Source organism: Rhipicephalus microplus, chromosome 5 (genome assembly GCF_043290135.1).
Source record: "Rhipicephalus microplus isolate Deutch F79 chromosome 5, USDA_Rmic, whole genome shotgun sequence".
Lineage (NCBI taxonomy): Eukaryota > Metazoa > Arthropoda > Arachnida > Ixodida > Ixodidae > Rhipicephalus > Rhipicephalus microplus.
Window position 1 is genome coordinate 202,019,682 of NC_134704.1, and position 72,089 is coordinate 202,091,770.

Here is a 72,089-nt window from a genome sequence, read left to right on the forward strand (position 1 = left end):
CACCCAGAACACTTCGCTACACCAACGAGAGGTACACTGTAAAGAATTTTGTCAAATGTTGGTGAATATACCAGCAGTTATATTTCCAAGCTTATGACTGTCATTTTCCAATGAAGGCGCGATTATATCATTTTGATGTGTTTTCCATTGTTTCAAAATACAAGCAAACCGTCAAATTGACAACATTTACATCAAAATGTCGACAGGCCATCATTTTCAAACGACGGCACAATTTTCTCATTTTTATGTGTTCCGTCATTTCAAAATACAAGGAAATTGTCTAATTGGTAACATTTATGTCAAAAACTAAAGGTCGTCATCTGCAAATGATGGTATTCTTTCATAATATTGACGTTTTCCAGTCAACGTCATACACACCTGAACTGTTCGATTGGCACCCTTTGACCATCAAAAGTTGTCAATTTTAGATGAAAGTAATTTCTAATTAGTGTCCTTTAACGTTTTTTTGTCAATTTAAACTATCATTAGACCATCAATGTAGCATTTACTTTGTAAAGTGACAGCAGGCTCTCAATGCATTGTTGATAATCGCTCATGAGAACAAGTGTATTCTGTGTCATTATGAATCGTAGTGCAGTCTACGTCGCCATGCCACTGTCATTCGACATGGGTAGAACTGCATAAATTATGTAATGAAAGCTTTTGTGAATACTTGCGCATTTATTCAAAGTATTTTGAGAAGGCTGAGCAATCTTTGAGATACTCCACTGACTGCATTCAACACAGCGTTTAGTCGGGATGATCTGCCCCATGTAACTCGGAACAAAAATGAACTGACAAAATAAATCCACGCTCCATAATCTATGCCAATCAAATACTTGGGCTTCAGAAGTGAAACGCCGGAAATGTATCAACTGCACGAATTTGTGTATTACAGACACTGCATTTTGAATTAAAGAACACCCAGCAGAAATTTTGTGCAGTAAATGTATTGGTTTTTGTGATATGCTTAAATTAGTGGAATATATAAAAACATTATTACATTACAGTATTGCGAAAAAGTTGTACTTTTTATAAAAAACGCTATACATGCAGCATATTGCAACTTTTTGCCAAGGCTAAAAACATTATATATATTCTTTAATGTGGCACAGTTTCACTTGGGTGACTAAAATTTGAAGTGCGATCTAGGCAGGCAACACAAAAATCTTTTGGAAAATATAATGACTCAGTAACTACTACTAACATTCACATATACCTGCACAACTCTTTTTTTTGCATGATCGGAGATGGTCGAAAATTGACCTAGTACGCTTGATATGAAGTGACTCAATATATTGGACATGGCCACCGAAATGATTGGCATACTTGGCTTAGAATGACCCAGGTGTTACGTTTCTTTTAAACACATAACACCTGTTAGTTGAAATAGCCTAACAAACAGGTATTTCATGAGAAATAAAAAGAAAACAACGTTCAGCAGCAACAAGCTATCATATGCTTCTTAAAAAAGACATCCTTATTAGGAAAGAAAATAGGAATGCAGAATGTAGTTCAAGTTTTCTGGCATAGGCAGAATGTTATGGGACAAGCTATCCATGTGTTAAATGGCACAATTTGTAGGTGAACGTATTTGACAGAAATCTGTCAGGCTGTGTCTTTAGACCTAAAGTGGCTGGTGAACCTAATTATTCATTTATGTGAAAAACACTGAATTTCTGCATTTTTAAGCAGTCTTCTTCTCAAATGTGAAGGGTATCCTACCAGTGATGTAATATTGGAGCAGGTTTGGACTGCCTCTAGTCCTTCTCACCATCAGCATATAACACAGTTTACAGATCAAGTCAGGTCATAGAAAAACAATATTTCGGTTGAAAACTTCATGCTCATGCATTGTCGCTTGAGACGTCCTTTCCACAAGCGTGCTTGTCTTCTTGAAGGCTGCAGCCTTGAAGAAGACAAGTGTACTTGTCGAAACGTTTGCTCCAGTGACACTGCACGTTCTCGAATTTTCCATCTCTATCTTTCCAAGAACTTTCACCTTGAACTTTGGCCATGACTTGATTAGCTAAGCTAGACAAGTCATGTTTTGTGCAAAAAATTTCTGTATGACCTACTCACCAGTGACAGCTAGATGAGGTGTTGCTGGCATCCTCTCCAGGCTCTTTTCACCTGCATGTTGGGAATTCACAAGCAAAAAATCTGTTAGACTTGGGAGAAAAATTGTATTAACCAGACATATCTATCTAAATCATGCATCATAACCAAACTTCTAAGGGCCGTCTTGCATTGTTTACCATAAGCAGCTGATAAAGCAGTTCATATTACAAGCCTACACACTGTTCAAGGGAAGAAAGTACATGACAAAATGAAAGATAAAAAGAATACATATCAACTTCCATAAAGGCCTCCTTCACAATGAGGCCAAGCAACTCTGGCTTGGGTGCAGGGGGAGGGTTAGCCTAACCATCTAATTTGAGGTACTAGTTTAGAAGACATAATTTAGTACCTGGTCTGTCTTCACAATTAAAATGCAATGGTAACCAGAAATGGTAAAAAAAGTAGACTAAATAAAAAACTTGTGAGATATTGAATACATTTTCTTCGTTCAGCGAATTGGGAGCGCAGAGAAAAAACACAAAGGACGAAGCGAGGAACCACACAACACGAGCGCTCAACTATCAACTGATTTATTTTCCACATCGGAAGGACATATATACACACAAAATGCGCGAAATGCACAACTACGCGCGAAATTTCTGAAGCCTATCACATTTCCAGGAATACGGACCAATGTATGAGTCATCCTTCCCTCTCACTACTTGACTGTGAATTCAGCTACCTAGATAACCCTTAGACATGTGCCTTGATTACACGCTTCGCATGCTGCCCTTGATTTCGTCATAATCTTTTTGACATGCGCATTTTGTGTGTATATATGTCCTTCCGATGTGGAAAATAAATCAGTTGATAGTTGAGCGCTCGTGTTGTGTGGTTCCTCGCTTCGTCCTTTGTGTTTTTTCTCTGCGCTCCCAGTTCGCTGAACGAAGAAAATGAATTACCAACTGGCCCACATTTTGATCCTTTTGCAATATATTGAATACATATATCGCTTGGCACTGTGAAAGTTTCAGTGACATCTATGACCAAATATGCTTGAAGTTGACCCGTCTACGCCAGAAGGTGTCTGTTGGCCATTCAGTCCAGGCCTGTGGACCAAATACGATTGAAGCTATTAGCAGTCAGTGAATGATGTCTGTTAGACAGTTGCATCCAGTAACTTGCATACAAACTCGCAAGCACTTGACACATCTCCAAGAAATGTCCTAAACCTACTGCGTTTTAAGTGCTTGCATATGTCAATAACGCTGCACTTAACTCCAATTTGTCACTTTTTACGAAGTGATATCTGCTGCTTTCATAAACAGTAACTTTTCTTTTAAATAATTCAGTCAGCCCACGCGCATTATTGCTCTTGGTATAATGTCTCTCAAAATAAACTCTGTTTTTCTCATCTTGGTTTTTTTTTTCGCGACGTATTTACGCTTCCGTGTACATTTACAAGCTAAGGTCGCTTTCAATTGCGATTCGCGAATCAGGGTAGTGTTGCCCGATCGCAATGAGCTACCAACGTCTGCCTTTGATGCCGGCTAGGGGTCGAGAAGAACCAGAGTAAGACATTGCGGAAGAGGTGCAGTTTTCAACCACAGTACTAGACAAAAAAACTCTTTCTGGTTGACGTTTAATTTACGAATTCACGGCTGTTGTGTCCACATTGTTCCTCAGAAAAGTGATGATCATCACGGGCTTATAGCGCAGGTATTATAACGAACAAATTAAACAGAAAAACAAAAAGTCATTACGAAACATCTTCATCAGGTACTCTCAATGTATTCAGCGGTGCAAAAGATAACGCGCTCGCCCAATCGATTACGGTCCTTGCACCGTGAACCACTTTCAATCGCGATTGAAAGTGCGCGATAAGTGAAATACACACGTGCTAATTTCCCTCGTACGCTCACGTTTTCTTTTCCTTTTTTTCACAGAAAGAGGACTTTTCTTTTATTACCAATCGACAAGCTCACGCCTGAAAATCACTGCACGTGGATTAGCCTCGGCGCGAAAGCACCGCCCAAAGCGGCGGTGTCGGGCTAACTCCAACGGTGCATGCACGTCGCTTGAATGCATACTGCAAGCAAGTACACTCGGGCAGTGGTGGCGGCGGCGGATACACAAGAGCAGCATCTGAAAAATTTTGCTCACTTGTGAAGTGCCAACTGGTAATCGAAGCTCGAAACTGTGACGCGCTGTCTAAGTGCCGGCTACCCACCCTTCCAAGGTTTCTACCGTGGAATCCACTGACGCAAGGGTCCCGGACAAGGAAATACAACGACACTGCAGAACAACATATTCAAGCGTCAACGCACCACGTGACCTGCTGCTACGCCATCTAATCAGCTATAAACGCCAACTGCACACTGGTGATCACACTCGGGCAGTGGTGGCGGCGGCGGATACACAAGAGCAGCATCTGAGAAATTTGGCTCACTTTTGCAGGTTAGTTTGCTGTTCTACAAAACATTTTTTCGCACTTGTACCCGTTCCTGTATTTTGCTGCTGCTCTACTGCCCGAGCAATTGTTTCTTGTGTAACGCGTTCACTGAGAGAGTGTGCTGAGCTTGTGTAACGCGTTTACTGAGCAAGCAGGTGTTCCTTATGTATCGCGTTTACTAGCACTCTAAAGAAAATTCCTGTGCACTATCGCCTTGGAACTATTGTAAGTGTGCAGCCCGGGCTTACACCATGAGCAACGACCCTGGCGAAACGTGTCTAGCGTGTTTTGAGGAGATACTGGCAGATGAAGAATGCATGAAATGTGCACAATGTGGTCTGCGCTATCACCTCGGAAAGTGCTCAGGCGTCGGCGAGCGTACGTACAAATCCAAAGACGTTGAAGCGAGGGCGAGTATGAAGTGTCAGACATGTCGCTTAACAGCGTCTCGAAGCACTGCCACTGCTCGACAGCAGTATGGCAATGTATCCATTGCTATGACCAGGCAGCTGGCGGACATAAGCAGAGCGCTTGCTGCGCTTACAGTTAAGGTCGATGAAATAACGAGTCTTAAAGATGCAGTGAGCAACATTGAGACATCTGTGCAACACATGTCTGACATTTATGATAATCTTATAGAATCTTCAAATAAACATGACAAGCAAATCGAATATCTACAAAAGACAGTTGATATGCTCGAAGTAGCTAATAACAAACAAACAATGGCTGTGCTGCGCACGGAGTTCAACGCTATAAGTCAATATAGCAGAAAACAACACATGAAAATACATGGCTTGCCTGAAACTGAACGCGAAGATTTGATGGAAAAAGGTAATGAACTGGCAAGAAGGCTCGATTTGCCGGTGCTTACGAAGAACAATGTTGATGGGCTGCATCACATTCCCTTATGGTCCGACAAAACCCCGGTCGTGCTCATCAGATTTTGCAAACAGTCCACAAAAGCACTGTGGATTGCGAAGCGTAGCACTCTGAAGCAATGCATAAAGAATGTTAAGTTTTTCGACAACTTAACAGCGCAAAACAAGAGGTTATTGTGGCTCGCAAAGACAAAATCTGCGGAAGCACACTACCGTTTTGTCTGGACGAAGGAAGGGAAGATATTTGCTCGAAATAAACCAAGTACTCGCGCCATCAACATCAACAATGAAAGCGACTTAGACATAATTATGTAAAACAGACTGTGCGTTTCGTCAGAAAAGAACTTAGTGAAAAATGGCCCATTTTTCTACTGATTCATTCCTGGAAGCGTTCAAAACTTCGTGATACAATACAAACAATAGCCTAACCTTTTATCACCTAAATGCGCAAAGTTTAAGAAACAAGGTAGAGGAAGTTGATGCTGAAATGAAGCAGATCAACTACCCTTTTGATTTTTTTTTTGATTTTACGAAGACGTGGTTCCGCTCGGAGGAAGACGTCATTCAATTCACTAGCTACAAACATGTAACTCAATTCAGGAAAGAAAAACGAGGTGGGGGTGTGACTATATACACGCGCCAGAACTTATCTTTTGACATCCTTAGCGTTTTCGAAGATTTCGAATGTGTTAGCCTGTTACACGAGAACATTTTTATCATTGCGGTGTACCGCCCACCTCAAGGTAACACAGAAGCCTTTCTTCAGTTTATTGAGACATGTTTAGATAATGCTAATTCAAATAAATGGCGTGTTATTGCACTTGGTGATTTTAATATTGATGGTATGGGTAGATCTCCGATTCAAGCGGCCTTAACTGAAATAATGCTACTGTATGGCTGTACAAATACGATTGAGTGTCCAACACGAGTAAACAAATCAACAGCAACAATAATAGATCTTTGCTACACAAACTTTTCTCGAGAGGCGGTTTTTTTCGGAGTGTTTTCGTCTGGTCTAAGTGACCACTTCCCGTTCTTTGTATTTGTCCCTTTAAGTAAAAAACGAACTACCCGTATCCATTCATGTAGAACAAATTATTTCAATAATATCGCTTTTTTCTGTGAGTTGCTGAAAACAACCGATTGGACAGACGTCTACAATGCAACCGTTCCAAATGAAACGTACGAAAATTTCATTTTAAAGGTTATTAACCATTACAATGTCGCTTTTCCTGTTATGGCAATTAGAAAACACAGGAAGGCCCGTAAAGATTGGATAAACAAGGCTCCTATTATAAGAATAAAAGGAAAAAAACTTCATGTTCGCTAAATTTCTTAAAACGAGAAGTTCTGAGATATTTGCTGAATACAAAAAGTTTCGTAATGTGCTAATTGCTCATCTAAAAAAAGCAGAGTCGTCATTTTACAGAAAAAGGTTCTCAAACATAGGTAACAATCCTAAGCAGATCTGGGAAGGAATTAAAACTCTCATCGGCAGTAAAGCTAACAGAACACCCGTCGAAATGCCGGTTAAGGGTATTATCTATGACGGTGTTGCATTAGCCGAAAAATTCAATGACCACTTCCTGGACGCTGGTAAATATGCCGGATCAATACCCTTGCCTAATAATACCTCTCTTACGTCATGCATTCAGATTTTCAACTATGACTCGATATTTCTGACGCCAACAACAGAAGTAGAAATCACAACCATTATTAATTCTCTAAAAACTACTTGTGCTCCTGGTGATGATGACATCTCACCATTGCCAATTAAGAATTTCATTAGTTGCCTTATAGAACCACTGACCTATATATTCAATCAGATGTTGGCCACTGGCGTGTTCCCAGATAGATTAAAGATAGCACGTGTTACTGTTGTCTTTAAAGGTGGAAATAAAACAGAATTCAGTAATTAGCAGCCAATTTCAGTTCTGCCTATTGTTTCTAAGGTTGCTGAAAAAATAACTTATACACGTTTCTTTGGCTTCCTTTCCACAAATAATGTGATAAGTGATCATCAATACGGTTTTCATTCTGGGAAATCGACTGAAACCGCATTGCTTTATATAAAAAATTTCCTAATTCTAAACATTGAAATGAAACACTTTACTATCGGACTATTTCTCGACTTCAGTAAAGCATTTGATTTGCTTCTACATGACATTCTCTTAGCAAAATTAGAAATTTAAGAAATTCGTGGCATTGCAAGAAGCCTTATGAAAGGCTAGCACGTCAACAATACACAAAGCTACATAACGACACTCGCTCTAACTACGGAACAATAAAATATGGAGTACCTCAGGGATAATTATTAGGACCCCTTCTATTCACTATGTACATAAATGATATTGTAAACATTCCTTCATCTTCGAACATTATCCTATATGCCGAGGACACTAACATCTTCTTTTCTAGTCTCAACCTAAAAGAACTTGAGCAGAGAGCGAATAGTTGGCTTGAAGAATTAGAGAGATGGTTGAGGATCAATCAGCTGAGATTAAACGCGAAAAAAAAACTAATTTCATTTTATTCCGTGCTAAAAACAAAGCAATACACCACCACGCAAAACTGTATTTTGGTAATTCAGAAATAACATGTAACAGTAGCTGCAAGTCTCTGGGCGTACAGTTCCGCAATAACTTGAGCTGGTCTGATCACGTGAGTCATGTAAAACTGAAAATGGCTCGATCCATTGGTGTTATAAGCCGTATTAACCATCTTCTTCCTGATTCGGTGGTAAAGCAGCTATACTTTTCTCTCGTTCATTCGCACCTCACATACTGCAGCTTAGTTTGGGGAACATGTAATAGAGCAAATGCAAAAAAGTAATTACCATGCAACAAAAAGCATTGCAGCTAATAACCAAAAGGCCAGATAGACATAGACATAGCAATTTATTTTCTGTTTTTCGTGTATTGCGTTTCACTGAATGCTACAAACTTAAAGTGATGGTTCTTATTTATAATCGTATAAAAGAAGATTTTGCTTCATTCAGCAATATGTACCTCACTCGTCACATTGAATATAACTTACGAAGGACCTCACTTGTTTCAGCACGATCTAGAACAAATTATGGTACTCAAACACTTGACCATCGAATAGTAGATATATGTACCAGTTTTCCTTCTGTAGTAGAATTAGCACTGATAAACAGATCTGTACATCATTTTAAAAAGAAAGTAAGATTACTCTTCGATCCAGGTTGAAGTGCTTGTTGCAATGTGTTTTGCCACTTGCGATGTATACTTTTGTTCACCAGGTTGTACTTCACCGCGTTTCATTTGTTAAACTACGCACATTGTTAGCTCCACTTGAATTCTGAATTATGATGGATACTATTGCACCTCTTCAATCATTAAATCTATTCACAACTTTATTCTAATGGACATATCAACATGAAATTGTTTTTATAGGTTTTCATACTTCTATAGCGAAATTGCTTGAAATTCCATGACTTCTCTACAGTGATGCTGACGAATTGTGCTGTTCTGGATGTTTTTCGCTTTCCTCACCGCTGTCCTAGTTTTTGTTTTTTTGTTTTTTGGTTTGTTTGTTCACGAAATTGTTTACACGAGTATATGTCTCACTCCTTACTTTTTTTTGTTTTTTTTTTCACGAGCCGGGATGTAGGCCTAGTTATAAAGCCGTTTCGTCTGTTCCCTTTGCCTCATCTCCGTGGCATGTAACTGTTGTGCACACATGCCAGAATAAAGTATCATTATTATTAAGTAGAAACTTCGCACAGACGCGCGAAAGAGGTCAACTTCACAACCCGTGAGAACCAGCGCTTGCTTCTTCACTACTCGCAAACTAGGTGACGTGTTAAAACCACGGACAGCCGAAGGATGTAAACAGATGAAAGAAGTATACAAGCACACTCACCTTGCACCTGAGTTCAGGCTGGTGCGTCGAGCAGAATGTGCGTAACTCGGGCTCTCGGTCTTTCCAGTACACCAAGCAAGAAATAAGACAAATTGGCGCATTAAGCTGCAGGCTTCTTTCCGACGCGAAAAACACTGCACAAAGGTTAAAAAACACAAAGAAACAGGTTAACTTTCATGTACCAGCTCTCTCGGCTGTCCCTCTCTCATTCTGGCCTAGCAGCGGTGGCCTCCTTTTCACTGTCTTTTGGAGGGGTGACCTCAAAGGGGCGAGAGAGAGAGAGAGAGAGAGTGAGATGTCCCATGACATGTGGTAGCCGACCAAATGCGCATTGGAAGCTTTTCTCCCTTTCTGTATCTCTGCTTATCTGTATCTCTGCTGATCCCTGCTGATCTTCGCTCGCTAAATGACTGTGGAGCCCCCGTCTTTTGCGTTTGATGCCGACTACTCCTCAAAACTGATGAAGAGATGGTTGTCGAAATGACGGCCCGTTTTTACAGTGTGGCTTGCAGAGAACACCACGACGCATTGATATACAGCTTAAGTGCGAGCGCTCCCCCACTCTATTTTTGAGGAGGGGGGCTTACACATTTGCTTACATTTATGGGACCTAAAAATAATACAGTACAACTTAACCTTCTACCCAATCCCTCTGTTCCCTTGAGCAAATCTCTCTCAGCTGCGTAGCGGCTGTTGCTATAGAAGGGAGAGGAAGATTGGTTGCATGGTGTCCGTCTTGTCGTTGCTGCTGCTTGTCAAGGATGAAAACCAGCGCCTTTCGATACGCTGCAACAACTCGGCTTTATGTAAATGAACTTATGTACATGTTTACAGGACTCTTTCACTGTTGGAACCGTCGCATGTTGCCTCGGCAGAGCCGATAGGGCAGACCACTCTTTGCTGCGACCAGAACGACCTTTAGGAAACAAAAGTCAGGTTTTAACCCATTGGTTGCTCCTCCCAATTCTCCTCACGGCCAACCAAAACAATTCAATCCGTTTATTTGACAGACCAAACACACTTGTTTCCGTCCTCTCCCCTCACTTTCTTATTCAAGAACTCGACCTCTCAGTCGGAGAGAGAGATACGAAAGGACCGGCCTGCACGCGACGTTCCGCAAACTCTGCGAACGCACACGATGGTGGCACCGTTTCGGCTGCGCACCCATACCATCACTGCGAGATGACTACGCTGTCCAGCGTGACTTCCGTCCCAAGTACTCTGATCCAGATGAATGGATGTTGATACACCGGGTGTCCGCACAACGCCCCCCGGCCCTTCGCTGGCTGGGGACCACCTAGCTGGTTGTTAAAAGCGGCGGCCAACCACGTTCGTCTTATCAGGACGGGCATTCTTACACCGTTATCGTCGCGTGAGAACCGGCTCTTTGGGAAGCGCACACTTTTGCGACAAAGAAGACACTCCGCTGGCCTGCGACGCCAGGCCTTACACGCCTTTCCGAAAATTCGCGCAAGTGCTCAAGTCTTTCGGCACGGTGGACCCGGAACTGCCATGGCACTGACTAGAGTCCTGTTCTTCATCGTGCAGGCTATTCTTGGATTCGCCGCGGTATCAACCACTCCTCAAGAACCACACGCCAACCATCGTTTTTGCGGTGCACGCATGGGTGGCATCAGCGGCGATATGGCACTTACTTTCTCATCGTTATCTCCCGACGCAATCCTGCTCCCAGTGAACCCTTTCAAATGAAGTGCAGTGACGTCATCGGTGGACGCACACATAAAAGAGGCACTGCGGAAATTCGCCTTCTGGGGGCACGGTGGACCCGGAACTGCCATGTCATTGAATAGAGCCGTGTTCGTCATTGTGCAGGTTGGTCTGGTGGTGTTGTAGTCCTGTCGTGCCCACGGCGATGTCTAGCTACGGCTTATGAGTGTCTATTTGTGTGCAAACTGCTGCTTTGCGGCGATGTTGAAGTTAATCCTGGTCCTAATCAGACCAAAATGTTTGAGCAGTTAGTTCATGGGCAGGCTGCACTTCGTAATAATATGCAGGCGCTGCAAACGCATTTCATGAAAACGGAGAAGCTGTTTCTAGAGCTTCATGGTATGTTTGCAACAATGAAGACCCAGATCACTAAAACAACAGATAATCCACCAGCAAGGAATGATAGTTTACAATCCATTGAACGTATTCTTACATACCAGTTTTAAAAGGTAGCAGATCTCGAGGATCGTAGCGGGCGTTCGAACATAATAAGCCATGAGATACCCGAACTTCCAAACGAGACAGAATATAAACTGAAAGATAGAGATGTAAAGGGAGTGTTTATTGACAAACTAAATGTACAGTGTCAATCACTTGGTCGTATTCATTGGCTAGGCAGGCAAGGTGACCAGTGGCCCATAATTTTATATTTGCAGTATTTCATTGAAAAGAAACAGTTCAAATGCTAAAAAATTGAAGGGAACTAACATTTTTATTCTGAACGACTATTCGGAATGCACACAAAGAAGCACAAGCTTCTGTGGCAAAGTGCGAAAAATGATAAGCTTCAAGGGAAGAAGGTGTCACTTATACATGACCAATATTATATACTTTTCCTTATATCATCCTTTTCCTCCTATTTTCCTTCCTTCTTTCTATCTACGGAAGTAAACCTTGCTCTGCATGGTCTAACAGTTCATCCCTCTGGTTGCACACGGAACTCTTGTCTTGCAGTTAATCTCTCCACGGGACTCACTGTTGGTTTTAGAGACAAAATGCACCCCTTACTTCCATTTCACTCCTTTTACGCTCCTTTGCGGTTTAGAGTGTACAACCTAATACTATTGTACGGGATGATTCATTCTAAATTACTACACTAGAGTTAATTATATCATGCGCTAGAGCATTTACGATTCAATTTCGGCAGTACCATGCGCAAAGATACAAATTAAAAGTAAAAATGTCGCAAAGAAAGCTTCTGCATTGAGGGTCCAATAAACTTCCTTATAATTGCGCTCGACCACTAATTGACTCATCTAACCACAAAATCAAAGCGCATAACAACACATTAAACAGCCATCAATACATTTTTACATTTATACATTTTGTTCAGCTCTCTTATTGTCCGTACAGCATACATCCCATTGGTGGCAGCCTAGGACTTCTCAAAAAGCTTGGGCTGGTCCTCTCACTTAATGTAGCCACGGTAATAGCTGCGTTCATTATATTATAACACTTGCAGGTACTTTTCTATAACACTCAGTCAGTGAGAAGGCTCGTGCATCGTTGCATCGCAGCTCTGGTGACAAGTGAAACATCACAACGCATGCACCGCACGCAGATCGCGAACCAACGAACGGCCCTTGCGCCACCAAAGCAAGCGAGAGAGAGAGAAAGAGAGAGTAAAAATGGCTGCATATCCTCGGAGTGAATGGTGGATAGTGGGGCGAAGCATCCATCCGTTCATTCGTTCTTGCTTCCGCCCATCTATGCATGTGTCTGGCTGGTCGCCCCTGCGTCCATCCGCCCGTCCGTGCATGCGTGCGTTCGTGCATCCGCACGTTCATCTGTGCGTCCACCCTTGTTTTCATCCATGCATGCGCTCCTGCGTCCGTCCATGTGTCCATTCGTCCGTCTAGCCATTAGTGCGTCCGTCAATGCATCTGTCTGTGGGTCCGTTCGTCCACCTATTCAACACTCCAGGTACCACCAACTGGCACCTTGTATTCATATATTCCTCATATAGAAGCACCGCCATTCAGCGGACATTCCAAGGCCTGAACGAGAGGAGGCACACTCAAACTTTCTTACGGCATGAGCTTCGTGTCTACTTCCCACTTTTAACCACCTCGAGTTCATGGTATATACTAGTTCACTCTATTCATGGCACTGGGGCCCAACACTCGCTAAACTTTCTAAAACCTTGGAGGTTACGCCCAGCGAGTATAACGTAGCGACCCTTTCTTGTCTTCTGTGCGTTGTTGGGCAATGAAAAATTCGCAGCGTGCGCGTTAACTAAAAGCCGAATTCTCCTGTCTCTCATTCCCTCCTTAGCAGCCATTGGCATGTACATTGAGCACTATCTTTTGTTGTTCAACAACGCCCATAAGAAATCTCTAACGAGCACTACCTTGGAGGTCAAAATTTTATACTTGTTACACACTACAATGGCCACGAGGGACGAACGGGTGCCGTTATAAGGAGTTTCGCCCCTAAAAAAACTAAACGAGAGACTTCCACGCCGCGATAGAGTCATACACCACCTCCCGCTGAAGGGAATCACGTGAAAATGTGGAGCAGCAAGCGCTAACGCTTACCTCTGAATTAAAATTACCAGCTCACACATGTGGCGTCCCGGAGGTAGCGAAGGAGAAGTCGAGACTGCACTCCTGTAAGCCGTATATCACGGGGCTCTCTTTTGCTGGCACAGGGCTGAGGGGCTCCGCAAGTACATCGGAGCTGTTTTTACATACACTCTGAGCCACAAAGGAGCAAAATGGGAGCGAAATGAGAGTGTGTGCTCTATTTCGTCCTCGCAACCAACAGTTAGTCCGTGAAGGGATTTACTGCAAGCCGAGAATGCCATGTGCAAACTCGAGGAGGAACGATTAGGCCTCATGGAGCAATTATTAGGCCTCATGGAACTTTTCGGCACAGTGGCAGCCTCGAAGCATGCGCGTAAGCAAATAGTTCCCTAAGTATATCGACTGCTGACAGTTTATTTATTGTATGTGGTCGTGACAACTACAGTGATTACGTCAGGAGCAAGTTACTATTGTTTATATTGCATACAAATTAGCAAATGAATAAGCCTCCTCTTCTAAAAAAATGCTCGCACTGCAGCTGTATCAATGCACGGTGTGGTGTTCTCGGCAATGTAAGCCTCGTGGGTGTAGCGATGTGTTACAGATGTGTTATCGTTGTGTTGTTGTAAATAATGTTTCTTCTGGTGAACCGAATCATCTTTGCGCTGTGGTAAACGAGAAGCACTACTGGAATGATGTGCTGCGCTATCAAAATGCTACACGCTGACGGCGACATTGCCCGAGAGGAAGCATAAACAAGGCTGCCATATCTCCGCGAGATGTTGCCTGTGTGCTTTTGATATGTAACGACAACCGCTTGCTCACCCCTCACGTTCTTCGCGATCAAAGCCCGCATGAATGATGAGCTCTCGCTACACAGCGTTGCGAGAGCTGCCCGTCTGCTCTCAAATTAGAGGCATGTGGGATGGGCCATCGAAACACTGTAGCCTCGATGAGGGCTCGACATCAGTTGTAGCAAAAAAGCTGTTCGAAAATTGTTTTACTTTCAGTGCAGCACAAATAAATAAGCATTATTTAGCAGAGACTTTCGCGGCTTTAAAAAAATTCACTTCAACTCCAAAATTCAAGGGCTAAGAACCAATTTATGAAGGTGAGCTGTTACCGTTGCATGTCTAGCTTGGCTTGGCACCGCTAACACAGGCAGTCGGGGACCACATCAGCAATTTTGCTCGTTTTTCGCCATGCTAGGTTTGATAATTTTTTGTCTCTAAAATGAAGCGTGACCTTCATGGGTAAATAAGTGGGCCCACAAGTGTATCGTGAAGAATGCTTGAAGTGCTCAACTCGAGAACGAGCTTCTTCACCTTCATAACGCGTTCTGTAAAAAAGTGTTTGCCATCTTATTTTTACATGATGGAACGTAACTACAAGTGCAGAAACAGCTCTGTCAGAAATATCAAATGTTTCTCCAATTACTTCTTTGGGAAATAGATGAGTTAAAGCGTTTCGAATTCTGAGGAAAGTCAACCTATGGGAACACGCTATCACCAGACGTCAATAATGCGAGTGCACTTCTTTAAGTTGGCTCAACAGCATTGATTTCAATAAAACATTGTATCCTTTATATCTCTATTATAGTGCAGGCAAGCCATTATTTATTTTGTACTGATAAAGGTTTCTGAAATGATGTGTGTTCACGATGGTGCAGAATTGACACGAGTCGCTGATTAAACTTGGCTGTAGCTTTAAACGCGTTTATTTTTTCTTTGTTATTGAACTGACATTTTCGCTGAATGACATTAACAATCGCACTCTGTACTCTAAGAATCGAGCAAGCTTGACACAGCGACGGTTACAGTTATGGGAACATTTATACATACACTCAACAAGCACACAAATGCGCTCGAGCTATCCACGTAGGATTACCTATTCAACGCATTTTACGTCTTCACGAACGTCGTCACTGAATGGTTGCTTGCCAAATACTGAAGAATTAAGTCCAATACAAGGAATATCCTAAGCTTCAGCAACATAGCAGAACACGCAACGTCCAGACGGACTTATGCATCGTTAATTTTCATTCTGCCCAGCACCGGCATGTGGTATAATGGTTAGCATAGGCGACAGCTGATCCAATGATCGCGAGTTGTAATGCTGTTTTTTTGTAGGGCATTTTCCTGCAGTTTATTTCTGAATTTATTTGTTGTGTATTGATTGTATGTCGTAAATGCATTCATTACCTCTATGTTCTCGCTAATTCAACCACCAATTTAATACATCAATTTTTTTTGAGATAGAACAACTAATAGGACGAGCTATGCGTCCCTACGTAGCCACTTTCTCCCATGTAGGGGTAACTTCAATTCATTGACATTTCGTTCCTCGAAACAGCTGAGGGCTAAACAGTTCATCTCCTGAGAGTTACTCACGAATAGACAAATCGTTCTACTTCTGGGGAGTAATGGTTGTGGCAATGCAATTAGCTTCCAAAAGGACGAACCACAGACCCCTTTTCGCCCTTTGCAGCTCAGAGTGTAGGCCCAGTAAAAAAAAAGAGCTAAGCCAAAGAACAGGGAGTCTTTATCAGAGGTGTACATTGTGCTTCACACCGGAAGTGGTACCCCCATTCCGAGAGCGGACGCGATTAGTGAGTGTGGTGGGCATGATTACGGAGTCGCACGGTTATACCAGTCAAACCATTGCAAAGATTTCAAGCAAGACCGCAATCACTACTTATCAGGTTGATTGGTAGGGGGTCAAACAGAAGGAGTGGACTCAGGGAGGACAATCTGCTGTGGCTATTTCATGCATTGCCCATGAGTCATATTGCCACATTGAATATGCAGCATCAAGAGAACAACGAAAAACACGCGCAGCGAGAGAAGAAGACGAGGTTCTGTTCCGATCAGTTTGCCAGTGTTCTGGTACAATTAAAGTGAGTTTCCTGTATTTTACTGCTGCTGTTTCTGCATTGTGACACTGGTGGAGGCGCTGGGTACATGTTCAGGACGCTTACAACAGCCCCGCATCTAGTCTAGTAAGACTTCCGCGCATCGACACCCCCGTTCACCACAGCAGCTGGTGCCTGTTAGGCCTCAGCCCGGAGTTCGGTCCATTGCCGGAAAGCGTGACTGTGCCAGAAAGCATGACGGCGCCTGGAAGCACTGGCCCCAACATGTCCATTCCAAGCACGACACAGATGACTGTTTTGAACCCTCGATTTCCGGTTGACTTCCACGGAAACGCATATGAGGACGCACATGACTGGCTCGAAAAATTCGAGCACACAGCGAATGTTAACGGGTGAAACACCACACAAAAATTGGGCTACGTTTATTTTCCACTTCAAGACGGAGCCCTAACATGGTTCACGAATCGCGTGTGGTCGTGTTGGGACGAGTTCCGGCAGAAGCTCCTCGACATGTTCGCGAGCACTGAAAGACGAGAAATTGCACAGCGTCTCCTCGAGTCACCGATTAAGAAACCAAATGAATCCGTTACGATGTTTTTTGAGGACATGGCACGGCTATTTCGTCGAGCAGATCCTAATATGCCCGAAGCCAAAAAGGTTAGCATCCTTATGCGGGGCGGTAAGGAGCAGCTCTTCGCTGGTCACGTAAAAGTGTTGATGAATTCTCCAAGGAGGTGACAACTATCGAACGCACACTGCATCTACGTTATCGCGAGTATGACCGCCCAACGCACAGTGCACCGATCAGCGTGGAAGCCACGACCACAGCAACAACACCCGACGAAGGTTCTTTGCGCAAACTAGTACGAGAAATCATACAAGAAAAGGTCAATAAGCTCGTCACCATACTGAATGACGGCGCGATCGCCTCAGTAACGGAAGTTGTACGCCAGGAGATCAGGCAAGTGCTCTCGCTTCCTGAGCCGAACACGAGCACTCCCGGGGCAAGCTATGCAGACGTTGTCCGCTGACAGCCAGTGAACGTGCCGACACCACATCAGTACCATCAGCAACATCCGCCAACAGCACCTTGGTAATACAGAGAAACTTCGACGCCGAGGTGGCCACCACTACGAAAAATTCACATCTGGCGTACCCTGACCATAGGCCCCTGCGCTTTCACTGTCAGCAAGCAAGCCACATCGTTCAGTATTGCCCGTATCGCGTCGCAGGGTACCAAGGGTTTCCTTCCACTGTTCCTCGGTGCCATTTCAACGGAACACCTGACGTCGACACGAGTGTCATGACCCCGCGGGATGTTCCTCCTGGGTTTCGGTCACGCTCACCCTCTCCTGGACGTTATTCTCCATCCTCTAGACGGAGCACCACTGACATGCCAACAGGGAGATCTCCTAGTCCACGTCGGGGAAACTAAAAGCAGCGACCTCAGAGGGCAAGGTTGCGAATCATCGAAGTGCTGAAAATCCCCCAATACTGCCGAGCGAAGAGAGACACATTTTCAATGAATCGACGAAAATGGGGTTGTTACTGCCGAAGTTGCAGTTACGATTGACGGGCATGACGTCATGGCATTTGTCGACACTGGCGCGAACTTCTCAATATTGAGTGAGAGTCTGACAGACACGCTCAGGAAGGTTAGATTGGAATGGACAGGACCGCAGAATAGAGGAGTTGGAAGGCAGCTACTCACGCCTACCGGAAAGTGCACCGCAAGAATGACGATAGGCGATGCATCCTTCATCGCAACTTTTGTTATTCTTTCTGAGTGTTGCAAACAGGCAATCTTGGGAATGAATTTCTTGCGTGAATATGGTGCCACCATTAATATACCGGACGGTGTACTGATCTGTTCAACGGATCAAAGCGCAGCGCTACACCGAAAATCCCTTCGAGTCATTGACGGTGTGACCATACCTCTGTTATCGTGCCGCCTTGTTTCAGTCACGTGCAGCGAGCAGAATACTGGAGAAAGAATCGCTGAACAAGTATTGACGCTTCGACTCTCTCACGGTGTTGCAATTGCCAGAAGTATCGACAATGTTGTGTGCGGTGAAGCGGAGGTTCTGTTGACAAATTTTACCAACGAGCGACAACACATTACACAAGGCACATTAGTTGCCTACTTCGACGAGATTACCGAAATCCGCGAGAGCTGCGTAGTACAACACGACGAGCCGCAAGCCACGTCAGCCCCACCACCTATTGACGTAAGCGCAGCTTTGTCACCAGCGCAGAGACAGCGTCTTGTAGATCTTCTTCACCAGTTCAAAGACTGTTTTTTGTCGACCTCGAGGGCCAGTCAAACGCAACTGACGAAGCATCAGATAATAACGGAGGACATGGCAAGGCCAATACGACAGAACCCATAACAGGTAGCACCGAAAGAGCGTGAAGCAATCCAGGAACGAGTGAAGAAAATGCTTGATTATGACTTCATTCAGCCGTAAAGAAGTCCTTGGTAATCGCCGGTAGTGCTGGTTAAAAAGAAAGACAGAAGCTTGCTATTTTGTGTCGACTACCGCAAGCTGAACCGTGTGACAAAGAAAGACGTATACCCATTACCGCGCATCAATAATTCACTCGACAGGCTGAATTATGCACGCTACTTTTCGTTATTGGACCTCAAAAGTGGGTATTTGCGAATTGAGGTTGACGAGCAAGATAATGAAAAAACGACTTTTGTAACGCCTGACGGGCACATGAATTAAAATCTTGCCATTCGGATTGTGCTCAGCCTCCGCAACATTTCATAGACTGATGGATACCATTCTGGCAGGCCTTAAGTGGCAGACATGTCTGGTCTGTCTGAACAACGTCAATGTTTTTCAAAAACATTTGAGGAACACCTGAGCAGGCTGCTATCGGTATCCAGGGCAATAAGGTCTGCCGGCCTGACACTGAAATCTGAGAAGTGTGATCTCGGTTTCAAGGAGCTCCAGTTTTTAGGCCATGTGGTGAGCCATGAAGGTGTTCGACCTGATACCGATAAGGTTGCGGCCGTCAGAAAATTTCCGGTGCCAAAAAACAAGAAACCAGTTAGGCGTTTCCTTGTCCTATGTGCATACTACCTAAAGTTTATTGCCATTTTTTTCCACATAGCTTCACCGTTAACACGACTCACAAGAGAAGACGTTTCATTAACATGGGGTGACGATCAACAGGTGGTATTTGACAATCTCCGACAACGCCTGCAGACTCCGCCTGTGCTTTCTCACTTTGATGAGGATGCTACTACCATGGTCCACACAGATGCCAGCAACGTGGGTTTAGGCGCCGTACTCGTCCAGTGGCAAGACTCAGCCAAGCGTGTTATCGCATATGCTAGTAGGACGCTTTCCCGCGCCGAGTCCAACTTCTCCACAACGGCAAAAGAGTGTTTTGCAGTCATATGGGTGGTCATGATGTTTTGTCCGTACCTCTATGATCGTTCCTTCTACGTAGTCAGCGACCATCATTCCCTCTGCTCGCTGACCAACTTGAAAGACCCGTCTGATCGGCTCGCACGGTGGAGCTTACGCCTTCAAGAGTTTGATATGACGGTCGTGTATAAGTCCGGACGACAGCACGCTGACGCCGAATGCTTATCAAGGTCATCAACAAAGCACGACGATGACACAGAAGATGGCAGCATGACGTTTGTAAAAGTCGTTGACACCACTACGATTTGGTGCAAGCAGAAAGAAGACAGCGAGTTGCTTCCCCTTAATAAATTTCTGAATGACCGGACAAGAACCGTCCCTAGAAGATATACAAGGAGCCTGCCGTCATTCTGCTTACGTAGTGCTGTTCTTTATAAAAAGAACTTTTCTCGCAGAGGAAGCACCCACCTACTTGTCGTTCCGACGTCAATCCATGAGGAGATACTTTGTGCTTGCCATGATGAGCCAACGTCTGGTCATCTCGGATACACGCGCACATTACACGCGCGTGAGTGGGCATGGCGAGACGACAGCGACCATGTTGCAGACCACGAAGTTCTTCTTCGTTGTACAGGTTTCGCTGCTGACGGTCACAGGATTACCGAGCATGAATGACACGTGCGCGCTGCCGGTTGACACCATCTACCTTCCCGTGGCAGATCTGCATGTGCGGACGTCCAAACTGACCTTCTGTATGGATGCTCCGACGCAGCGACAGTTGCGCATGTCCGTGACATCAGCGACCAAGGCTATAGAGCATCAACTGCAGCATATCTTCGACAGTGGGCACGGCGAGACGACAGCGACCATGTTGCTGACCACGAAGTTCTTCTTCGTTGTACAGGCTAGCTACTCTGCTTCCAACATAAAAACTAGTGATGAAGTCATGTTAGTAGTTGTGCTGTGCCCAAGCACCTGTTTAAGTATTGCATATGAGTGCTATTGTCCATGCAAAATCTTACTCTGTGGTGACGTTGAGACAAACCCAGGACCTACGAACGCTGATTTATTACACAGTATTCTTCAGGGCCAAGCAGATATGAAGGCTGAAATACTACTATTAAAATTGATGAACGAACAAATAATGTGCGACATGGATTGTGATTTCCAGCTATTGAAGCCAAACTACAGGAATTTAAAGATAAATCTCCGGAAGTTGCAGCTCTTGAATCCACTGCAGCTTCCTTTAAAACTGTGCTATCATGGCAGAGCTCCAAGTTAACTGATCTCGAAGACCGAAGCCGTCGGGCAAACCTTATCATTCATGGTGTTCTCGAAAACACAAATGAAAATGACACCTGTCTTCGAACTGCTGTTGTAACCGATATATTCGAGAAAACATTGGGAGTGAAGTGCAAGTCCATAGCCCGCAATCACCATCTTGGCCGCCAAGGTAGTCGTAGGCCTGTCATAGCTTACTTTCAAGATTATCAAGAGAAACAAGAAGTCTTAAAGAATTCAAATAAAGTGAAGGGCTCCAATATTTATGTGCAAAATGATTATAGCCAGTGCACGCTGCGCAAGCGCCGCCTGCTTTGGGAAAGTGCAAAAGCTGAACGCGACAGCAGGAAACGGGTTACTCTTATTCACGACAAGATCAAAATTGATGGCAAATTTTTTGGCTGGTGTTATGTTTTGCCGCTCATAAGTTGATCGTGCGGATGGGACAGCACCAGAAGCTTCGTTATTCAAAGTTTCTTTCTCGGATCTCTCTCGGTAACTATACACCACTTATCCTATGGAATGCAAACTACGTCCGTCTCCTCCGCTGCTGGGGACAAATACACAATGTGAAACGAACCCGCTCTGCTAACCGGCTTGGAATGTTTGTGGTTTAGAGACAAGTCGCCGCGGCCGGGGGCAAACGCACAATAGGATTAAGCGACCCCGTCCTGCCTCCCCTGCCGGGCGCGAGCTCAGTGGAAGTAGGCGACACGCTCTGCCCTGGCGATCGGCCAAAAGTCGCAGCGATGCACGACCCGAGCACAGGGAAAGCGGAGAAAGTCAAAGGCCGCTTGCTACCTGCGGGGGCAATTATGTTCCGCGCGCAATCATGCAATTTCCGGCTTTGGAGGTTCGTCTCGGCTCGCTGGGTGTGGGAAAGGGCATGAATGTACCGGGTCTACAATGCCGATATCTCCCGAGCGTTAGAATTCCTGAGCGCGGGGGAGGTGGAGAGAGAGAGACGTGATGAGAAAGAGTATCAAAACGCCTGTTTAAACTGTAGAAGCGCTGCTGTCGAGAGTAAGGTCAGCCCAGTAGGGAGTGACTTAATCTTAGTGGAAACAGATTGGATGAGAGAATGTTGAGGCGGACCAGCAGTGGCCCCCTCCCCTTTTTCTTTGTTACCGCAAGATGCTTAAGACTGGAGGCAATCCGTTTCTCTTCAGTCGAGGCTGCAATCACCTAACTGATAGATCAGTACGACTCCGTACGATGCGACTTTTGTCTGGGCCGTAACCACTTGGTGGTCGAACAGTGAGACTAAGTACGTTGTATGTAGTAACAGTGCTCTAGGCTCTAACTTAAGAAAAGTTAAGTAGAAGAGTAAGACGCTGTTGATGTCTGTGTTATCATGAGTGTGCTTCGGCAAGATGTACATATGACTGTAAATATTTCGCTGTAATATACCTTCAAGTTTTCGTTACCTCCAACCTGCCTCCTGCTTCATCGACGCCGATCATCTCCTTGACGGGACTTCAATCCACATCAAGGAGATCAACGAACGAAAAGGAAAACTTAACTGGCGCAGTCGACAGGGATCGGTGAGCTCTGCAGCACCATACACTGGACCAGCGCTGAGAGGACTGAGGGGCAAGGCATCCAACAGCCACCAGCGGCAAAGTCGAGACGCTCCCACAGCAGCCAACTCCGGCACCGTGGAGGAGATCCGGGAACGACAGTGCATACAGCAAAGGGTGAGCAGGATTTCTTGCGTGCTTCTCTAGTTGGCATGGCAGTTTATGTGTAGAGCACATGGTGAGAACACGCGGGGGTGCTAAAACAATGGAGTCTAATGAAGATGAGGGTACGAGTGCGGCAGATGTGAATCGGAGCCGAGAACCATCCAATGATGGTATTCAAAATTCTGATCAGTCAAATGAGGTGACAGTGCCTACTCATAGGCAAGAATCGATGCAGCAGGCATCTCAGGTTTTGCCGAAATCAAGCGAAGCGAGAACGCTCGAGCTTGAAATTCAAAAACTCAATCTTCAGATTCAGTACGAAAATTTATTGCAGGCTAGAATGAACGCGGAACGTCTCAATGGCACGTTGTTCAACTCTGGGTCGGAGACGGGTGATCAGAGGCGCCGGGGTTTCGATTCTGTTCAGCAATGTGCAAAAGTGCTAAAAGGGTTCCGCCTGCCGAGTGACGCGGATGTCCCACTATGGTTTGAGGAAGTAGAAAAACTTTTTGCTACTTACCAGGTACCGCACGAGAGCCGCGTGCATTTGGTTATGCCAGCGCTAACTGAGCGAGTCCGTTACCTACTGCGTAACCTCAACCCTGAAGAGAGTGCAGATTATGAGTCAGTTAAAGCAGCAGTGCTGACGGAACTGAAGCTTTCTCCGGCAGAGTACCTGCTGAGGTTCGAAAGAGCCGTAAAGCGTAAGGAGGAGACGTGGGCACAGTTCGCGTCCCGCGTGAAAACCTATTTCGCATACTACCTCCAAGTGAGAGAAGCCGACACGGTAGAAGTGATGGCAGAACTCATGGTTGCTGACCGCATAAAATCGGGCCTTAGTACGGAGGGTCTTGAGTATGTGAGATTAAGGGAAGGCGAGGGATGGCTTAGGCCAACTGAGATCGCGAAAGTGCTCCAAACTTTCGAGCAAGCGAAAGGGAAAGGGCGTGCTTCAAAGCAACCAACTGTAGAAATGGGGCAGAAGCCGGCGACACGAGTTGAGAAAGGGGCTCTGAAATACCACTTATGTCACGGCTCAGGCCATTTCGCTAAAGAGTGCCCGAAGGCTAGTGATAAGGAGAACAACCCCAAGAAGGCTACCGAGCCAAAGCGGAAGGTTCAAAAGGTAACGTTATCCCACGAGACGGATACTGAAATACCTACTGGAGTACTTAGCGCAAAGGTGAAGTCTCTGAAACACGAGGGTGAAGGCACAGATAAACTGCAGTTAATTCCTGTATCATGTGCAGGCATATCCGCAAATGCGATTTTGGATACGGGGAGTGAGATAACCGTCATCCGGGAGAGTCTGCTTCCGCGAAGTGTTGTAGAGCCGTCTGGCACGGTAAGATTGGTGTCCGCTTTCGGTAAAACTATCGAGGCAAGGCTAGCTACGTTACCGGTCAAATTAAATAGCCCGCGAGAGGTTACGGAGCCTCAGAACGTCGACCTACTCTGCGCGTTAACTGATGAGCTCGTCGAGGGCACAGATTGTTTGTTGACCAAGGACGATTGGAAACTTTTGTTGAAGGCCAGCAGCCCTCTGGCATCCTGTCGAGCGCCGGCCGAGCCTGCTCACGAGGCGGAACAAGCAGTAGAGAAACAAAAGGTAGTTGCCTGCAATCTTACTTTGAAGGAGAAAGATGATTCCGGGGAAGAGGCGCAAACTGATGGAGAAAGGGAGGCGTCATTAGGCCAAAGAGTAGAGTTCCGCAATGTGCAGTTGGGTGACACTACGCTAAAGAAATGTTGGGAAGATGCGCGTAGTGGGAAATCCGGCATGTTTATTTCAGACGGACTATTATACCACTGCGACTCAATAGCAGGCACTCGAGTGAGTCAGCTAGTTGTCCCCAAAGATAAGCGCACAGAGGTGATGCACTTAGCACACGAGTCACTATGCGGGGGGCACCTAGGGTCAAAGAAAACAAGAGCTCGCATTAGGTATAATTTTTTTGGCCGGGTATGGCGAAGGAGATATTAGAGCATTGTCGTTCGTGCCATGAATGTCAAATTCGTTCCGACAAGCGTCGCACGGATAAAGTGCCTATAACTCCGCTCACTAGACCCGAGCACCCTTTCCAAGTTGTCAATGTAGATGTGATCGGACCCCTAGACACACCGTCAGCGAGAGGGCATAAGTACGCACTGTGCTTAGTGGATCTTTGCACAAGGTGGCCAGAGGTGATCCCACTGCGCTCTTTGACAGCTAAGGCGACTTGTGATGCACTGATTGAGATATTCAGTCGCACAGGCGTTCCGGAGATGATCTGTTCCGATCAGGGCACTAATTTCAAATCGCAGCTCACGCAAACGATGCTGGAGAAATTAGGTTGCATGCCAAGATTTTCAACCCCAGAACACCCAGAGAGTAATGGAGTTGTAGAAAGGTGGAACCGAGTACTCAAAAACATGTTGTATCATGTCATTCAAAGAGACTCCAAGAATTGGGACAAATTGATCCCAATGGTTTTATGGGCTTATCGGGAAGTCCCCCATGAGGTAACCGGAGTAGCTCCGTTTCGTCTATTGTATGGAAGGAATCCCACGGGACCGCTTCTAATACTGCAGAAGACTTGGACGGGAGAAATGCCGGTGCCCGCAACATTGAGAGAAAACCCCGCCAAGTATTTACGACAGCTTAAAGAGCAGCTCGAGACGGCCGCTAATATAGCTGAGCTAACTAGTGCAACTCATCAGGAGAGTTACGCCGGTGCTTATAATCGCAGCAGCAGGCTCAAAGCTTTTAATGTTGGCGACCAAGTTGTGGTTTTCGACAATGATCGGAGTGGTAAAATGTCACCTAAATGGCTAGGCCCATTCACAGTGGTTGGACGTGAGCGCGAACATTCTTATCGCGTTGAAACATCTGAGGGAAAGGTGAAAAGTGTCCACGCCAACAACATTCGACCTTACTATGCAAGAGTCAGTCATATTGGGGTCGTCTTCGATGAGGACCATGATTTTGGGGAGGTGGAATATGCCCCACAGCCAACCACTGTGAAGCGGGAAGAGCTAGTGGTAACGAGCGAGAAGGTTGCTCACCTTGATGCTGATGCGCAGGCGGAAATACAGGCGGTGTTCCAAAAACATTGCACACTCTTTGACGGCACTCCGGGTATAGCAAAGGTAGATGAACATAAGATAGAAGTAGAACCGGGTCACCAGCCAAAAAGGGCGTTTCCGTATCGGGTGCCGGAACTATTAAAGAAAGAAGTCAGCCGGCAAGTTGACGAACTTTTGACTTGGAAGTTGATCTACCCCACGGAGAGTGAGTTTGCACACCCGGTAGTATGCGTCGGAAAAAAAGATGGGACTATCCGCATGTGTGTGGACTACAGAGCGCTAAATGCCGTCACCAAAGCGGATGCGTTCCCGATGATGAATCCCCAGGAATTAATTTTCCGAGTAGGCAGAGCGCAGTTCATTACGGTAGTGGACCTTAGGCGCGGGTACTGGCAGGTACCGATGGAAGAAAAGAGTCAGAAATTCACCGCATTTGTAACGCATGAAGGTCAGTACGCATGGAAAGTAATGCCTTTCGGGCTGAAAAATTCCGCGGCAACCTTTCAAAGAATGGTAAACAAACTCTTGTCGCAACATCAAGTGTATGCTACGGCATACCTAGATGACATTGCTATTTTTTCTAGCACTTGGGAGGAGCACTTAAGGCATCTCGACATTATTCTTAAGGTCTTAGAGAAGGCGGGACTGAAAGCCAGCCCGGAGAAGTGTCAGATTGCGCAATCCCACATACATTACCTGGGTCATATTGTCGGTTCAGGGACACACGCACCAGACCCAGAAAAGATAGCAGCAGTTAAGAACTTGGTACCACCGCGCACCAAAAAGGAACTACGCAGCCTGTTAGGACTTTGCGGCTACTATCGAGAGTACGTCCGAGGATATGCAGAGGTGACGAGCCCGCTCACGCTGTTAACAAAGAAAGCGGTACCTAATAAGATACCCTGGCCGGAGGAAGCTCAGGCGGCATTTGAGACTCTCAAACGATCTTTGTGCGAGGCTGTGGCGCTAAACACCCCTGAGCCATCTCAGCCCTACTGGCTTTTCACAGACGCATCAGCTACGGCGGCGGGAGCATGTTTGGCACAAATGTCAGCCGAGGGAGAAGAGAAGCCCATTGCCTTTGCAAGCCACCGCTTCTCACCGACCCAGATGCGTTGGTCGACAATTGAGAGGGAAGCGTTCGCAATAATATGGGCCTTAAAGAAGTTCGACTACTGGCTTTTCGGTGCCATAGTAAACGTCGTTTCCGACCACAATCCGCTGTCGTACCTTACAACTTCGACTCCGCACGGGGCGAAATTAACAAGATGGGCGCTGGCTTTACAGCGATATCATGTGTCGGTACAACATCGGAAGGGAGTATGTAACGGTAATGCGGATGCGTTATCTAGGCTTCAGAATAGTTCGTGGAAGCCATCAGAATAACAGTGCCATGCCAACTGGGGGGGACGTGAATGTTCCTGCCCACGTGCTGCTGTATATTGTGGACTGTGTGATTGACAATTCAAGAAACAGACACTAGTGATCTCACTGCTTGAAGCAGCAATGCTGTACTTGATTGTTTAGCATGTATTTGTTTTCGTTTAGTGTATTCTTCTGTAGTGTTGACTTGCAATTGTGTTTAATGCTTGTGTACAACTGTGTGTGGTTAGAAAATCCAGTGACTTAATCGCGGCAGTGCTTTATCGTATCACTGAGCGTAAGACAGCCCAGTATACTCTTTAGGGGGGACGTGTTATGTTTTGCCGCTCATAAGTTGATCGTGCGGATGGGACAGCACCAGAAGCTTCGTTATTCAAAGTTTCTTTCTCGGATCTCTCTCGGTAACTATACACCACTTATCCTATGGAATGCAAACTACGTCCGTCTCCTCCGCTGCTGGGGACAAATACACAATGTGAAACGAACCCGCTCTGCTAACCGGCTTGGAATGTTTGTGGTTTAGAGACAAGTCGCCGCGGCCGGGGGCAAACGCACAATAGGATTAAGCGACCCCGTCCTGCCTCCCCTGCCGGGCGCGAGCTCAGTGGAAGTAGGCGACACGCTCTGCCCTGGCGATCGGCCAAAAGTCGCAGCGATGCACGACCCGACCACAGGGAAAGCGGAGAAAGTCAAAGGCCGCTTGCTACCTGCGGGGGCAATTACGTTCCGCGCGCAATCATGCAATTTCCGGCTTTGGTGGTTCGTCTCGGCTCGCTGGGTGTGGGAAAGGGCATGAATGTACCGGGTCTACAATGCCGATATCTCCCGAGCGTTAGAATTCCTGCGCGCGGGGGAGGTGGAGAGAGAGAGACGTGATGGGAAAGAGTATCAAAACGCCTGTTTAAACTGTAGAAGCGCTGCTGTCGAGAGTAAGGTCAGCCCAGTAGGGAGTGACTTAATCTTAGTGGAAACAGATTGGATGAGAGAATGTTGAGGCGGACCAGCAGTGGCCCCCTCCCCTTTTTCTTTGTTACCGCAAGATGCTTAAGACTGGAGGCAATCCGTTTCTCTTCAGTCGAGGCTGCAATCACCTAACTGATAGATCAGTACGACTCCGTACGATGCGACTTTTGTCTGGGCCGTAACCACTTGGTGGTCGAACAGTGAGACTAAGTACGTTGTATGTAGTAACAGTGCTCTAGGCTCTAACTTAAGAAAAGTTAAGTAGAAGAGTAAGACGCTGTTGATGTCTGTGTTATCATGAGTGTGCTTCGGCAAGATGTACATATGACTGTAAATATTTCGCTGTAATATACCTTCAAGTTTTCGTTACCTCCAACCTGCCTCCTGCTTCATCGACGCCGATCATCTCCTTGACGGGACTTCAATCCACATCAAGGAGATCAACGAACGAAAAGGAAAACTTAACTGCTGGGATGAAGCCAAAAATGTGCGTGTAGCCCTTAATCCGCAAGCTACAGGTTCTGATTGACCCGCTCGACACTGTGTGTCCAAAAGTTTGAGAGTGCTTAACGTAAACGCGCAAAGCCTGTCAAATGAAGTTGACAAGCTCGAGTACCTTCTACTCACCTACGACCCTCACATTACAATAATCACAGAAACCTGGCTGCACGAAGGTATAAATGATTCAGTACTAATTCCTCCGAGATATCAAATCTTCAGACGTGACCGGCCAACAAGAGGTGGTGGTGTAGCAGTAGTTCTCAAAGATTGTATTAGTGCTCGGCCCCTTCAACAAATTCATGAGCGCGAAAGTTTATTCCTTAAGGTAAGCTGCTGCGGCCATTACTTCACCGTATGTGCCATCTACAGACCACCCTCTTCAACACACGATTATCTGTCTAGACTATATGACCACATGTGCATGTTTAAAAATGATCGTCTGATTCTTGCAGGTGATTTCAACTTGCCCAATGTCGACTGGCACGTCCCATGATTTATTGATTGATTTGTGGGGTTTAACGTCTCAAAATCACGATATGATTATGAGAGACGCCGTAGTGGAGGGCTCCGGAAATTTTGACCACCTGGGGTTCTTTAACGTGCGCCCAAATCTGAGCACACGGGCCTACAACATTTCCGCCTCCATCGGAAATGCAGCCGCCGCAGCCGGGATTCGAACCCGCGCCCTGCGGGTCAGCAGCCGAGTACCTTAGCCACTAGACCACCACGGCGGGGCGTCCCATGCTCTAGCTGTGATGTAACGACGTTAAACCCTCTCGCTGACATTGCCTTGATGTGCGATCTGGTGCAGATTGTTAATGAGTGCACCAGAGAGGCTGGAAACACCCGTTCCACACTCGACCTAGTCTTTTTAAATTCCGATGTATGCAAATACTTGGTCTCAATTGAAGATGGCATTTCGGACCATAAAGCAGTATTTTTATCCTTCAGTATTGGTAAAAACAAAGCACACCGACAAGAGACCAGACATGTCATTAAGGATTACTCGAAGGCGGATGACCAGGCCATTTTGGATTATATGTGGTTCTTATGTGATGATCTTTCTGATGATGTGACGATCGCCTGGAACGAAATAAAAATTGCGATACATTACCGCACTGATAAGTTTATGCCAAGCAAACGGGTTAGGAAAAACCGAAATAACCCATGGATTACTAGAGATATCATACATTTGCACCGCAAGCTAAAACGAGCTAGAAAAAAGAAAAATATACCCTGCAGACTTATCTCGTTGAAGGCCCAGCTTGCAAGTCGGCTAAGCGAAGCTAAAGCAAGATACTTCAACCACTCGCTTCCTAAATTTTTGAAAACAAACCCGGATAGATTCTGGCGGTACTTGAGCGATGCGCACAAAACACCGACCGAGATATCAGTAAATGGCTGTATTGTTAACGATCCAGTCAAAATTTCAAACCAATTCAATCAGTATTTTCACTCAGTATTCATTCAGGGAGATCATGCTGAGACAAACATTATTTCTCTGTCTACTATATCTGTCGATTTCATAACTGTCGAAGGTGTCCTTTCACTGTTACTGAGTGTTAAGACTAAATCTTCCGATGGTCCCGATGGCCTACCTAATGCATTTTTGCAACGTTACGTCGAACCTATCGCGCATGTCTTCACCCATATTTTTTGTCTTTCGTTTCATAATTCAATTCTTCCCGATGATTGGCGAACTGCACGTGTTATTCCCGTATTTAAAAAAGATGATCGCCCAAAGTTGAAAACTATCGCCAATATCATTAACTTCCGGTCCTTGTAAACTTCTTGAGCATATCATCAGCATTACATAATGTTATTTCTTGAAGAAAACAGTATTTTGACTCCTTTCCAGCATGGTTTTAGGAAGGGCCTCTCGACTACCACTCAACTTGTCACCACAATTCACGACTTCGCAATGGCACTTGATAAAGGCGACCAAATAGACACCATCTTTTTAGATTTTAGAAAAGCTTTCGACTGTGTTTGCCATAGTAAATTACTCACCAAACTTTCAAACATTGGCCTACCCATTACTGTAATTTATTGGATCCGCTCCTACCTTACCAACCGCAAACAGTTTGTCCAGGTCGAGGGCTGCTGCTCTGGGGTTCTACCTGTAACCTCGGCAGTTCCACAAGGCAGTGTCCTTAGCCCTGTCTTGTTTCTCATCTTTATCAATGACATCGTTTCATCAGTTGACACCTCCGTCATAAGCCTAAAGCTTTTTGCAGATGACTGCATTCTTTACAAGCCAATTAAAAGTGAAAGGGACCAAGAGTGCTTGCAGAACAACCTAAATTCTCTCTCGGATTGGTGCCATACCTGGTCGATGGAGTTAAACGTTAGTAAATGAGTCTATATGCGTATCTCAAATAAAATTACCCCTTTTGCATCACGCTACACCTTAAATAATAATCCGTTGATCGAAGTGAGCAATTTTAAATACTTGGGAGTCAATATTACCAACCGACTGTCGTGGAGTAACCACATTGATGACGCTTGTTCCTCCGCCTCTAGAAAACTAGGGTTTCTTGGACACAAACTAGAAAACGCGCCAACTCAGATCAAACTTCTTGCATATAATACATTTATTCGACCCCGTCTAGAGTACGCATGCGTAGCCTGGGACCCTTATTTTAAATAGGATGTTTATAAACTTGAAATGGTCCAGAGGAGAGCGGTAAGATTCATCTATAATGCCTATCACAATCTTGATCCACCTTCATCACTTATGGCTACTAACAACATTCCGCTGTTGAAACAGCGTAGAACTATAGCCATACTCAAGTTTCTTTTCCTGTTTCGTAATCATCAGTTTAATATCGCTCCCAGTAAACACATCTCTCCCTCTATTTCCAGGAAAACCAGGCATGCTCACAATTATGATCTGACACCTTACTTTGCACGTACTAACCTTTTCAAACAATCCTTCTTTCCGAGAACCATTAGCGAAGAGAGTGCACTGCCTTCAAATGTTTTTCCTGAACGTGGCCTTCCCGACTTTGAAAACTACATGCATCTTTTTGTGTAATCAAGACTGCTGATATTTCAATGCTAGATTACCTCATCTTATTATTTAAACTGTGTAGCTTTACTTTTTTGTGCTTGAAACTGTTTCGAGAAGTTTGTTCGCTTTTTTTTCTAGATATGTGTAACAAATTATCCTCTTTAGTATGACTTGTTTTTCAGTAACTTTGTGTATTCTAACTTGCTGTATAACTTGTTCGCCTTTCTCGCTATACTCCCTTTTTGTGCCCCTTCTGCTTGGTCTACGAACTGCAGTATGTAATAAATAAATAAAATAAAAACATTGGCCAGAATTTAACAAAAATGCTTCTGGCCAAGACTTCCAGCTATTGTGAAGCATTACGTGCGCACATGCCTCAATTGTCAACGACGAAAATCGCCACCGTTAAAACGAGCTGGACTATTACAACCAATTCAAGTGCCCATGGTACCTTTTGCCCAAATTGGAATGGATCTCCTTGGACCATATCCGACTTCCCATGCTGGCAACAAGTGGGTAATAGTAGCCAGTCATTATCTTACGCGCTACGCGGAAACAAAGGCTTTGTCAAGTGGCACCGCCGTTGAAACCGCTCGATTCTTCGTAGAAAATATCATCCTGAGGCACGGTGCCCCGACAATTCTAATAAGCGATCACAATGCCGCTTTCACGGCCGCGCTTCTGAAGACAGTGCTTGAGCTCAGTGGAACAGCCCATCAGAAAACCACTTCCTATCATCCACAAATCAACGGCTTAACAAAACGCCTCAACAATACTATTGCCGACATGTTGAGTATATATGTTGACGTGGGTCATAAGAACTGGGACGACGTTCTACCGTACATCACGTTCGCCTATGATACAGCGCAGCAAGAAACTACACGAAGAACGCCGTTTAGTCTCCTTCATGGCCGTGAAGTGACGATGATGCATGACGCCATGTTACTGCAGGACTGCAATGACATAATTTTGGACGCTGCATCTTTTACCCAACGAGCCGAAGAAGCGAGGCAGCTTGCACGCGTCCGAATCACTCAGCAGCAAAATTACGACGCCCAACGAATTCGCATTGCGCCCGCTTACCAGCTTCTACCGCAATACGGGGCACCCCTCTTTTTACGACGAAATGTTGACAGGGCGCCGAGTAGTTAAAGGCTTAGAACTTCCTAAAATGCCCGCTTACCAGCCTCTGCCACAATACGTGGCACCCCTCCTTCTACGACGAAATGTTTACGGGACTCCGAGTAGTTAAAGGCTTAGAACGTCCTAGAAAAGCTCTTTTTTGCCCCACACCGAACCGCCAGTGCCAGGAGGCGCCGTCCGGTCGGGAGGAATGCGTTAGTGGAAGGAAGCATACACAGACCGCTGACATCAGAAAGGTGAAGGGCAGAAGGGGGAGAGAGATGAAGAAGGAAGTGGAGGGAAGAGTGGAAGGGGGGCGCCCGAGGGGAGTCCACCAAATATTATTTTTCTCTTCTTCTCTATTTTCTTCTTTTTCTTTTCTTTTTCTTTCTTTTTTTTTCTTTTTTTTCTTTTCTGTCTTTTTTTCCTCTTTCCTTGCCCTCTGATTTGAGATTGTATAAAGCTGAGCACCAACAAACTGAACCTTTAATACTGATGAAGGCCAGACTCTAGGCCGAAACGTCGAAATAAACCACGTTGTGACCGCTCACGGAGGATCTACTGGACTATATGCAACGCTAGGGCCACTCAACCATCATGCCTGCCTATATATATATATATATATATATATATATATATATATATATATATATATATATACATGTGAGATCTAACAAACAATAATGCCAAGGAAGGTATAGGGAAAGTTATTAGGCCAATTGTAATGTAAATGAGAAGAAAGAAAAGCGGGTGAAAAGAGAAATCGCCGTGGGCAGGATCCGAACCTGAGACCTTGGAATAACGCGTTCGATGCTCTACCACTGAGCTACCACGACAGCTATCCCCCCTGCCCCGCCGCGGTGGTCTAGTGGCTAAGGTACTCGGCTGCTGACCCGCAGGTCGCGGGTTCAAATCCCGGCTGCGGCGGCTGCATTTCCGATGGAGGCGGAAATTTTGTAGGCCCGTGTACTCAGATTTGGGTGCACGTTCAAGAACCCCAGGTGGTCTAAATTTCCGGAGCCCTCCACTACGGCGTCTCTCATAATCATATAGTGGTTTTGGGACGTTGAACCCCACATATCAATCAATCAGCTATCCCCCCAGCCACTTTATTGGGTATATATGTCAATTTAAACGCGGGAGTGTCAGTCAGCGCCACTAGTAGCCATGGCGGTGAGTGTGGCACACTCTTAACAAGCCTGTTTGGCGTCACGTAGCACCTGAACTTATTGCTCATACTTGCTTGCTTGCTTGATACTTACTTTTGTGGCTCTCACCCACTAAGGGGGATTGGCCAAGAAGCTGGTGGTTAATGCAAGTCAATACCTTTAGGTTCTCCAGACTAGGGGAATAGGATTACTTTGTTTTGACTGTGAAATTAATTTGGCACGATGCAAAAAGAGGAGGAGGAAAGAAATAATCGAATTTGTGGAATAGCTGAAGTGTAATCATTTTAAAAGCTTTTCTGAAGGTTAAATTGTTGCAGTGTAACAGCTAAATAGTAAATGGTAGATTGGCTAGTAAAAATGAGAGCTGATCAATGGCTCAGCAAGGTAATCTTGTTTTACATAGGAATTCGCAGAACGCCCCACAGATGTTCCTGTCGCTGTGTCCTAATGAAGCAGTCCCAAAAGACAAAATAGTAGGAGTAGTAAGTGATATTCCTAGTTTTTATTAAAACTTTTAAGCAATTTTGTTTTGATTTTTGAAATGGTGACATGTGAGAAGAAATTGGTCAATATGTTCAGGTTCATTACAGCTTGAGCACAGAGGGGATGACACCAGACCAGACCTGTTTAAGTAGAAATTAAGAGGTGGTACACGGTAGCGTAATTTTGTTATAGAGGCTTCCAATTTACGCGTGGGACATTTATTATTCCTTGCGAAGTGCATGTGCGAGAAATTTGGATTCGGTATCGTAATTTTTGATCAGTCTTCACGAAGGGAAAGTTTTCTGAACCTCGCTGCTTTTACATAAGCTGTAAGAGGCAAGATTGGCACAATCGGAAGATCAAGGAATGTTTGCGCGAGTGTGTCAGCCATCTCATTTATAAATATACTACAATAACCTGGCACTTATAATATTCGCACTAGACGAATTTTCGCTGGGAATAATGTTTTAAAAGTTTGTAGTACTGCTGATGCCGATGACGATGTTAAAGATGAACACACGGAACACGAGTCAGTCCCCATCACAGCTATCGAAGGAGTCACAGGAAGTTTACGAATAGCAAGTATAACCGTCGGTAGTTCCGCTTCAAATATTGTGAATATTGGTGTATAATCTGGGAGGCGTAATGAAAATGACGAGAATAATGAGAGAGAAAAAATACCCACACCTGCCCTCTCACCACTCATTGATGCATCTGTTCAGTCACTATATTAGTACCTAATTGAGACAGGGGTTGTTCTGATAAGCTAATCAAAGATTTAGAGGGCAAGTGTTCAGCATTCATTGGGAAGATATCGTCCAATTCTATTTGAACCTAGCAGATTGGTTTCTCAGATGGTGTGATCTCAAATATATTAGCATATAAAGCATCTAGAAGTATTTGAGCAAATAGCACTTGGGGTTTATATACACGGGACCAATGCTCATTAAAAAAGACAGCGGGATCAGCAATGAATACAAACTGTCGCCTTTTTAAAGTGGATACAGAAAATTTTAAAAAGCTTTTAACTGTTAAAATATGGAATCTGCAAGCAAGAGTTGGTATCCGAGCTTCTTGATACAAAACATTGTTTGCTGGAAATTTTGGCATACCTAAAGAACTTCGAAGAGCTTTCGCTCTAAGATAGTCAATGGGTTTATTGTATGCTGTTCTACTAGAGAATAGTACACATCCGAATTCAAGAATCGGACGAACGTACATGCGATAAATCATAATCAGCGTATCTCTGCAAAGACCGGAACGGAGGCGGCCAAGCCTACCTATCATCCCAACAGCGCGTGTAGCCTTAATTTTATTATGTTCAATGTGATCATGCCAGCTCAGTTTTTGATCGTACAATACACCCAGATATTTAGTACAGTTAACTTGGGGAATTATTTCTTGATGGTACTGAAGACAAATAGTAACTGGTACGTCCAATGGAAAAACTATTAGTTTTCTTTACGCCATGTTTATTCCAAAGCACTTTATTCTTATCTACTTCTCCTAACCATCTCTGTACTCATACGTCATATATATATATATATATATATATATATATATGTGGGGGGGGAAAGAAGTGTGTACATAAGGGCTCGTTTTTTCCGTGTTTAATATAATATTGTTACGTAAAAATGACACGAGGTGTGTCTATTTAAAATCTCTATTCAAAATTATGCGTATGGCGTCGACTAAGATGGAAGCAGCACGCACAACCGACAGACCACTTCCTCGTTGTCGTCTTCTGGCCGCCGATACGTCAGCTACGTAGCATTACCCCCCCCCCCCCGGCGGTAAAAGCGCCGTCTCGGTGCACATTAACTACGGTCTTCACTAGGCAGGTGGTAAGGTTTTAGCCTGCTGACGTGCACAACATCACTGGGTGTGGTTGCAGGCAGGCTTGTGGTCTCAGATGCAGGAATGGTCTCATAGGTGACGTCGGTTACCTGGCGGATGATACGGTGAGGACCCATGTGTGAGACAATAACTTCTCTGATAAGCCAACTCGACGAACTGGGCACCACAGGAGAACAAGAGAACCGGGTGAGAAGTGAACGTCAGCATGCCGGCTGTCGCAGATGGCTTTCTGGGTGGCTTGCGAGGCCGAAAGTCTAGAGCGGGCAATCTGACGTGCGTGGTCGGCACGAGCAATGGCGTCGCGTGCATATTCGGTCGAGGGCGTTGTAATGGTTGGAAGTAAGCTGTCGAGTGGTAACGTCGGATCACGGCCATAAAGCAAATGAAAGGGTGAATAACCAGTGGTGTCGTGGCGCGAAGAATTGTACGCGAAGGTCACGTGAGGTAGCGCCAGGTCCAAGTCATGGTAGTCGGAGGACACATACATCGCGGGCATGTCCGTTAGGATCCGATTTAGCCGTTCGGTAAGGCCATTTGTTTGGGGATGGTAGGAAGTGGTCAGCTTGTGGTGCGTCGAGGAAGAGCGCAGAAGATCGTCGATCACACGAAACAAAAATGCGCGGCCACGATCCGTGAGTAATTGGCGAGGAGCGCCATGGTGTAGGATGACGTCGTGGAGCAAAAAGTCCGCAACGTCAGTAGCGGTGCTGGTGGGGAGCGCTCGAGTGATGGCATACCTAGTCGCATAGTCTATAGCAACAGCGACCCACTTGTTGCCCGATTTCGACTTGGGAAAAGGACCAAGAAGATCTATACCAACACGGAAGAAAGGTTCGGTTGGGATGGAGATCGGTTGAAGAAGTCCAGCCGGGGGCGCAATAGGTCGCTTCCTACGTTGGCATTTATCGCAGGAGGACACGTAACGGCGAACGGACCGGGCGAGACCGCACCAAAAGAAGCGGCGACGCACGCGGTCGTACGTCCGAGATACACCCAGATGACCAGCAGTTGGTTCATCGTGAAGCTCGTGCAGCACGGTTGAACCCAAATTTTTCGGGACGACAAGAAGGAGCTCAGGGCCATCTGGCTGGAGGCTACGATGGTACAGCGTGCCATTCAGGAGGACGTACATGCGAAGTGACGTGTCGTTCGGAGCAGATTCGAGGCGGTCAATAAGTTGTCGCAGAGAAGCATCACGACATTGTTCATCACCAATCTGAAGAAACTGGGACATTGACATGACGCTGAGGCTGGGCTCGATGTCTGGTTCGTCGGGCTGATCAACAGGGTAGCGGGATAAGCAATCGGCGTCCAGATGGAGACGTCCGGACTTATAAGCAACCGAGTAGGAATACTCCTGTAGGCGTAATGCCCAACGACCAAGTCGTCCAGTGGGGTCCTTCAGAGAAGAAAGCCAACACAACGCGTGATGATCTGCGATGACACGGAAAGGGCGGCCATACAAGTAAGGACGGAATTTCGAAACCGCCCAAACAAGAGCGAGACATTCCCGTTCTGTTATATAATAATTGCGCTCAGACTTAGAAAGCAGACGGCTTGCGTACGCGATTGCACGGTCGTTGCCCCGCTGAATTTGTGCCAAAACTGCACCAATTCCGTGACCACTCGCGTCTGTTCGCACTTCTGTGGGAGCATCGGGGTCGAAATGTGCAAGAATAAGAGGTGTCGTTAGAGCGGTGATTAGCTGAGAGAAGGCGTCAGCTTGAGGAGGGCCCCAAGAAAATGGGACGTCTTGTTTGAGAAGGTTGGTGAGTGGCCATGCGAGTGCCGCAAAGTTTTTCACGAACCGGCGAAAGTAGGAGCAGAGGCCCACAAAACTGCGAACATCATCGACAGAGCGTGGGACTGGGAAGTTTGTTACAGCGCATACTTTCGCTGGGTCTGGCCGTACGCCGGCAGCGTCAACAAGGTTACTTAATATGGTAATCTGACGAAGACCGAAGTGGCATTTGGAGGAATTGAGCTGCAGGCCGGCCCGTCGAAATATGGATAGAATGATCGAAAGGCGTTCAAGGTGGGTTGCAAAGGTAGGTGAGAAAATGATCACGTCGTCCAGGCAACACAAACATGTCGACCATTTAAATCCTTGTAGGAGCGTGTCCATCATTCTCTCGAAGGTCGCTGGAGCGTTGCAGAGCCCGAATGGCATGACCTTGAATTGGTAAAGACCGTCAGGGGTAACGAAGGCAGTTTTTTCTCGGTCCATGTCATCTACAGCAATTCGCCAGTAACCAGATTGGAGGTCGAGAGATGAAAAGAAGGTGGCGCCATGGAGGCAATCAAGGGCATCGTCAATGCGTGGTAGAGGGTACACGTCTTTTTTGGTAATTTTGTCGAGGTGGCGATAATCAACGCAGAAACACCATGAGCAGACTTTCTTTTTTACTAATACCACGGGAGATACCCAAGGGCTCGTTGATGGTTCGATTACGTTTTTCGTAAGCATTTTGGCCACTTCTTTCTGAATAACTTCTCGCTCAGACGCTGACACGCGGTACGGCCGACGGTGAATGGGCGCAGAGTCACCAGTGTTGATTCGGTGAGTGACAATTTTAGTCTGGCCCAAGGGACGATCGTCGGTGTCAAAAATGTCACTGTATGAGGCCAAAACTTGGCAGAGAGCATCGGCCTGGTGAGGCGACAGCTCCGATCCAATCATGTTTCGAAACATACCATCGTCTTAGCTGGGTGACCGTGAGACTGCCCTTCGATCAAGAGCAGATACAGCGACAACACTGACATCGTCCTCTGTTATGGCAGTTAGCTGGGCTAGAGACATCTGGCAGGGCAACACTTGAGGGGTGAAACCAAAGTTAAGGAGCGGAAGTAACACACAGTTATCTGCTATGGTCGCGATGGTATAGGGCACAGTAACACTGCGCGTCAGCCGAACGTCAGTAATTGGCGTAACGATATAATCACCGTCAGGAACGGGAGGGGTCGATGACAAAGACACGTACGTGACGGCTCGAGGTGGCAGGCGAACGAAAGTGGTTGGGCTCAAGCGGCTGGTGGGCTTTGCAGAGTAGTCGGCAAAGATTGGTAGATCAAGGCTGAGGGTACCAGACGAACAATCAATTAAGGCCGAGTGTGCCGAAAGGAAACCAAGGCCAAGTATGAGGTCACAGGGCAGCAGGCTAGCACGGCAAAAAGGACCACGGCGTGACGACCGGCAATGCTGACACGAGCAGTGCACATTCCAATTACTGTTACAGTACCGCCATCGGCAACACGTATTGCCTGCGTCGTAGATGGCGTCATAATCTTTTGTAAGCGGCAGCGTAGAGAAGCGCTCATAATAGACAGGTGCGCACCTGTGTCAATGAGGGCGGTCACAGGAACATGGTCGACTTGTACTTCAAGCAGGCTATGATGCGTGGGAAGCGTCAGTAGAGGATTTTCAGCCGTCATTGGTATTGCAGCTTCACCTCTATAAGCTGCAATCTCTAGTTTTCCTGCTGCGGTCGCCCAGAGAAGCTCGGCGAGGAAAAGCGCCGAGGTTGCGGAGAGCGGGATTGGCGACGTAGCGGCGACGGGGAGCGAGAGCTGTGGCGACCGGACGAAGGGGCGTCAGTGGAAGGCTCGTAAGATGACGACGAATAGAAATTGAAGGGTGTGGCGACTGAACGTCGAGGGGTCGTCGAATGCATGAGTGCCGAGGTAGATAAAGTCTGACGTGGATGGTTTGACCAACGGCGGCGGCAATAGCGAGAAACGTGCCCAGGCTGGTGGCAGGGAAAACAAATAGGCAGGTAGTCGGGTGTTCGCCATTCGGAACGGTTATTACGGAAGGGCATTGTTGGAGGTGAACGGCGAGCGTGTCCTCGGGAGTAGGACGGGACTTCAGGGCGAGTCAAGGAACATGCTGACGGAAGTCCGAGTGTACCAGGCGGGCCACCGCTTAATAAATCGGGATGATCCCACCTCACCTGGCCACCTTGAGAGAGGGCGCGCGCGCGGCGCGGCAGCCATCAATAAACAGTCCCTTGCTAGCTAGCGTCTCGTGTGGTTGTGTCTTTGCTGAGCGCGTAAAGTAGAACATGGTGTCAGAAGTGTAACAGTCGAACCCTGCGCTGAAGATGGACTGCCTACCACCACCCGAGCCACTTGTACTGACAAATACTCCGGCCGACAACTGGAAAAAGTTCCGCCAACGAATCGAACTCTACTTCAAAGCTACTGAGACCAACAAGAAACGGACGCCAGCACAGAAGGCTGCCATCTTTCTACACGTCGCGGGCCCAGAGGCAATTGAAGTGTTTAACACCCTACCTCTATCAGCAGAACAACGAGAGGACTATGACTCGATCGTCAAAGCCTTCGAAGACTACTGCACGCCTCGGTGCAACGAGACATTCGAGAGGTACGTTCTGCGCAGTCGGCAACAACAGGATGGTGAACCTTTCGAACAGTTTTTGCGCGATATTCAGTTGAAAGCACAGACTTGTAATTTTGGCGAACTTAGGGACTCGATGGTGAGGGACCAGATAGTGTGCGGTATCGTCGACAAGAAGCTACGTGCACGCCTGCTTCAGGAGAAGGACTTAACCCTAGAATCAGCTGTAGAAATCTGCAAAGCCGCGGAACTGGCAGCAACGCAGAACCGGGCTCTTGAAAGCGAAGCGAAAGTGCAGAGAGTCGAAAAAATTGCAAACGCTGCCGGACAGTCTCGTACGAGCGGACAACGTCGACGCTGTGGCTACTGTGGCAAGATTCACGGACCAAGACGCTGCCCAGCGTTTGGAAAAACGTGCACGCTGTGCAACAAAAGAAACCATTTTGCAGCTTGCTGCAGGAGTAGACGCGGCGTTCATGAGTTAGGCGTCGCTGCAACAGAAGATGCACTGGAGGAGTCCTCGGACGCTACCGATGAAGACATTCAAGTTCTCACGGTACAAATCAGAAACGTGTCCAAAAATCAGGATTGGACGGTGGCAGGGGACCTTGCCGGGCACCCGACAGAACTGAAAGTGGATACAGGAGCGCAAGCGAACATATTGCCGTACTCGTACTTTCGCAGGATGCGTTTGCCGACCATGGTGCGGCCATCGACCACAGTACTTACTAACTACGAAGGAAGCAAAATACATCATTTGGGCGTTATCAGTCTGCCACTACGTCTAGGAGAGCAGCAAGAGAATATCAGTTTTTTTGTGGTCAAGAGAGGCAAGCAAGTCCTACTCGGATTGAATGCAGCAGAACGTTTCGGGCTGATTTCCCGCGTTCACGATGTATCTTCAAGAAGTGACGTTAGCACCGACTGGGTCACCGAGTTCCCGGAGTTATTCCACGGTCTGGGCTGCATCCGTAGACCATATTCGCTGGCAATGAAGGATGATGCGCGCCCCACGATCATGCCGCCGAGGAAAGTGCCACACGCACTGCGAGCGCCACTTAAGCAGGAGTTGGCCCGGATGGTCTCGCAGGGCATCATATGCAAAATGGAAGAGCCGTCAGACTGGGTGAGTCCACTTGTTCTTATTATGAAGAAGAATGGCCGCATGCGAATATGCCTAGACCCGCGGTACATTAATCGAAGCCTTAAACGCGAGCATTATCAGCTACCCTCACGTGAAGAAATAGAAGCAGAGCTGGCAGGAGCGGTGATGTTCACCAAGCTTGATGCCAATAGCGGGTTTCACCAGATCCCCTTAGACGAAGACACTTCAAAGATCTGCACCTTTAGCACGCCGTTCGGAAGATACCGATTTTTGCGCCTGCCATTTGGTATTGCGTCCGCCCCCGAAGTATTTCAGAAGGCAATGACGGAAGTGTTTGAAAACCTGCCGGGCACACGCGTATATGTCGATGATATTTTAATTTGGGGTGCATCAAAAGAGCAGCATGATCAACGCCTGCGTGCAGCACTGATGGCAGCGAGAAAGGCTGGCCTGACACTGAACAAAGAAAAGTGTCTGTTCGCGAAGGCCGAAGTTAAATTCCTGGGAGATTGTATCAGCAAAGAAGGAATAAAACCCGATGCTAGTCTCATTGAATGCGTTGCCAACATGCAAAAGCCGTCGAGTAAACAGGAAGTTCAAAGGTTTTTAGGTATTATGAATTACTTTGGCAAATTCATACCTAATCTCTCAAAAAGAACTGACGCCCTTAGGTCATTGATAAAGAATGATGTTGAATTCATATGGGAAGTTCACCATGACAAAGAATGGAAAGATCTTATTAAGGCTTTGACATCGGCTCCAGTGATCGCAGTTTTTGACCCATTGAAGCAAACGAAACTCTCAGCTGATGCATCAAGCTTTGCAGTAGGTGCTGCTCTTCTTCAACTCCATGACCAAGATTGGCGCCCAGTGGGTTATGCTTCAAGGGTGCTCTCAAAGGCTGAAACAAAATATGCCCAAATTGAAAAGGAAGCGCTGGCCGTGACGTTTGCTTGTGAGCGTTTCCGGGAGTTCGTACTGGGGTTATCAGTGACAGTCGAAACAGACCACCGACCTTTGCTTGCTATTTCACAAAAGAACCTGAGTGAAATGCCGCCACGATTGCAGCGCTATTTCTTGAGGCTAATGCCTTTTGATATCAAATTGCAATATGTTCCTGGGAAGCATCTGCTAGTGGCGGACACACTGTCCCGAATTCCAGGAACCCAACCGAGTGACGGAGAAAGCGAACAAGACGTATGCATCCATGCGACTCGCGTGCTAGCCAGCATCGTAAGTGAGAACACGAAGACTGAACTGACCTCTGCAATCCTGGCGGACCCATACCTCAAGCAAGTGGTGGAGGCACTCCAGGAAGGACGACCAGTCTCAGGCGAACTAGCTCCATGTTTGTCAGAACTGTCATATGTTGATGGAGTGCTTTTGCGGGGCAGCAGGGTGGTAATCCCAAAGAGTCTGAGGCGATCCATGCTGCAACGTCTTCATGAAGGCCATTTGGGAATGAGCAAGTGCAAAGCCAGAGCACGCCTTCTGATGTACTGGCCTGGGATGAATGCTGACATCAAGTCACTCATTAGCAAGTGTGCCACATGTCAGCACTTTGCCTACCGGCAACCTTCAGAGCCACTGTTATCGAGGGAAATCCCAACGCGGCCGTGGCAGCGAATTGGTGTCGACCTATTTGACCATGGGGGCAAGCGTTACCTGGTTGCGTACTGTGCCTACTCCAACTACCCAGAAGTGGAACAGTTGCCTCAGTCAACAAGTCAGGTCGTAGTGGACACACTAGGGACCATGTTTGCTCGCCACGGTATACCCATTGAAGTCTGTACCGATGGAGGACCACAGTTCACATCGCGAGAGTTTAGACAGTTTGCAGTAAAATACGATTTTACTCATACCATATCCAGTCCACACTTCCCCAGGGCCAATGGTCTAGCTGAGAAAGGGGTACAGGTCGTAAAGCGCCTCTTGAAGAAAAGTGAGTACGCTGGCGAGGAGTTTTGGGTTGCACTGCTCAATTATCGAATCTCGCCCCTGATAGACGGACGCACACCAAGTCAGCTCCTTATGGGACGGATGCTTCGGGGACGACTTCCAGACTTCTCATCGGCTTCGACATCGTCAGTGCGGAAACATCCACAGGATCACGGCAAAGGCATACCTCTCACACCTCTCTCCGAAGGGGACGTCGTCAGAATAAGAAACGACAAGGGGTGGTTTCCGAAAGCCCGAGTAGAGAAACTTGCTGGCCCTAGATCTTACATAGTCTGTACAGATGAAGGCCGGCGTTATCGAAGGAATCGTCAGCATCTAAAAAGGACGCCCGAATACTTAGACCCACTGGATGACAAGGATGTCGCACCGATAATCCCGTCGCCTATACAGCATAGACAACATTCAACATCAGATACAGCGCCCGATTTGACAACAGCATCCGCATCACGAAAGGAACGACATCCGTCACAACAGGCGCCTGCATCGGATGCTCTACTGAACCAGTCAGCTGCACGTGCACCACCCATTGCAAGTCAACCATCAAGGGACCCCGACGTGGTCCCGTCCCAGCATAAGGTCACTTGCCAGGCACAAGAAGCAGCCGACTCGAGTCTCAGAAGATCAACTAGGCCACGTAGAGCACCGACGCGCTTTGCCGACTACATCACCTAAAGAAAAAGGAGGATGTACCAGGCGGGCCACCGCTTAATAAATCGGGATGATCCCACCTCACCTGGCCACCTTGAGAGAGGGCGCGCGCGCGGCGCGGCAGCCATCAATAAACAGTCCCTTGCTAGCTAGCGTCTCGTGTGGTTGTGTCTTTGCTGAGCGCGTAAAGTAGAACACGAGGTTCGCAAACTCCTGCCTCACCACAGCTTGTATTAACGCCACTGACGGCTGTTGTTGGTCAGAGGCGAGCGTTGCGAAAACGGGTGGTTGAAGAGGAGCCGGACAGGCGTCTTCAATTTCCCGACGAACAATGCGTGTGACGTTGTCATACGTGGGGGACTGGCGGGCGGCTTCACACGATGAGGTCGCGGCCGTGTTGGGCAGCCGGGTGAATCTCTGAGTAATACGCCGGCTCTTGGCTTCTTCGAACCGCCGGCACTTCTTAATGATGGCGTCGACGGTGGCAACGTTGTTGTAAACTAGGAGGTTAAATGCATCGTCTGCTATGCCTTTCAGCACATGGGCCACTTTCTGCGACTCACTCATGTGCTCGTCAATCTGGCGGCATAGGACTATAACGTCGTGAATGTACGCGACGTACGCCTCCGTCGACGTCTGTGCACGAGCCGCCAGTTGATTCCGCGCTGCGATCTGCCGCCCAACGGTGTTGCCAAAAAGGTCGCGAATCTTCTCTTTAAAGGAGTCCCAGCTCGTAATCTCCGCTTCGTGCGTCTCGAACCACACTCGCGGTGGGCCATCGAGGTAAAAAAGCACATTCGCAAGCATAAGAGTCGGGTCCCACCTATAGCTTGCGCTGACTCGTTCGTACCGGTTGATCCATTTGTCAATGTCAACGCCATCCTGGCCGGAAAATACACCGGGATCACGAGCAGGAGGTAGAACGACGTATGTAGAAGTCACGGTGGGGGCGGGTGGTGAAGACGATGGTTGTTCAACCTGTGACATGGTTGGACCTATGATGATGCGGCCGTTGCGGAGCTTCGTGATGAAGACGGGGAAGTACCCAGCACGTCCACCACAAAGATGTTACGTAAAAATCACACGAGGTGTGTCTATTTAAAATCTATATTCAAAATGATGCATATGGCGTCGACTAAGATGGAAGCAGCACGCACAATCGACAGACCACTTCCTCGTTGTCGTCTTTTGACCGCTGATACGTCAGCTACGTAGCAATATTACTGAGATATGACACGCAATAATGCCAAGGAAAGTATAGAGGAAGTTATTGGACCAAAATGTAATGTAAATGTGAAGAAAAAAAGTGAGTGAAAGGATAACTTGCCATGAGCAGGAACCGAACCTGTGACCTTCGAATAACACGTCCGATGCTCTACCACTGAGCTACCATGGCAGCTATCCTTCAAGCCACTTTATTGGGTATCTATGTGATTTTTTAAACGCGAAAGAGTCAGTCAGCGCCACCAGTGGACCTAGCGTCGAGTGTGGTACACTCTTTATGAGCCTGTTTGGCGTCATGTAGCACGTGAAATTGTGCAATGGACCGAAGAGCACTTCTGAAATCAGATAAAGATCCTGCGCACCGGAAGCACATCAATTTATTTCTGACACATTCTAGGTCTATTACAGATGTTAACGCGATCCTCAGAATGCACTACAATGTACTAATGCAGAGCAATCGTCTCAAAAACGTTTTTCCGTATCCGCCACGAGCAGTTTACCGCCGATCGAGAAACCTACGAGACATACTTACGTCATCTAAAATATCAACGCCAGTCCATGTGCGGTGTTACCCATGTAACAAGGCACGCTGCAAAGTCTGCCCCCACATGATCATGTCGCGAATCTTTAAGAGCTCTGCGTCAAACTTCACTCTTCGGATAAAAGGAAATTTCGACTGCAACATGAACAATGCAATCTACTTGCTTCAATGCTCATTATGCGACCTACAATATATTGGATAAACGGAGACGGCTTTCCGGTTCCGCCTCAATAATCGCAGATCACACGTCTTGTGCCTGCCTAGCCTTCCCGTGTCCAAACACCTCGCTACCCCAGGCCACTCTTTTGACAACATAACTGCCACAATACTGGGATCTCGTTTTATATCGCACTACAAAAGGCAAGTTCTAGAATATTTTCTTATTCATAAATTGAACACCACAGCGTCTGGAATAAACGAGAAACCAGGGAGGCTTAAGTTTTTGCCAAAAAAACAGATAAATCAACCACCGTAGCCCACATACACGTTTGTTCACTGCTGTGATTACATTTCGGTCACAGAACACCCACCAGTTAAGAGAACGGAAACTGCAGCTTTGGGCTATTGTATCAAAATAACAAGCAAATACGTAGCGGTGGCATACTGAACTGCAATACCACGAGGCGAGATGGCGCTGAAAGTACTATCATCATCAACAAACTAACGTTTTTTTTTTTTTTTTGCTGCGGGTGGGGGGGCCCGTGGCTGGTTCGCGCTGCTCGCTTCTTCTGGTTGTTTTTTTTTCATTGCTAAATCGCGCTTCGCGTCTGTAACTATCGTCAGGTCATCTAGCTGGCTTCGACTGGCAAAAACATCAATCAATCAAGTAAGGTTTGCATCGTTTGTTGCGAGTGTCCAAGCCAGTACAATCAATGTATATGGTCAGACATATCGAAAGCTTTCAACCCATGTGGAAAGACTCTTGGAAACTAACAAGCATATACTTATAACAGAACATCGTGATCACTGAATGAACGTCACTCTCATTGTGTTGCGGCGCTCGAGTCAAATAGCGTGGCTTCAGGACAAGGGTCCGATTCTGCCGTCAGATGCGGCGCTTGCCCTGTAGTGTTGATTTTGAAGTGAAGTGAATGCATGATGTGGAATCGGGAAAGAAACTTGCACATTGCCGATAGATAGCTCGTGCAGTGAGAGTAATGTAGTTTTGCTAAATTTGTTAAATAAGCAATCGTGAATCCGTGCAGTTGTGAATTTTTCTCGCTCTGCAATGCTACACTGAGTACTTCACAATTGTATATGTCGCGTCGTGTCGACAGGGTAAGTACTAGTTTTCATTCAAAGGTAATATGTATTTAGGTGATGGGCCTAAAAATATTTCAGGCTTGCTACATTTATTGTTAGAGTTAAGTTAGACAGTTACGACAGATAGATTTCTCGTCGCAGGTAATGACTGGTCTGCTGCGTATGCAGCAAACATGCATGCTAAAAGTAGAGAGTTATAAGGTGTGTGCTTACAGATCGAGAATGCCAGATTCTAAGAAAATAAGCTTTAGGCATGCATAGTTCATTTTTGTTGTTTGTACAGCATCGTTGGTGCTCTTTCAGTACACTATCTGCTCAGCTCTGAGCACAAACTCCTTTGCACAGACAGATCGACAGAATTTGAGCACTTTCTTGCAAGCAATCACTCCTAAAATCAAATGGTGGTGCATGATGGTAATCTGTCTGGATACTGGATCAATAAAGGTCACATTTATTACACACTTGTTATTGTGTTTGCTTTTTCAGTATACTTGTGCTTGAAAGCTGAAGTTGTTTCTCCCGCTACTTTAAGAGGTTAGGACTTGAAATACATACTGTCTTGCAGTGTGGCTGTGAGTAAGTCAAGATCATTTATGTTTCAACGACCTGTACTATTTCCTAGATTTTTTTCATGACCATTATGCACAGATTTTAACTTCGTAGTGGTAGACACTATCATTATGACAACTTAATTTAAACAAAAGCAGATGTGCTCACAAAAATCTAGGACGTTTCTCTGCTATATATAAATAAACAATACCACATGCATTAAACACAATCTTGCTTTTCACGACAGCATTCACGTTTTTGAGAAAGCTGTGCTGCAAGTGCTCATCACCTTTATTATTTCATTTTTAGGAGCCCATTGAACATACGTGCAAAGCTAAAGCAATTGAGTGCAGCCTTGTGAGCTTTGACTCATCTTTTTGTAAACTTGTATGAGCTAAACACAGTTAATTAAGACAAAACAGTTCTGGGTGTTATTCGTTAACTTTCACAAGGCACAACTAAAATGTCGGAAAGCCTGTTAATTCCCCTCACTGCGGGGTGTTCAGTTTGCAATTAATATCTGGCGATTCACATGCCAACTATGAAGTGATCGTGAGTCGTACAGTAGTGGGCAAATTTAGATCGATTCTGGCTTCCAGGGGTTCAAACAAATGACATTGCAGTCTCACAGGAGACAATACTACTTGTCAAAACATTTGCTCTGACATCCTATGTTAACAGATTTTTTCATATTTCAAGCTTCCATCTTTTAAGCGTCAGTAGTTGACCTGCACCAATCGGAACTGGTTGACAGTTGTGCCCGAGAAGTTCAAAACTTCTGCAGCACGAGTTTAGCAGTGCGGCATCACAAGTGAATGACAAGGTGCCGACAAGATGGAATTTTTATTTTTTTTCGCTTAATTGAATGAGGTGCAAACATCTTGGCAAAACACGCCGCATTTGTAGAGGTGGGTACGGTACCTACGTCGAATGCTATGTTGTTTGTTCAGCTGTGCGTGTGGCTGCACCAAACCAGCACCGTCAGAGCGGAAGGTGCAGGAAAATTATGAACTAGTTTTGGTGCTGTACCTCTCCTGTGCTTTTTGAAATGAATGGCACGATTGAGAAGATGTCATTGCTGCGCCACTGAAACGAATGACGAGGTGCAGCAGCACTTTGTAAAATGGATCATGTGGTGCAGGCGAATCGAACAAACCCTTAAGCACACATGCGTCATAGCGTTTCACCCCCATCGAAATATAGTCACTGTGGCTGGGATCAAACAGTGTGCTGTTGAGCTCAGCAGTGCCACACAATCTAACAGTGCTACAGTTTCAACATTATTGAACTGTAGATTTCATGCCATGCAAGACAGCCAATGCTTGTGGCCAATCTAAAGCACCCCTCCACTATATGCGCTGTAAAACATTCACAATTACAGCAATACATGTGTGAGGTTCGAGATGACCTGTTGTAGTGGACATTCAGATGTTTTACCGTGCTTGCAAAGTGGACATTCGGGGGTTGTTGTCCTATCGTTGCATGGCAGCCTGAAAAAGCAATTAACATCACCAGATATCAATGCATGAAATCAATGCATGAAATTTTTCAAAGTAAACAAATAAACACTGATAACTAGTAAACAGCAGTATTTTATACATATATGTAATGGTAGGTACCTCATAACACGTGTATCACTCAGGGCTGCTTCTTTACAAGGCATGCCTTGTAGCAGGTTCCTTGCCCATTGTACACAGCTGCTTCCATGTCAGGTGGGCCAGGAGGCTGTGGTAGTAAAAGAAGTATTTCTCATTTATGTGACACTTTCTTGGTCACGCTATAGCAAAACCAGACCCATAATTATGTGATGTTTCTCAAACGCGACTGCAGTAAACTATTCACTAGTAGGTTTTTTGCAATAATATATCGGCTATCTACGAAGACACATGCGATTTAATTTATTTGCCTTCTTTCACCGCAACGCCCTCGTTGGTAATACCTGGTGATAGAATGAATTTCAGAATTATTTATTGAGTCAGCGACTTGTTCACACGTGAAGCCAAACCGCAAGTAACGCACGTTTTTCAGATTACAAATAAGACGTTAAACAGTTTTAAAATTTAATATTGTGACGCACTGCCTCCCTGTGACGCCTACGCAGTCATTGGCAAAAAACTACATATGTTGAAATGAACCCAACTAGCCTTGCAAGCAAACGTCCTTTAAAAACTGAAGCGGTTTCTACTCACCAGCCCGGGCTTGCAACGGGTGTTCATCCGATGAAAGCTTGAGCAGTCGTTTCGTTCCCCGGAAGTCACTTGAATTGCCTTCGCGAAAGCATTTGAACGAGTCAAAATAAACAGAATGAGAAAGAGTGTGTCGGTCGACAGAGGCTCGAAATATTTACAGCGAAACAAAACAGTCCGAGACACATCCGAACGCACCACGAGCCGTTACCTGCCGTCGCAACCGTTGGCCACCGCAAACTTTGAAATGAGGATAATGATGTCAATAGGCTGCTGCTGACTTCGAGTAGGCGGGGGCAAAAACCATTACAAAAAATTGATGACGCAGCACATGTTTAAGAAAAACTACTTGCTATAATAACAAGTTGTTATTTATGTGTAGCGGTATGCAAAGATGTAGTACTTGATCATTTTAAAATTAAAACTTGGCCCCGACGAGGGTGCCTCTACAAGAAAGGGCAATAGCGTGATTGGCTAGAGAGGTTAGTGAATTCCCTCTGGGTGTTTGAAGCAGAAACGCGCCACGGTTGATTTTTTCACCCTCTAGAGGAGAGTACTTGAACTTGAGAGTTTCCGGGGCCTGATTTCGGTGACATCGACCACGGCAGTTAGTTGACCAGAATGCATACACACTTTCTTACAACATTGTGACATCAATGGTGATATTATATATTTCATTCACAATGAGCATGACTTGTCATGGTATTGTTTACATTTATTCACAAATGTTGCGATATCATAGGTGTGCGTCATATTATTTGTATCCTATTTTTTCACGTCACCTTGCTTTCCCTTATTCTGTATCGTGCACTGCTGCTCTGCTATCTACAAAATGTTGTGTATGACTGAATATCTGTTTGTTAAGATGTATGTATGTCAATATTGTTAAGAGCGATTATTAACAATAGGGGGCCCAACATGCAATGTCCTTAGGAAGTGCATGTTACTGTCATATGCATGTATGCCCTGATGAAGGCCGGTCCCCGGTTGCAACGTTGGCAATAAAGCTTGGTTTTTTGCTCGTCTGCTTCATCTGACGAATATATATATATATATATATATATATATATATATATATATATATATATATATATATATATATATATATATATATATATATATATAGAGAGAGAGAGAGAGAGAGAGAGAGAGGCCAGACTCTAGGCCGAAACGTCAAAATAAACCACGTTGTAACCGCTCACGGAGGATCTACTTCACTATATATATATATATATATATATATATATATATATATATATATATATATATATATATATATATATATATATAAAGTCACCAGAAGAAGCGAACGAGCAAACGAAAAACGATGCTTTATTGCCAACGTTACGGCCGGGGACCGGCCTTCGTCAGGGCATACGTGCATATTACACTAACACGCACTTCTTAAAGACATAGCATGGGGGCCCGCAATTGTGAATCATCACTCTTAGCAATATTGACATACATGTTAACAAAAAGATATTCAGACATGCGCAGCATTTTGTTGATAGCGGAGCAGCAGCGCGCTATACAGAATATGGTTGCGCAAGGTGAATTGAAAACATAGATACAAATAATATGATGGACACTTGTGATATCGCAACATTTGTGAATGAACAAAAAAAGGGCAATGCCATGGTAAGTTACGTTCGTTGTCAATGAAATATACATGAGAATATTATCACGATGTAACAAATGTGGTAACAGAGTGTGCATGCATTCTGGTCAACTAACTAATGTGTCAACAATGACACCGCAACGTAATCACGGCAGTGGACAAACGTGTATGTGGGCTACGGCGGTTGATTTATCTGATTTGCTGGTAAAAACGTAAGCCTCCCTGGGTTTTCGTTTATTCCAGACGCTATGGCGTTAAATTTATGAATAAGAAAAGATTCACGAACTTCCCTTTCGTAGTGCGATTTGAAACCAGATTCGAGTATTGTGGCAGTTATGTTGTCGAAAGAGTGGCCTGGGGTAGCGAGGTGTTTGGACAGGGGAAGGCTAGGCAGGCACCTGACGTGTGACCTGTGATTATTAAAGCGCAACCGGAAAGCTGTCTCTGTTTGACCAATATATTGGAGGTCACACAATGAGCATTGGAGCAAGTAGATTGCATTGCTCGTGTCACAGTCGAAATTGCCTTTTATCCAGAGAGTGAAGTTCGACGCAGAGCTCTTAACAATACGCGACGTGGTCATGTGGGGGCACACCTTGCAGCGTGCCTTGTTGCATGGGTGACACCCCACTGGGGCTGGCGTTGATAGTTTGGATGACGTAAGTATGTCTCGTAGGTTTCTCGATCGGCGGTAAACTGCTCGTGGAGGCTCCGGGAAGACGTCTTTGAGACGATTGCTCTGCATTAGTATGTTGTAGTGCTTTTTGAGGATCGCGTTAGCATTTGGAATTGACGGAGAATGTGTCAGAATTAAATTGATGTGTTTCCGGTGCGCAGGTTCTTTATTTAATTTTAGAAGCGCTCTTCGGTCAATTGCATCGGCGCGCATAATCGCATTTTCGATAATCTGAGGCGGGTACTGTTGCACAGTTAGGGCATCACGAAGCTTATCACAGTTTTCAACAAAGTCTGAATTTTCAGAGCACAGTCTTTTGAAACGAAGTGCTTGACTGTAGGGTATACTCGTCTTACAATGTTTTACATGGCTGCTTTTGAAATGAAGGTATCGGTGAGCGTCGGTGGGTTTTCTGTATACTTTAGTAGATAATTTTTTGCCGCAAAGGGATACTGTTACATCCAGGAAACAGATGGATGCCTTCGAGTACGAATGTGACAATTAAATGGATGGATGAACCTTGTTAAAGTCTTCAATGAAAGTCATTAGTCCCGCTTCGCCGTGATGCCAGATAAAAAATATGTCGTCTATAAAACGTTTGTAGTAATATGGCTGTAGTCTGCGCGTTGAAAGAAAATGATTTTTCAATTCGCCCATAAATATATTCGCGTAATTTGGACCAATTTTGGTGCCCATTGAAGTGCCACTAACTTGTAGTGAACACCGTCAAACTGAAAATTGTTAAACTACAGGATGAGTTTTAATAATGTGGCTAATGTACAGCTATCAACAGATTTGTCACATGATGAGTCGTTATAAGCATTCACTACTGCACGAATGCCGTTTTTGTGGGGAATATTAGTGTAAAGTGACGCAACATCTAATGTTACCAGAAATGAGTCAGCAGGTATATTCAGGTCGATGATGTCAGCGAGGAAATGAGAAGTGTCCTTCAGATAGGATGGAAAACTTGGAGGTAGTATACTAATCAGGCCATCGACATAGCTTGAAAGTAGTTCGGTGACAGTGCCAATGCCTGACACTATAGGACGACCGGGGTTATTGGGCTTATGTATTTTAGGCAATAGGTAAAACCTTCCTGGAACAGGGCTCAGTGGGACTAATGAGTACTTTGCTTTATCGGGAAGTTTGTCATCCAGTATTAAATGCTTGATTGTATCAGTAACGATGTCCTTAAATTCTTTAGTGGGGTTTACACCGAGTCGCTTGTAAAACGTGTCATTATCTAGCTGTCTCTGAGCTTCACAAACGTAGTCCGTTGTATTCATTATCACGATTGCGCCTCTTTTATCAGCGGGTTTTATTACAATATCTGTGCGTTCTTGTAAACATTTAACTGCATTCCGTTCTTTGAATGTGAGGTTTCCTTTGAATGAAATGTGGTTCCCATAAGCCTGCAGGATGTCACGCTGAACTGCAGAAATGTACATATCGAGGAATTTATCGCGTTGTGTTGGCGGCGTCCAGTGTTGATGGGAAGACATGTTACTCTTGGATGATGAACGTTTATGTAAGCATTCGCTTAGCCTCATACTGCGCGCGAATTCATCTAAGTCTTTTATCAAGTTAAATTCATTGTAGCCGCCAGTAGCTGGACAGAAATTCAAGCCCCGAGCAAGCACACTCATTTCTGAGTCAGATAAAACCACGTTTGAAACGTTTACTACGTTAGGTCTAGCTAATAGTTTGTCTCGTCTAGAACAGGATGATTCGATGGGAAGGGAATCTACGTTGGTCAGTGGTTTTGGAAGGGTAATGTGGTCACGTAAAAACTTTTTTGCTTTCTTCTGCTCAATTTCTAATTGTTTTCTCTGTTCGTATTTAACCAGCGAAGCCGATTCAGAGGGATCCAACATACGAGCCCTGCGCAACTGTTGTTCACTGTTTAGCAACGCTTTGACAGCTGAATTATAATGGTCGATGATGATGCGCATGAGGGCTAGGGACGCATTGTTTAACGTTTCGTTCCATTTCTCGACGTTGTGTTGTGACAATTGGGAAGTTGCTGGTTTGAGCGAAATTACAAGTCCTTTCTGTACAGTCAAGGCGTTTAGATAGGTTTTTAGCGTATATGCGTGAAGTTTGTATTTTACACGTTTTTCCACAATTTTTTTATTTCTGAGAAAGTCACGACTCTGAATAGGGTTGTCGCATGAGGTCGGTATTAGTCAATTCTTTGAAGATACAGTGCTTTTCTCACGATTGCATTTTCTTAAAGGGTACAGGTGAGACAAAGAAATGTTTCCAGACCTTTCACGAGTGGAGAGTCCTTGGTTCTTTGCTTTCGCAGCAACTGTGGCGTAGGTAGATATTTCTTGCGCCAGTGGCTCGGTGTAGATTTCGGGCACTTGGAGGCGTTGGGGTGAAGATGAGCGGGGCGAGGACGCAAGTCCTCGCCCCGCTCATCTTCACAATTGGGGGCCCCCATGCTATGAGTGATGATTCACAATTGGGGGCCCCCATGCTATGTCTTTAAGAAGTGCGTGTTAGTGTAATATGCACGTATGCCCTGACGAAAGCCGGTCCCCGGCCGTAACGTTGGCAATAAAGCATCGTTTTTCGTTTTCTCGTTCGCTTCTTCTGGTGACTTACAACTCGACCGGAATCCAGGAAGACTTTCAAGAAATATATATATATATATATATATATATATATATATATATATATATATGGTTTTGGGACGTTAAACCCCACATATCAATGAAACACACCAAAGAAAGGGCCTGTCAATGTTTGCATCAACTGTCCTAGAGGGATGTCGAGCAAATATACAGAGTTGTTACCTTTGCACAATCAATGTATGTCTCTCAGACATACAGTGTACGTTTACAGACATCTGATGGATGTCCAGAACATCCAAATTGTACGTCCTGCCAATATTCGTGGTTACTTGTGTGTTGTTGCAGGCGATGTGAAAAATCAAGCAGTGCAGTTTTTTGCTTTGCTACCTTGATAAGCTTAGCGGACTAGAGAGACTTCGACTTATTTCATACGAGACTGAGATAAAAGTCGATGATGTCTCCTCTACCAGATTTCCACCCTTTAGCAGAGATGCCTCTGGCTTGTCCCTCACTGCGACATACGCGAGCATATTTTTAGAGACTTTGTGTTACTGACAAATAACACAGTCAAAGACCATGTGAAAGCCAAAATGAGGCACACAAAGTTTTGTGAGATGAGAGTCTTTCAATGAAGCACCTCTCATCGAAACAGCTCGCCGTCCAGTGCAAGGCAAGCCTGCACAAGATGCAGCCACCAATCCAGTTCACGCAGCACAAAACTGTGATTTTCGAAGTGTTTTTAACAGTGACCATGCAGAGGCTATTTGATCTACATTCAGGGAAACAGGTGGAAAAAATTCTGCTGGTGCAAAATAGCAATTTTGTGCAGAGGGCACGCACATATCGGGCGGCCTGTTGCTTCAATTTCTGTCTCTCGTGCTTTTGCTGCTTTCCTTTACCTCTTATTTTGCTTCTGTTGTTGGACAATGCTCCTTCCCCCTGAATGTCATCATGATATCAATAGCCACCCTTACCCAACGTTTATAGATACTTTTTCAGTTTCTCAACTCCCCACTTTGCCTATGAGGAGCAGGCGGCTGGCTGCAGTTCCAACTACCGTGGCGCTGCAGTCGAACTTAGTGCCAAGCAAACGAGGGTCGTCTGCTACGGCTAGGTGCAGTGTAGCCGGTGCGCAATGATTTCGTGTTATAAGCCCTGCACCGCAACTTCTTGTTTTAGGCATGAAGAGTATAACGTTGGGCCAAGATGCGTGTGCGGCGTCTTTCTAGGTTCTAGGTAAAAATATTAGCTCGCGTAAGCATGGTGCTAGGCCATTATTTGTCAATTAAAGATCCGTTTTGTCGCCTTGTAACTACTTTTACTTTCAGGTATAGTCGGAAGAAAATTTGGAGCTCAAATTTATTAGCCTCGTCTCAAAGAGGCCTCGGTAAAAGCTGCGATTCAAAAGTTTCCAGCTCGGCTGTTTAGAAGCTATTTTCGCGAGCCTTAGCATACGGAACTTCGACCCTGTGCACATTAACTTTGCACAGTGATAAGAACCTCAACAGGCTGTACCATAAAGGAAGTTGAAACTGAGCCTTTGCTGTGAGGTTTAAAAAACTACTGAAACGACACCATTTCTCTGCTCAGCAGGTATAAAGCGGTGCACTTTTTTCTTCTGAAGTATTCAGATTTCAGGGTGTCTATCAGTGGATAACCCTTCGCATTAATCAAACGAAAATGCAAATTTTGTGAAACTAAGAAAACATCAGTGTATTGACACAAGAACGCTTGCCATGATCACGCACTAACTTTTTACAAGAGTATTGCGTTTAACTTATCAAAATAAAAATGTACCTAATGTACACGTGTCACGAGCATTCGAATTTCACACAAGTTCCAATAGTGTATTATTTCGGGCCTATGAGCAGCAAACAAGGCATGAGCCAATCTGTTGTGTACTTATACTGATTCAGAGATTTCGCTTCTTGTTGCATGATAGATGTACATGCAACAAGAAAAAAATTACACACTTCCTGCACTTCAAGTAAATCTACAACTAGATCTTTCAGAGTCTCTAGGGACGCAATCTTCAATTTTTCACTCAGCCGGTGTATCTCAAGTTTTCTCCATTCTCAAGTGTGGGTGGTACAGATTAAACGCTTCCTTAACTTGCTGGTTGCGATCTGCACCTTGTTCTTGGTTGCTTGTCTTTTTTTTCGTGTTCTGACTAAAATTACACGAGACACGCATACCTTTGTCAGCAAGTCCTGCCCACACAGTCCTTGTGATGAATATATCTTAGCGACACACTTTCCCCTTCGCTGTGTCAACAGGCGAATCCAGCAGCTCAATTTGGGAAGGGGGGGTCACCTGAAGTAACATTGGAACGGGGCGTGTGCCCAGAAATTTTGTTTTTACGAGCAAAAAAACCACTTCATAGCATAAATTAATGTGTGCTCACAGTAGTTTCACCCTTTTGTTCTAAGTGTCGATAGGAGGTGAACTAGGAGGAGGAGGTTAGGAAGTGCTGAATAGGAGGAGGTTAGGAAGTGCTGAAACACACTTTGAGAGGGGGGGCGATCGCCCTACTGTCCCCCCCCCCCCTCTATATTCGCCATTGGCCGAGGCAAGGCTGCATACATGACTGCCTTTACATCTTTCAGTGACCACACTGGTATATCAAAAAGTAAGTTTTTCAGCAATTTTTCGTTTGCCGAAACCACGTAGATAGAGTTCTCGTGAATGACAGTGCTCTTGAGGATGCAGTAGATGTATACTTTGAATTCTGCATAATATAAGACTATTACCAGAGGTTTCTTTGACTTCTCAGGGACCGACGAACTATAGTTGCTGCAAAGCTTAAGTGACGCAAACTTTTTTCAATCACTCAGGAAGACTGGGGTTCTCCGAAGGAGCAGGAATTCCTCTGCAGGAATTTTTCTGGAAGCATGCAAGGCAGCCGCAGTTGGTTGAGGTACAGCCACCCTCTCCTCGGGGAACTTCATCTCATGTGGCGTCTTGACAAGTACACCGGGAGGTTCACAAATAAACAAGGGACTGCATCACTCTTTAATGCTCATGGATCATTATCTATTTTGACTTCTCCATTTATGACATCCTTAAGTCTTCAGGATGTCGATTTCTTGAAACTGAACATCGTGCACGTTCCATATGTCTTTACCAAACTTCTGTCCACGTGTGGAATACAACTTTCCCACTTCTGCAATAAAAGCAAGTCAGACGGCAGAGAGAAGTGGCATTTCTCGGAGCTTTTCCTATCCCAGCTGGTGTGCCTGGGCTCAAAACACATTGTTATGATGTTTGTAAGGTCTGAGCTACGGCGTAAGGATAGCAGCAACAGTATAATCAACCTCAGGAGACACATACACGTGCTCGGTGCTTCCACACGTGGTCAATGCTCAGATCGTGCCCGCGATGTCAACCATCAGTTTCGTACGTCTTAGATGTCCGAGTGTCTTTGTAAGTGTAGGCGTCGAATTGTCTTCAGGAGACCGTCGAAGCATGCCAGGTGTACAGAAAACAATGAGGCATAGACACAGAAAAAAAAAGAGAGCCATCAGACACTGGAAAGGAACGCACGGCAGTGAAGCCAGCGGAGAACAGCTGTTTACTTGGCGTGAAGTTGGACTGTAGCGCGCTCCCTAGGAGCAAATTGCACCTGCCATGAAAAAATAACAACACCCGCATACCGTGTATGCAGTCGTACGGAATCATAAGTAGGGGTATTTTCTAGTAACCTGTAATTAGAGTTCTTCAATTATGCAAGCAGCCAAACTCCCCATAGACTCGATATATAGAAGTCTCCACACAAGACTCTCTGAAGTCACTGCGGTCTGCTGATTGTTGCATTAACGGTTGGCCAAAAAACAAACCAATAAATGCTCGCAACGACGCCAGTGCTGTGTGCGGTGTTAAGCTGCTTCAGAAAAGTGCACGCAAGAGCTGGCACCACAGCGCTTTAGTGTAATGTGTCGCTGGTCTCAGATGGCGCAACAATCAGCAGGCCTCCGCAGAATCGTCCGCGGGCAGGACCGTGCTTCGGGACACAGTTTCACAAATTGTATGATTCAAGAACACTGGCGTTTAGGTAGGGTAAGCACGATAATCCAACCTGGTTTACGGGCAAGTGCTTGGTTAGCACTTGCCTACAGTGAAGTTACATCTGAAAACACCAATTTTCTTCAAGTCATTTTTGTTAATGCATTTAAGGCAAACATGAAAAATTCCAATGAGCCCACAAGAACATGCTTTGCCACAGTTTGCTTTCTCGTCACATTGTGATAGTTTGCTTTGTCACAGTTTGCTGCCTCACTTGCAATATGAGAGGAAGTTGAGTTGACGTAACAACACATCAGCAACAGCATAACAGGTGCCCAGACATATTAATGAAGCATGTGCACACACTGAAGTCTGCACCCAGCTTTTTTGAAAAGTCAGTGGGGTTTACTCAGTCGGCAACAGCTGTACCAGCAGGCCCTCACTAATATGCTTCCTTGAGTGTGTGTAGTCCCACTTGATTTCTTTGACCACTATCTTTTTGAAACTATTTTGATGTTTAGCAACTAGTTCGTTTTGTCTCAGTTTTTGATGAAAGTTTTACCTTTGATATTTTTAGCCTCTATTCCCAGCATTCCTTGTTTATCTTGAACAGAAAAGTCCTTGAAACGAGTCAACGCAAGTTTGCTTTAGCCACCTTACTGTTGCCTCTTTTTCGAGTCCTGAACAAGTACTGCATTTGCAAAAATAAACTCAATCGTGAGCCACTTCTGCCTCTTGAATCGTACATGTGCCATCTTTCTGCACCTATTCTCTTGCGTAATCATCGCCCAGGCATGTGTTTTAGCTAAGTTTGACATTACTTAGACTGATAATGCCAACAATTTATGAAACGACACTTTGAATCTATGAAGAGCACTTAATTTGTTAGCTACACCAAAGCGGCATGGGCACAGCCATCATTTCAAAAGCAGTGCCAACTCGTGAAACGAGTTATGCGATTGCGTGCCAGCCAATCATCGCAAACATTTGTCATCGCAGTAATAGCTGTTGCAGCCAAAATGTCACACGGAATCGTTCCATTCCCTGGTGACAGCTGTCAGAGCAAGAGAGGTTTTATAGCCACGAATTCTGTCCCGAACAAGCACTTGCCTCGAACAGTTCGATCTCGCGATGGTCGATTTCCTCCACGAACGGCCCTGACCACTCGAGCGAGCCGCTGCTCGGCAGACTGTCATTTATGGTAGCAGAAACTACACCACCACTAAAAACGTCGAACCTCCAGCGCGCCGTAGAAGGCAAACCACGGCTAACATTTTAGACACTCTGAACCAATACACGGAACAATTGACCACAGCAGACCATTCGACCTCACTGGAGTGTATTAAAAGTGTTGAGTGGCGTGACCACGCCTCGCCGCCTGATCCCTTCCCCGTTGCCCATAGCAGCGGCGCTGCAGTCGAATAGTACTGAAGACGTGGGAGAAGAAATCGACATAAGCACGAAAGCCGAGCTAAGTCAGACGTAGGCTATGTTAACGTGCAGGGTGGCAGGAATAGGTTAAAGTGGGAGAGATAGAAGAGCAGTTGAGGCAGGAGGAGCTGATGGTATGTGGGGTTGTGGAGACCCATCTTCGGGACATGGAGCAACCACCCTGCAATCTGGACTACGTATGGGAATATTGCAATAGAACAAAAGACAGCAAAAAGGGGGGTGGAATTGGTGCATTTATACATAAGAGCATGGGTTAGCAAAGAGTCAAGCAGGGATGAATGGAACATTTATGGTTAAGAGCATGGAGGAAGGAAAGGTAGGAGAGGCCCTGACGTCACTGGTTGCGAAGCTGCGATGAAGCCGGAAGTCGGACATATAAACTGGGCAAATTCTCCTCTCTTGTTTACATATTGACAAGTGTTTATAATGAAAAGAACGATGATAGAAATGTTTTGTAGATTCCAGCTAGTGGGTCAGGGGGTTTTTCGGGACGACAACGAAGCAGGCATGTTGCTGTACAGCTGATCCTCAATACGCTCTTTTCGCTGCCGTAAGCTGCTGTCATCTTTTGTTTGCGTTGCACTGCGACACTGGTGGAGGAGCTGGGCCACGACGCTGCCCAATGCTTCACACTCCTAGTGGGAGCCGTTCATACAGCCCGGACGTGCCTACTGCGACCGCTGTCCATCGATTCAGTCGTCGGCTACGAGGTATTCCTCCAGACTGCAACCCCTCGCAGAAAACCTCTACCAGACATCTAGAAATGGCTAACACCAGCCCCCAGCCTGTACTTCTCGGCACCAGTCCTCCCGCTCCATCCCAGGTAACGTTCTTTCAATCGCTGGAGCGTAAACGCTTTGGTGGTGGCGCGCACGAAGATGTAGAAGACTGGTTAGACCACTATGACCGTGTTGCGAAGATCAACCAGTGGTCTGCTCAGGAAAAGCTCGACCGGGCCAACTTCTATCTCGATGACAGCGCTCGTACTTGGCACGAGAATAGAGAAGGTAACCTGTCCAAATGAACCGACTTTCACCAGAAGATGGTTGAAACTTTTGCAAATGACGACAGACGTGACCGCGCCCACCAACTACTAGCGCTAAGGGTTCAAAAACCCAATGAAACGGTCGCCATGTTCGCCGGAGACATGACACGTTTATTTTGGAGGGCTGACCAGCAGATGACCGAAGATAGGAAGTTGCGCTACCTCATGCGTGGCGTGAAAGAGCAGCTGTTCGCCGGACGTCTGCGCGGCCCGCCAAGCACTGTAGATAACTTCATCAAAGAAGTGTCGGCTATCGAGTGGGCCCTTCACCAACGCTGCCGACAATATGACCGCTTGTGTAGCAGCCCCCAAATTCAGGCCGCTGCTGTGACGTTTGACAGTCACAGCTCCTTACGTGACATGATAAGGGAGATTGTTCGTGAAGAACTGCGAAGGCTGCGGACTCCGGTAGTGGATACACCCATGGCATCTGTCCCTCAAGTCCTCCGTGACGAAATCCGCCAAGCATTCTTGACAGCTGATCCTGCCCCCGAACAAGGTCCCATGACGTACGCCCCCGCCCTTCGGAGCTCCCCACGCGCTCCGCCTTCATACTACCCGCCACTTGCAACTGTTCCTTGGTCACCACCACAGGGGGAGACATCGCGGTGCCCACCCATCCAGCCGCCATACGACCAGTCGTCTTCTGGCCTGCCATGGCCTTCGTCGCGTGAGGAGTCATCACGGCAACCACAGCTTCGCCGAACAGACACCTGGCGCACTGTCGATAGGCGTCCACTCTGTTTCAACTGCGGAGGTGTAGGCCACATAGCCCGCTATTGATGGCACCGCGCCGATCCGTCTCGCCCTCTCAGGCTACAGTTTGACATTCGACATGCCAACGACTACGTATCTCGCCGTGGCGATGTCGGTTCTCAAGGACCTCCGGTAACTCGACCCCCATTCGAAGGCCGCCGTAACAATGATGACGAGACTATAACTGATTACGAGCCGGTCTTCCGACATCGGCCACGCTCTCCTTCTCCTGCCCAGTCACCTTCGTTGCAGCGCCGCACTTTTTCCGACACCAGAGGAGCGAAGTCACCCAGCCCACACGGGGGAAACTGAAGGCGACGACCTGAAGGAGTAAGGTTGCAGGCTGTCAAGACGAAGAAAAAAAGCCCCCATTACTCCCACTTCAGGACGCTCTAAAGCCGACAAGACGTAATACCAACAAAGCTGTGACCCCTGGCCTTACCGTTCTTGTGGATGGGCAGCAAGTCAAAGCTTTAGTCGACACCGGGGCTGACTTCTCTATTATCAGTGATGACCTTGCCGTACGCCTTTAGAAAGTAAAGATAGCGTGGACGGGACCTCACTTAAGGACGGCAGGCGGCCAATTACTGATGCCTGTCGGCATGTGCCCAGCAAGGCTCGACATCGGTGGCTCTACTTTGGTGGCGACGTTCGTCGTTCTCGCTTCATGCTGTAAAGACCTGATTATCGGAATGGATTTCTTGAGAGAACATGCTGCCGTCATCAACGTCCCTGACAGTGTCATTACGTTTCGCAAACAACAGCCCTACTTTAGTCGATTGTTCAGAGCCGAAACATACGTCTTGTTCAGGGCCTTTGCGTCTGACGGATGACGATGTGGTCGTCCCGCCACGATCGTGTACGCTTGTTTCGGTGGCAGGGGATGAGCCGTTTTACGGCGAAGGTATTGCTGACCAAATAAGCTCGCTGATATTTAGCCATGGTATTTCAGTTGCTCGAGGTCTAGTCACTGTCACTGCTGGACGCACAAACTTGCTGCTCACTAACTTCAGTACTGAGCGCCGACATCTCCCGAAGGGTACAGCCGTCGCTTACTGTGACACTAGCGCAGAAATCCAAAGCAGTTTATCGGCCCTAGACGAAGCACCTCAAGAAGAATCAGTACCTAATCTTGACGTTGGTACTACGTTGTCAAGGGACGAACGAACGAGACTTCTTGAGCTGCTAGCTGAATTTCAGGACTGCTTTTCATCGACATCACGGGTCGGTCGAACGCCGCCAACAAAGCATCGAATAATTACCCACGATGCAGCAAGGCCTATACACCAGAATCCTTCTCGTGTGGCTCCAAAGGAACGGGAGGTGATACAGCAACAAGTCGCTAAAATGCTTGAAGATGATGTGATTCAGCCATCTCAGAGCCCGTGGGCATCGCTTGTAGTATTAGTTAAGAAGTATGACGGTACCCTGCGTTTTTGCGTGGATTACAGGAAGCTGAATCAAGTGACTAAGAAAGATGTGTATCCGCTTCCACGTATTGATGACTCCCTCGATAGGCTTCGAAACGCTCGCTACTTTTCTTCAATGGACCTCAGAATTGTATACTGGCAGATCGAGGTAGACCCAAGAGATCGGGAAAAAACCGCTTTTGTGACGCCGGATGGTTTATATGAATTTAAAGTTTTACCCTTCGGTCTGTGCTCAGCGCACACTACTTTTTAAAGGCTCATGGACACTGTACTTTCAGGGTTAAAATGGAAGACCTGTTTAGTTTATCTTGATGACGTCATAGTGTTTTCCCCAACTTTTGACGAGCATCTCTAGAGGCTAGAAGTTGTTTTACGAGCCATACGCTCCGCAAGAAACACACTGAAACCAGAGAAATGTCACTTTTGTTATGAAAAACTGCTGTTTCTTGATCATGTCGACAGCTGCACCGGCGTTTGGCCTGATCACGAAAAACCTGCGGCCGTGGCACAGTTCCCAGTACCGTCTGATAAGAAAGCTGTCAGGCGCTTTCAAGGCCTATGCGCCTACTATCGCCGGTTCATCGCCGACTTCGCACGGATTGCGTCGCCGTTAACTCGCCTCACTAGAGACGACGCCACCTTTGAGTGGAACCACGAACAGCAAGCAGCGTTTAGTGACCTCCGCCAACGTCTTCAAACACCTCGAGTGCTTGCTCACTTCGACGAGCAAGCGCCAGCAATGCTTCACACTGACACAAGCAATGTAGGCCTCGGAGCTTTGCTTGTGCAGTGGCAAGCGCCAACAATGCTTCACACTGACGCAAGCAATGTAGGCCTCGGAGCTGTGCTTGTGTAGTGGCAAGAAGACACGGAACGAGTGATTGCCTACGCAAGCAGGACGCTAACACGCGCTGAGGCCAATTATTCAACAACTGAGAAAGAATGCCTCGCCGTGGTCTGGGCAGTTATGAAATTTCGCCAGTATTTGTATGGCCGCCCTTACAAAGTTATAAGTGACCATCATTCACTCTGTTGGTTGACTAATTTAAGAGATCCAACCGGCCGATTAGCACAGTGGAGTCTGAAGTTAAAAGAGTTTGATATGACGGTCATACACAAGTCTGGGAAGCGCCATACGGACGCCGACTGCCTGTCTCGATCACCAGTACAGTCAGCTTTTCTTTCTGACGACGACGATATGGCCTTCCTTGGTGTTCTCGACATGTCCACGATTGCCCAACAACAACTAGGTGACCCTTAATTGCTTGATTTGAATAATTACGTGGATGGACGTTCTTCGAGGGCACCTAGAGTCTTTGCAAGGACATTATCGTCGTTTTGCTTACGCAGTGGCGTCCTCTACAAAAAAAAACTTTTCATCCATCGGCGCTCCCTATTTGCTCGTTATTCCTGCACCCCTTCGAACTGAAGTGCTCCAAGCATGTCACAATGAGCCGACGTCTGGCCGTTTAGGCTACACTCGCACATTGGCAAGAGTACAGCAGGGATACTACTGGCCACGACTCACAACAGCCGTCAAGCACCACATTCGCACTTGCCTCGATTGCCAGCGACGCAAGTCACCTCCAAAGAGACCCGCCAGTCAGCTGCAACCAGTTCAGATTCCACGTACACCGTTTGAACAGATAGGAATGGATATTTTGGGACCCCTTCCTACATCTACTGCAGGGAATCACTGGGTTATAGTCGCAACAGACTACCTAACCAGGTATGCCGAAACAAAAGCTATCCATAAGAGCACCGCAGTAGAAGTGGCGAGATTTTTCATAAAAAATATTGTGCTACGCCACGGCGCCCCGACTATTGTGATCACAGACCGCGGAACAGCATTTACGGCAGCTCTTTTAGACCACGTCCTGATGCTTAGTGGAACGACTCACCGTAAGACCACTGCGTACCACCCGCAAACGAATGGACTAACGGAGCGCCTCAACAAGACGATTGAAGACATGCTGTCGATGTACGTGGATGTCCAACATAAAAATTGGGACAAAATTTTACCCTATATCACGTTCGCATACAATACGGCTAAACAAGAGACGACTTGCATCACTCCATTCAGCTTGGTTCATGGACGGGAGGTACGGACTATGCTGGATGCAATGTTGCCACATGAATGGGACGCTACCGACACAGGCGCTCGGAAGAAGCTAGGCAGCTCGCCCGCTAACGGATCCACCAGCGACAAGACTACGACGCAGGCCGCTACAATGCTCGCCGTAGAACTGTAACGTACAAAATCGGTGACAGAGTGTGGGTTTGGACCCCCGTACGAAAACGTGGGCTGTCCGAGAAGCTGCTGACACGATATTTCGGGGCATACCGAGTATCGCGCCAGCTAAGTGACGTCACCTACGAGGTCGTCTCCGACAGTCTCCAATGCCCGAGGCGTCGCCAGCACCAGCCTGAACTTGTTCATGTAGTGCGTATGAAGCCGTATGTGAGTGACTGACTGCCCGTTAAAACAAATACTGTGGGTCTGAATCAGCATCGGGGCGATGCTCTTATAAGGAGGGGCAAGTGACACGTATTTATAATGAAAACAACGATGATAGAAATGTTTTGTAGATCCCAGCTAGTGGGTCAGAGGGTTTTTCGCGACGACAACGAAGCAGGCATCTTGCTGTACAGCTGATCCTGAATATGCTCTTTTCGCTGCCGTAAGCTGCTGTAATCTTTTGTTCGCGTTGCACTGCAACAACATGAAGGCGAAGCAGAAGACGCGGCGACTCCCTCTCTGTCACAAAAAGCACGTGGCCTGCGAGCCGCGTGTGCCGGTGCTATTCGAAACCGATTGAACGGATTTCAACACGCTGTCCTACCGCGATACGGTTGACGAAACCTCTGCGTATGGGTGTTGTACTTTTGCACTGCCCGCGTCTGCTATAAACACGGCAAGTTGCACTTGAAGGTTTTTTTTTTTATTTGATGTGTTCTTTCTGAAAACTAAGACGATATTTCAGACATTGCCGCACAACGAACCAGGCACCAAAATTTGTACAGCTTCTTTTAGATCACTTTTTCTCCCTTTTGCGTTTTTTTAGGCTTTATGAAATTTTCGGTCAGGCTGTGGGCTTGACACAACAATAAAAAGCGAGCACCTTAAGCGAAACAGACCAGAAACTTCAATGCGCAAAAGCATGTGGTAACATTACAGGAACTTGAAAAGCAAGATTAGATTGCAGTCTTAATAAGGGCTTGTGGACCGCAAATGCATCGTCCAATGTCATAAGAAGCAATTCCGCATAACTGTCACTAACCTGCAAGGCATTCATTGAACGAATTGTTGAGCGCAGTAGTTATCTTCTATGATGGCTTTTAAGCATAATTTTGACGGACGCTGCAAATTCAGAGTACGTATACACGCGCTCGTTCCATGGTTTCTAGTTCAGACACCTGGTTACAACCACCACCGGAGGAAAATCGCGTAGCTAACATTGCGGCACAAAGAAGGGATGCTGTCGAAGCTCTACAGTACGTCACGGTTAGGTGCGAGGCCCATAAAGGCGCGCACACCGCCGTTGGACCACCTGAACGGTGCCGCACCGCACTACATCAACAAAAACAAAACGCCGCCATTGTACCCAGTGAATATGGCTGCCGTGACGTAATTTCCGCCACATTTTTACGCCCTGTGCCGGCTGGGCAAGCCCTCTCCTACCATTCCTTCCTCCGTTGTTAAGAGGGAAAGGAGGAGGTCAAATGACACTCCTTGGTTTGGTGTACTTGTGGATGGGAGCAAATGCCAGAGAGGAAAACCAGGCAATGGTGGAGTGTATATCAAAGGGCATTCAGGAGTTAGAAAGAGAATGCTAGATCATTATACTAGGAGATATAAATGCGCACATAGAAGATATAGATGGGCATACCGACCCGACAGCAAAATGATCAAGGATATGTGTGAAAGGCTTGATTTCATCATTTGCAACAGTACCGAGAAGCGTGAAGGGCAAATACCATGGGAGGTAGGAAGGCTGCAGTCAACGATAGATTATGCACTGATGTCACATAGAATGTATGATAAGCTTAGGGGAATGCACATAGATGAAGGTGGCTCCAGAAGTCTTAGTAGTGATCACAAACATATCAAGCTAAGTTTTGGAATAGCAGCGAAAGAGGGAAGGAGACAAGATGAGAAACTACAGGAAAATTTTCATTCAGAAAGGCAAATAGAAATTGCTACTAAACAAATTGAGAAAGTAATCACTGAGGAAAATAAAAGAGTGTGGACATAGACGAATATAATTAGACTGTTTTAGCTAGAGCTTGGTAAGGCACATGACAAGTCACTCCGGAAAAGAAGACACAAGGCCAAGAGTTTGTGGGATGAGAAAGTTAGGAGGGCCATAGCGAAACGTCAGGAAGCCTCTAGGAAACACAGACATGCTAAGCAGCAGGTTGAACCGACAGGTGATGTTGAAAAAAATGGGACATCTTTCTAATCTCTAGATGGGAAGCATCCTTCCTGATCAATGAAACTATTAAAAGAAAGGATGCTCAATGGCTGGCAGAAGTACATAAATAGGACAGAAAGGAAGCTGTGAAGTTTTGGAACCATGTAAACTCCCTAAAAAATGAAACAAGCCTAGAACAGAAGTTTATAACTATAGCTCAAGGTACTTGGCTAGAAGGGGACGAAGCTATTAAATATATAAGAACAAGGGTGACAGAAAAATTTCATCAAAAAAGTGTCTTAAGCATCAAGATAGTCAAGGATGGATCAAGTGGCGCAATGGCTCCATTTTCACGAGAGGGGGAAAGGGCTGAGAAGATGGTTCCAAGTAGTACATCAACAGGCCCAGATGGCATTGCAATTATGCTGATAAGAACATTGGGTCCGAAGTCTTAACAGACTTTGAGAGAGGCAGTGAGCAGAACAATAATCGATGGTGAAGTCCCTAATCGATGTAAACTTGGCAGGATGAGCATGATTTATAAAGGAAGAGGGACAAAAATGACATATACTACCATCCTATAACAGTGACATCAGTGTTCTACAGGCTCTCAATGCAGAATATAAAGGAAAGACAGCAGGCATAGATAGATTATGAGGGGGTGCTGAGGAACTGCAGAATGGGTTTCGGAAACACAGGAGATTGGAAGGCAATCTGTTCTCACTGACGCAGTACATCGAAATAGTAGAAAAGGAGCTCAGGCCCCTGTGGCAAGCATTTTCGGATATCAAGGGAGCGTACGATAGCGTGGTTCAAGAGGACTTGTGGGGAATAATAGACACACTGGGTGTGGAAGATAGAGTCACTGATCATTTAAAGAAAATCTATAAAAGTAACAAGGTAGTTATAAAGTGGGAAAAACAGGTATCCAAGCCAACAGAGGTGAAACGGGGGCTTCGGCAGAGATGTCCTCTGTCACCCTTCTTATTCATGATGTACTTACAAGGATTACAGGCCAAATTAGAGGGAAGTAGACGTGGCATCAACCTCTCTTTAGTCAAACAAGGAAAACTCATAGATCAGGCCATACCAGCATTAATGTACGCAGATGATATAGTGCTAATGGCCGACAACAAGGATGATTTGCAGAGATTGACGGACATCTTCGGTAATGAGGGAGATAGGTTAGATTTTAGATTCAGTAAGGAAAAATCAGCAGTCATGATTTTTAATGATAATGAAAGTAGTGAGCATAGAATATAGGAGGTCACGCTAGAGATAACAGCTAAATATAAATATCTGCGCGTGTGGTTAAGCAATGGAATCAAGGACCTAAGGGAACAAGAAATATACGTGACGACTAAAGGTAACAGGAATGCAGCGGTAATGAAAAACATGGCATTGTGGAATTTCAATAGGTCAGAGGAATATGGAAAGGGGTCATGGTTTCTGGTCTGACGTTCGGTATTGCGGTCTTGTGCATGAGATCAGAAGTTCAAGCAAGATTAGAAATTAAGCAACGTGGAATAGGTAGGCTTGCTTTAGGAGCTCACGGAAATACACCAAATCAGGGAGTACAAGGTGATATGGAATGGACATCATTTGAGGGCAGGGAAGCTAGTAGCAAGATAAAACTTTAGAAGCGATTGAGAAAATTGGGGGAGGAGCGTTGGGCTAGGAAGTTTTTCAGCTACTTGTATATAAAGAATGTCAATACAAAATGGAGGAAGCGAACCAGGAAATTGACTAGTAAATACTTGGAAAACAGCAGGTGGCCAATTCAAAAAGAACTATTGGTTAAAAAAAAAGTGAAAGTTAAAAAGAAAGTGCTTCTTCTTCTTCTTCTTCTTCTTCTTCTTCTTCTTCTTCTTCTTCTTCTTCTTCTTCTTCTTCTTCTTCTTCTTCTTCTTCTTCTTCTTCTTCTTCTTCTTCTTCTTCTTCTTCTTCTTCTTCTTCTTCTTCTTCTTCTTCTTCTTCTTCTTCTTCTTCTTCTTCTTCTTCTTCTTCTTCTTCTTCTTGCTGCTTGCTGCTGCTTGCTGCTGCTTGCTGCTTGCTGCTTGCTGCTTGCTGCTGCTTGCTGCTTGCTGCTGCTTGCTGCTGCTGCTTGCTGCTGCTGCTTGCTGCTGCTGCTGCTTGCTGCTGCTTGCTGCTGCTTGCTGCTGCTTGCTGCTGCTTCTGCTTGCTGCTGCTGCGAGCTGTCTACAGGCCTTGTCTTGCTACATATTCGAAAGCCTCGAACATCATCTTCATTTAAGCTCACTCGCTCATTTTCACTGCTATTTTATGTTTACTAACGTGTTTATATCCATACCAATACGTATTTATGTGATTTTTCGCGTATAGGCTGATGTAGCAGTATTTGGAAGCGGCCCTTAGCTTTGCTCATCCGTGTTAACGTGCTTCGTATCTTTGGCGTAGTGCATTTGCGTAATTGACAGCCATGTTTTAGATTAAATATTCACTTTCTTGTTTCTTTTTTTTCATAGTGTAATTCTGAATTGAAAGTGTGCGCAACATGACGCGTGTGTTAGTCGCTGGAGATTAGATGGTGAAATACGTGGACCAGTATTTCCCAACGCGCCGTGGCTTGTCTGTTAGCATTGCCGCACACAGAGGAATCAGGATTGAGCACTTGCTCTCAATGATCGCTGACGAGCAGGGCAGTTTTGATGTTGTCATTGTACATGTTGGCACGAACAACACTGTTGACAGGGTCAACATGTGCATGGAAAAATATCGCCAGCTCGCTCAGGGAATCATCGAAAGCAATCCCAGGTTGCATGTAGCTTTTTCTGCCATTCTTCCTTGGGGGCAGAGTCGGTACCGTGAAGGGGAAGAACAGTCTGATGTTTGTCATTTGAATGGCCACTACAGGAATGTGAATGCTGCACTCGCACAGCTTTGCCTGGAGAAGGGCTTCACTTTTCTGGATAGTCTTGTGAACAGCTGGCCTGGATTCCTGAGCAGGGATGGTTTCCACTCCAGCCGGCTTGGCAACAAGGTGCTGGCAGACTTTATGCACCGGGAGACCTGTGCCTTGTCCACCCATCTAGAAAGGAGGCGCATCCAGCAATCCTACAAGGAGTCCAAGGCATCTGCATGGAGTAGGTGGGCTTGGCAGGAGCACTTTGCCATCACCTTGGAAGCCGGATTTTCTTGCACTTGGCGTGCATGCAGTTCAATAATCTCCAGCAGTAGGTTGACCTTTCGCTGCACCAGCTCCTGTCTGGAAAACCAGCAGTGCTCTCATGCAGAGACACGACACTGACCAACTGGCCAGCACCATTCATGGTATTGGCTTTACGCTCGTTGGCAGTGTCCGCGTTAGCTGCAAGGGAAGCAAGGCTTGGTGGACCTGGGACAGCCTGCCTTCCCCCATTTTCCATGGCACAAGTGTACCATGCAAGGGAAACACTGAGGAGAGGCCTGTTCAGCCAATGATCCCTAGGCGAGGTGCAAGCTCCACTTGTGGCACGAAAATAAGGAGATCCTCACAGGAGCATGACAGTGCTCTAGTTGTGCGCTCTTCTGTGGGGGAAGAGGGGGCCAGAGCTGGAAAAGCAGCTTTGTCACAGGCTGTCGGCCCGTGTGGCGACAGTGAGTAGAAACTGCTTCAGTCAAAGAAGAGCCGGTGGAAGGTTGCGGCAGTGCACAAGCAAGAACAGAGCTCTAAACTGTGTGCAGACAGTGAAGGCAAAGTTCTTGCTGTGACAGCTGCCAAATCCATTAGGTCCACTTCACCCATTACAGCAGTTGTGAGCCAGAAACAGATTGAGTCTGCTTCTTCTGCTGTCTGTGGTAGAAAGCCTGAAGGACGAGCCAGTGTCTCACACAACGTCATTCGTGATAGTTTTAAAAAGGCGTGTTCCTAGCAAGCAGTTGAAAGACTGGGCATTTAGTTCCACGACTCACTGTGAATCTGTCATGAATGACGCTGTGAACGAGGTTTCTGTCTGCAAAAATCATCTACGAGCACT

At 46.0% G+C, this 72,089-nt stretch overlaps 1 protein-coding gene, 1 long non-coding RNA gene and 1 other non-coding gene across 3 annotated transcripts; 2 read left to right on the forward strand and 1 right to left on the reverse strand.

The window, feature by feature from the left end:
* The first annotated feature begins 4,156 nt into the window (after positions 1–4,156).
* LOC119173285 (uncharacterized) lies at positions 4,157–58,208 on the forward strand. The gene is made up of 2 exons (XR_005110021.2): positions 4,157–4,518; positions 57,847–58,208. It is a non-coding gene; the product is annotated as an uncharacterized LOC119173285 (long non-coding RNA).
* LOC142817193 (uncharacterized) lies at positions 22,590–29,153 on the forward strand. Its single transcript, XM_075894251.1, has 2 exons — positions 22,590–24,474; positions 29,113–29,153. Exons 1-2 carry the CDS (start codon positions 22,818–22,820, stop codon positions 29,151–29,153), a joined length of 1,698 nt encoding a protein of 565 aa, XP_075750366.1. The 5' UTR covers positions 22,590–22,817.
* TRNAT-UGU (transfer RNA threonine (anticodon UGU)) lies at positions 45,698–45,769 on the reverse strand. Its single transcript has one exon. It is a non-coding gene; the product is annotated as a tRNA-Thr (tRNA).
* Positions 58,209–72,089: the final 13,881 nt, after the last annotated feature.

Coding starts and splice junctions, on each gene's coding strand:
- LOC142817193 (XM_075894251.1), top strand. CDS start 22,818: ATGGTGAGAACACGCGGGGGTGCTAAAACAATGGAGTCTAATGAAGAT. Junction 24,475..29,112: donor GTTCCGCAATGTGCAGTTGG/GTGACACTACGC, acceptor TGATTCTTGCAG/GTGATTTCAACTTGCCCAAT.